Source organism: Polypterus senegalus, chromosome 2 (genome assembly GCF_016835505.1).
Source record: "Polypterus senegalus isolate Bchr_013 chromosome 2, ASM1683550v1, whole genome shotgun sequence".
NCBI classification, from domain to species: Eukaryota; Metazoa; Chordata; class Cladistia; order Polypteriformes; family Polypteridae; genus Polypterus; species Polypterus senegalus.
The window spans coordinates 114028733-114100821 of NC_053155.1; the positions used below are offsets into that span (position 1 = coordinate 114028733).

A 72089-nucleotide genomic window follows, 5' to 3' on the forward strand; every position below is an offset into this window, starting at 1 on the left:
AGCTTCAATGACTGGATCCATTTCTGTGGAAGGTTCCTGTCTGTCTATATCTTGTATGCTTTCCATGGCATCCTCCCATAGTCCAAACATGCATTTATGTTAGATTTCCAGGAGCTGTTAGTCACCTAACCTTTGGGGTAGTCTAAGTGGTAATATTCAGTACTAACCCAAACTCTGTCAATATGAGCATGCCTTTCTATGGACTGGCATCCCTTGCAGGGCTGGTCTTCAAATAGTAAAAACTGGTTTAAAAATGAATGGATGGCAATTCTAGTACAAACAGTGTAAGTTACATTTAAGACAAGTAACTAAAAATTTCTTTTAACATTTTTTTTCATTTCTTCTTTTCAGACAGTATAATTACCATATGCAATATATTAAGTAAGTTTCTGTTTTCAAATATGCAGTAATAGGAGGTACACATTGTACAGACAAAGAGCAGAGAGAAAAGCTTCACATCTTCTTAAAGATTCAATTTAGTTTATAAGGTACTGAAAAATCAAAGCAATAAAACATACTGAGTTGTACTTATTGTTTATGTTGTATATGATTCTCTGATATTTCAGTTTTTAATACTGCTGTCTGATTTAACAATCACCATCAAACTTTGTCTCTCCGGAGGCTCTTGACATTTTAGATAGAATTTCATATTTTGTCTAAAGTAGGTCTGCAGTATTGAATCAGCAAATGTGAATTGTTTAGCTTCCAGGGTATTTTGTGCCAACTCTTTGTGACCTTAATCTTATCCAATCCTGGACGGGTTAGTTGTCTATATAACTGAGCCTATCAGCTGCACTGCTACAGACTTCAAGCAGGAATATACGACCCCCTGCAGTAAGGTAAGCAAAGAGCTAAATAAACTAAGATGTTTTATACAATACCATTCCAGGACATATTTATCACGGTAAAACACAGTGGAAAAACATTGCTGAAATCCAACAATGCATAACACAAAACAGATTTTGTAGGCAGCACCCTTTTTTAGACTAATTCTTACAGTATTTGGCAGATATATACAGTATATCATTGGTCATGGTATCATTTTTCAATTGTTTCAAAACTCTTTATTTCTTAAACTGCAAGTACAATGTTACACACTACACATAGGAGAAAAAATTAAATGTAATGAACCAGAAGTATCTATCATCCGTATATAAGAGCATTTTTTTTACAAAGTGCTTATCTGTCTGTATTACTGTATGTTTTAAATACTGTTCTAGATGGCTTTATATCGCTTAGTTACAGACCATCAAGCACTTCATCTTTGATTTCCCTGCAGCTTTAAAAGCAGTTAATTCGACTGCTGTTTTATGCAATAGTAGTTTCTTTTCTATCTGGAATGAAACACAAACACTTAATAATTTACTCTGTGTCATAGTGCTCACACACTGCTGCCGCATGATGCCATGAAATTAATGTGTTCAGATGCTAGTTTAATTATAATTTCACTTCTTGATTTGATTACATTAATCATTCCACAGTCTTAGGATGCAATCCTTGTATTTTGCAGGCTGTCAAGACAACGTTTACTCTGTCACCTCCTGTTAGTAATATGAACTTGGCATGATGTTACTTTGCTCTTCAGTATATACAGCAGTCTGCGTTCAGTTTGCGGCATTACTTTTAGCAAGGTGTAAAAAAGCTCTATATACAATAAACCTTTGGCCAGCAATGACCATATTTAGGATTATTTGTCAGTTGTAATGGCATAGTGCCAAACACTTTCAAACATTTTTAATATGCCCATTTTTTAAAAATCTTGCTTATGCTGAAACTTTAACTTTTAACATCATGGATATACTCAGTGATGCTTTTAAATTTCCTTTTCATTTCCAGCATCAAGCCTGTATTTTTTAATATGATGCTATCCTTCACCATAGTATTCTTCACCTTGCACCTTCTAAAAGGAAGCCTGTCTCTCACTATCAATGACTGTGGATCGAATCTTAGATTGCCAGGTAAATAATTACTGTTTTTACTATACATTGGATGTATTTACATAAAAATAAATAGCATGGTGATAGAATCAGACTCCATCAATTGAGGAAACTACGTAGGTATGCTTAAATGAGAAACCAAAAAAAAAAACCAGTAGAGAATATAAAAGTTCAAGGATGAAAAACAAAGTCTTAGCTGATCTGGTAGGCAAAATAATACAATAACTTTCCTTTGTATGTGTTTATAGTCAAATCAGAATTGTCTTTGCTCTTGGAACACCAGTCAAATGTTATTACTGGTAAAGTCTAATGTCCAGCTTCAGCTAATTATATCTCTTCTACTACCATGACTGTGCTGAACTCCCAGTCGTTACTCTGCTCCATTACACATTTTCTACTTACAGCTAAAAACCATGCATTTTGGCCAAGGGAATTTCTTTCAGGAAATTTAATTTGTCCCTACTGACCTCATTTACAAGCAGATATTGTATGACTGTATAGTACACTGATTCTCCAGGAGATAAAAAAATAATAGATTGATAGTGTGCCACAAAAAAAATGTTTGAGTCAAGTTTGGATGTAACAAATAGTACTAGTAGTAAGTAGGATCTATACTTTGAAAACAGGAGTATCTATGTTCCTTGCTAATTTCATGTTTCTTGCAGTGTTAGTGTTAGTAAGACAGAACAAAGCTGGAACCCAGAGCAGTGAACTACAATGGTCTTAAAGGACCATCATATGGATACAAGATGTGGAAAACAGGGACAGCTTTGGGGTATAAAAGTGTTGGGCATTTGCGAATGAACCATGTTTGTATATGCTGATAATTTGTCGATGTTTTCTTGAATGTATGAATTTACATGTGCACTACAAATGTTTAGTTCATTGCAATATGTACTGCATATCTTGCTTTCACATACTTAGTAAAAACAATTTGAAAAATACCAATTTAAAACTCAGAATTGCAGAGTTTTGCGTGTTAGCTACTTCCGCTATATAATAAAATGCTACTTTGTGAGTGTGTGTGTGTGGTGTGTGTGAGAGGCCCTTCTCTGAGTAAGTGATGGTCTGATTGGTCACTGTGTCTTTGATTGCTCAGTGGTAGGGAGGATGACACAATATTTTAGGGGTGGGAAACTCAATTCCTGACTGTGAAAACATTTTTTTATTCTTACAAAAAAGGAGTTAAAACAGAGCATTTCAATGATAACAAAGCAAATATCTCACTGAACAACTAACGAATAAGGTTCAACCCTTAAATGCTGGGAAGTATTTGAAAAAATGTGACTTTTTTCAGTGGGTAATGGGGGCCTCTCTACCATTGGTCAATGGCGTAGCTAGGGACGGGTGGTCCACCCTGGGCAGCACATTTTTGGGGGTGACATTATTACCCAAAAGGCCCTGTACGATGCATGTGTAAGCAGCAGGGTTCGGAAAAATATCACTCATGAATGAAAAAAGCAAAATTCTCTGATTTTTATCCACAAATGCTTCAAAAATAATTTTCAGACTGTCCTTCTGTGACGGCATCAGACACAGCAGTTGAAATTTCTGAGGCAATACATAGATAATACTTTATAGGAAGATAAACAACTAATTTACAATTTATAGTTTCATTTCTTTATTAATCCGAACGCGTTCTTGCTCTGCGCAGAAAACATCCCCACCTATCACTTGTACACTACACTGGTTCTGGTTTTCGCAGCATAATTATATTTAACTGATAATTAGAACATGGCTTATCAGTACGTCTATACTATATTCTTGTCTAGCTGATGCTTATAAATAATTATATGTGAAAAATTATTGCTGTTTCTCTATATATGAATAAATCTATGCAAAATTTATCTTAATTTTTCTCTATATGTCATTTTAATTTTCTATTTAAATAGGTTAACATATTCACGTTGGAAGGCGGTAAATTGAAGCAGCGCCCTGCCCCGAGCGGCACGAACTCTAACTACGCCACTGCCATTGATAATAGTCGAAAAGTGAATAGGAGGCAAGAAAGGCACCTGGAAATGACAGAGTCTGTGTTGTTGCGCTAGCAAGGATCTGGCGCTCCATTCACAGATTGTTTCTGCCTCGTGCTTTATTCTTGCTGGGACTGGCGTGACACTGGAAGGATAGAATAATTAAATATGTACTACAAAGATATTTCAATGTTCCTTAAAAGTTTTGAAGAATCAGTGTTCTAAGCTTACAGATGGCTTAACGTCTATTACAGAGCTGATTGTGTGGAGATTGGGTATTTGGAGAAAGAAAAGTAAAGACAGGAATTGGAGGTTAGTACATTTGAAAGAGACAGTACTGCTGCAATAAACAGATTGCACACGGCAAAGCAAGCATCTTGCGTGAGGCAGGAACAATCACTGCGCCACTGTGTTCCCATGTTTAATAACATGCTTTAACTCCTATCTTCATGAAAATGATATCACGTATACATCTCAGTATTTTAATTATTCAGAGAGCTGTAATATTACGAATGTAGTCCCGGAAGCATGTAGTGATTCACACACATAAAGCACACAGAAGATCAAATACAAAACAAAGCATTTAACGTGCTACTTTGGTTACGATGGGATTTGAGAAACTAGTAAATTAAATGATTTTAAGATGAGGTTTATGATGTTCTACTTTAATAACAAAATAAACTACGTGATTAAATTGTAAATTTCGAGATTAAAGTTGACATTTCGTGCTTTTTTCGCACTGTGTGCCTATTTTTTTTCTTTGTACCCTAATAAGCTTTCACATGAAACTCAGACGGTGGGCTACGACTCGCCTTTTCACTGCGACTTTGATATCTGACAACTTCTTGTTTATTTCGGAATTCGCTGAACTTCTTCTATTCCCCAAACCCCGTGCTTTTGCCATTGACTTTTCACAGAACGCTGAGCTTAAGGGATATTAATATTTGCATATTCAAAGAGTTATTAATTCTGGGAGGAGTTGAGGAGGGACAGCAGGCGCGTGCACGTCCATTACTTTTCACGCTGACTGGGATATATGGAGCGGAAGAACATGGAAATAGGCGTTCGCACATATTTATGCCTCTGGACCTTTTTGTGCGTACGCCATGTTATAGTGTTAATTCTATGCACAGTGTTATGCATGAGGCCCATGGAGTCCTTCCAGGTGCCCTATAAAAGGGGTCAGTCCCACCATTCAAGGGCCAGAGTTGGAAGGAAGAAGACAAAGACTGAGGAGGAGTGGAGGCAGATTGACTGGCGGCAAGAAAGGACTGTGTATTGGTGTTAGTGATTGTGCACTTTAAACTGTCAATAAACCGGGTGTTGTGTTGAACCTGTGTCCTGCCTGTGTGTATCCAGGTTACAGTGGCTTCAAAATGGCTTACTGGTTTTGAACTTTGCTCATAAAAGATTTAGGTATTATATTTAATGTGTGTACTGATTTAGGCTGTCTGGTATATCTTTTGGATCTTTCCACTTAATTGCTTGGCTTATATTTGTTTTCCACTAGACACGATGGCACTTTGGCCCATCACACAGAATTAGTTTCTGGGAACTTGAACTGCAATTCGTTAGGTATATAAACCTAAAAGTGAATATAATGTTAAATTATGTTCATTTAAAAACTGTGGGAAAATACTAAAATGTAAGCAGGACTACTGTGTTTTGAAATGAAAAGTACATTCAGACATCATCAAAGTATGTATTCTGATGAGTGAAGAATATATTGAGCAATGAAGTACAGTATATTGAAACATTGGCACAGTAAATAGTACTATTCATTGTTGAGCAAGTCTATGAAATTGTCAAAATTAATGTAATGAATTTTTCTCCTTAACAGACTACAGTGACATTGCTGTAACATGTGGGGCGTACTCGATTGACCTGGCTATACAAGTCTGTCCAGTTGTCTACGCAGGATACAATGAGACTCTCTTACTCTTGAACAACCTGATTTCAGACCCTAATTGCAAGGGGAAGCTCGACATGACTGCAAATCCACCTGCTCTCAGATTCAGCTTCTCTCTCAATGAAACCGGCATTTGTGGAAGTAGTTATAAGGTTAGAGGCCAATATATACATGCATGTCATTTTGAAAAGGGGTGACATAATGGTTAGCCTTGATCCTCACAGGTCCACTGATTTTGATTGAACATCTGGCTCATTTATTGTCTTTGTGGATATTGTATAGTGTAGTGGCTAAGGAACTAGACTTTATACCAAAAGGTTCCTTGTTCAGTAATCACTTCTAATTCACTGTGTATCTTTGAGCAAGTCAATTAACAATGTAGAGCTTAAACTTTGAAACTATATATGAAAATAAGCACAGCCATTTCAAGGCATAAATTGAGGCAAGTGGCTGCTTAGCACCCAGCGGCCAGTGGGGGCTCCCAAACCATTTTGACTTGATTTTTTGATTTGATATACTTTGTTATTCCCTGAGGGGAAGTTTCCTTTTTGCATGCAGAGCACAGGGTCAGCCATTGTACAGGGTCCTGCTCAAGGCCCATTACTTCTGGCAGTAATAGGATTTGAACCTGCAACCTTCCAGATACCAGTACATAGAAGGGTGAAGTAAGATGTGGAGCTACAAAGTAGAAGTACAGCTGGGTCAGAAGTATTGAGTTTGCAAAGGAACATGCAATGTGTAAGAAGTAAACATATTCGCAGAGAAATAATCCTTGTTCAATTTCATCTCACAGATAACAAGTTCACCTGGTACTGGAGTTTTCCAAGATTTTTCAAACATTCAGAGTGTAAACATCAGCGGCATAATTCAGTCTACTGATCCAAACATTGGTACTGTGACTTACAATCAACAGCTTCTGTACCTTTACTCCTGTACATACCCTTTGGAGTACATTATTAACAACACAAGGATTGATGTGTAAGTAACATGCAGTATTGTTAAACTGAAAGGTATCATCCATCTAGTAAAGTGTCAGCTTTGGTCAGTTCAAGGTTATGGACACAAAAGAACCACCTATGGATGGCACACCAGTCCATCTCACGGTACAGTCATACTCATACATATCGTCACTCATACAGGACCAGTCACCATGCAATCAAATTTACATGTCTGTAGTATATAGGAGCAAAAATTGACATATCTGGTGAAAAAACTATAAACTGTATATACATTGAAAATGTCCACAAACCAGCAATGAGAGTGACTGGGATGGAATAAAAATCCAAGCTCATAAACCACTGTGGCATTGTGCCACTAAAATATATAAATGGAAATAACTTGTTATTAGACACTACCTAAAATAATGTATTTTTAGCATATTCATGAATAAATTTTTAGTTCTATTTGCTAGAAAATTTGTTTTTCTGCATTTACATGGACAGTACATAAAAATAATTTTACTTTGGAAAGCATGAAACATGTTTTGATATAAGCTTAGTAAGTGACAAATTATTAAATATATTCGATAAAAAATTCTTCACTCCTTAAAAATGTTGTGCGGCACCCTAGATGCTTGGAGATTTAATGCCTCGGCATTTCCAGAGGCTCCTAGGTAGAACATAAAGCAAAGATACTTTTTGTTATGGATTCTTCAGGTCACCAGAAGCATGACATTCAATTCAAGATCATACCTTGAGTGCATAACATCCTTCAGCATTGTCCACAATTTATGAACTTTAATGATATATGGATTAAGAAAATATCTTTGTGTGAAACCGGTTTAAAATATAAGTTAATAAAGCCATTACAAGAAAATTTTCAAAAAGGAAGTTCTAAAGGATATTACCCCACGGCTCCGCCCATGTTGAAGTGAAACAGGACAGCAAGGAAGGCCCTGCCTGGCTCCCTACTCCTGACGTCATGCTTCTCCCTCCCCTTGGCCCACAGCCTCTGTCTCAGATTAGTACAAATATATGAACTATGACTCTTAGCACGATGAGAGAAGTCTCAAAATCAACCGGAATGTTCAAGCAAATTCTAGAAAAAAGCCAGATCTAAATCCGTTAAGTAGTTCTCTCGTGAAAAATGGACAGACAGACAGACATACAGATGTTGTATATTATATATATATATATATATATATATATATATAGAGAGAGAGAGAGAGAGAGAGAGAGAGATGAGAAATAATAACAGTATTCTTTACATAGTGTAACTCCTTTATTCTTGTTGCTTATAGTTTGTGCATAGTGTCCATTTTAGGACACCATCTTTCCTTCGAAAAAAGTCTGTCCTCCCTTATGCAAAACTTCAAACAAAAACATCAAAAATATAAGTATGAGGCTTCAGATGGAGACAAGGCAGCCATCAATCATTTTTACTTTAAAGTTAGTTAAACCATCTGATTTTTTACTACTGGCCAATCACTAGAGCAGAAATAACTGTGTGTTAGTCTTTTTGTTTTTGTTCTTCATTCTTTCTGTGTTTATGTGGGCAGGAATGCATTTAAAACAGCTAGGCGTGTTCAACTCTTGTATCCTTTTTCTTTGACAGACTTGATGACCATAATTATAGTAAGGAGCTCCACAAATAGATGGACAAGAGGAGGTGTTGTTGAGGCTTCTCCATTTTTCTTGCCCTTTCTTGTTTTAAATTTCCCTTCAAACCATGTTAAACTCAACTTGATCAGCTCAATTTTTTATTTATTAGCTGAGTTTTTAAGAAGGTTGGCATTTCAGAACATCAGAAACCTTCAATTCTTTTACGTTGCAATGATACTGAAGTTTAGTATGAAAACAGGTTTTGAAGAAATTATGAAAAGAACACTAAATCAATTTTGATTTATTACAAGACGAACAGGTCCTGTTGAAACCAATTTAGCATAACCAATCCTCAGACTTTTCTCTTGTTATTATACACTGCTCACAAAAATTAAAAGAACACTTTAAAGAAACACATTAGATATATCAGATCTCAATATGAAGTTGGATATCTATACAAATAACAACAGGGCAATGTCTTAGGAACAAAAGGATGCCAAGTCTTTTAATGGAAATAAAAGTTTTCTGCCTACAGAGGGCTCAATTGTGTAGACACCCTAAAATCAGAGTGAAATGAAGATGTGGCAGGCTAGTCCATTTTTTCAAAAACTTAATTTCTGCTACTCAAAATGCTTTTCAGTATCTTGTGTGGCCCCCACGAGCTTGTATGCATGCTTGACAATGTCGGGGCATGCTCCTTATGAGACGACGGATGGTGTCTTGTGGCATTTCCTCCCAGATCTGTATGAAGGCATCCCTGAGCTGTTGTACAGTCTGAGGAGCAACCTGGCGGCGCCTAATAGACCGAAACATAATGTCCCACAGATGTTCTATTGGGTTTAAGTCAGGTGATCGTGAAGGCCATTCAATTGTTTCAATTCCTTCATCCTCCAGGTACTGCCTGCATACTCTTGCCACATGAGGCCGGGCATTGTCGTGCATTAGAAGGAAACCAGGACCTACTGCACCAGCGTAGGGTCTGACAATGGGTCCAAGGATTTCATCCTGATACCTAATGGCAGTCAAGATGCCGTTGTCTAGCCTGTAGAGGTCTGTGAGTCGCTCCATGGATATGCCTCCAAGATCATCACTGACCCACTACCAAACCAGTCATGCTAAACGATGTTACAGGCAGCATAATATTCTCCACGGCTTCTCCTGACCCTTTCACGTCTTTCACATATACTCAGGGTGAACCTGCTCTCATCTGTGAAAAGCACAGGACGCCAGTGGTGGACCTGCCAATTCTGGTATTCTATGGCAAATGCCAATTGAGCTCCCGGTGCTGTGCAGTGAGCACAGGGCGCAGTAGACATTTGGGCCCTCAGGCAACCCTCATGAAGTCTGTTTCTGATTGTTTGGTCAGAGACATTCACACCAGTGGCCTGCTGGAGGTCATTTTGTAGGGCTCTGGCAGTGCTCATCCTGTTCCTCCTTGCCCAAAGGAGCAGATACTGGTCCGGCTGATGGGTTATGGACCTTCTATGGCCCTCTCCAGCTCTCCTAGAGTAACTGCTTGTCTCCTAGAATCTCCTCCATGCCCTTGAGACTGTGCAGGGAGACACAGCAAACCTTCTGGCAATGACACGTATTGATGTGCCATCCTGGAGAAGTTGGACTACCTGTGCAACCTTTGTAGGGTCCAGGTATCGCCTCATGCTACCAGTAGTGACACTGACTGTAGCCAAATGCAAAACTAGTGAAGAAACAGAAAAGATGAGGAGGGAAAAATGTCAGTGGCCTCCACCTGTTAAACCATTCATGTTTTGGAGGTCATCCTGTTTTGCCCCTCTAGTGCATCTGTTGTTAATTTCATTAATACCACAGCAGCTGAAACTGATTAACAACCCTCTCTGCTACTTAACTGACCAGATTAATATCCCATAAGTTTCATTGACTTTATGCTATACTCTGATTAAAAAGTGTTCCTTTAATTCTTTTGAGCAGTATATATGCTTTATAATATGGATTTGGTCAGTTTATTTTCAGCATCATTTCATCGTGTCCTGCAAGATTACTAATTAAAATAAATCAGTTTTACAGAACAAGTGACAAGCTGCTAGGTTAATTGGCAACACACACTTGTTGTCCAGTGTGCTCTATGAAGGACTGGAGCCCTGTGTGGGGTGAAATCCTGCCTTGGTGATTATCTTGATTACCATAATCTTTTTTCCTAATTTTAGGGTTTTAAATCCAATCTATTCAATCAATCAATCTAATCTGCATAAAAGAAACTCTAAAAATGTTACTCTATGTATGGTAATACAATATTATTAATAACTCATGTATCTTCATGGCAAGGACAAAATAAAATTAATGTCTCCATCAGTTCTGATATGTGTATTTTTTACATAAAGAAAATGGCACTGCATGCAAGCATATTTCAAGTCGAGGGAAAAACAAACATTAAATGCAATTCACACAACCAGTATTTTGATAGTCATATTGTGTCTCTTTTGACAGCACTGGGAACACTGTTGCTGTGAGAGACAACAATGGTACTTTTGTCACAACTTTGAGTCTCCAGCTTTATAGCGTAAGTATGATATGCCATATGTGCGTTGCAGTGGTAAGCTTAAAATATGGTGCTACTTGACATGCTGGTATGTTTGTAAACCTAGCACCTTAGAGTGCTTAATATACAGAATACACTATAGTATCATGAATTAAACATCTTTTCATTAATTTCTTTATTATTTTTGCATTTTCTTTCAGTTTTTTTGCCATTTTAACATCACACAATGATTTTACGATTATTGTCTTCTTGTATTCTGGTTGCTATGGCACCATGCTAAGGCGTGGCTTCACATGCATGTGATGTCATAGGGGCCATTCTACTGAATAATGAACTGCATTCTAGCATTATTTGAATTTTGTTTACATATACAGAGAAGACTTTTTTTTTTGCAAACAATTATTTAAAATGCAGTTTCTGGTTTAATTCAATATCTATGTATTAGTTTAGTTTTGCCCTTCTTTGTTACAAAGCATTTAAAGCTGTAGTGTAGCAAACCAGCATTCATTAAATGTTCTTTGTAAATATTTCTCTCACTAGAATAGACAAGCAGTATGTCACAGCCTACTTAAAAGTACTTTAAGGACTTTAACCCCAAAGGAACTGGGGATAATAACCTAGTTTGTTTGTAAATATTAAAGTTAATATATTTAAGGCCTTGTTCACATGGGCGTTAAAATCGCGTTTTTTTGCGTTCAGAGCATCCGTGAGCGGATCAAGCGCGAGTATTTTCTACACGTAGGAGTCAATGAGAGTGTTCACACGGGCTTTGGTGACGTCGTTTGTCCGCTGCGCGTTTATACGGCATCAAAAACGTTGCATGCAGCTTTTTCTTGGCGTTCAAAACCCAACGAACGCAAGGAAACCGCTTCTAGTTCGTTTTCTCTGCGCGTTTATTTTACGCTTCGGAGGAGCAGGGGGGGCATTTCAGTGCATAACACCGGTGTAAGCGCACACTCGACTACTGTTTCCTTACCTCAAAGTGACAAGTAGTCTCTCTTCGGGGCTAACACCAAGTCGCATATTGGTTGATCGGCGTGCAATGTGGCATTGCACTAGCTGCAGCAGACAATCAAAAGTGGAAACCGACATCCAACAGTAAAAAACTTGCGCGGAAATTTTCGCATTTCTTCATAAAGCACAAAAAAACTTCCTTTAACCCAACGTTGTGCAGTCAGAGGATGAACCCAGTAGCGGCGATTTTTCTCTCCCTACGCGCCAGATACAGTATTTTTAAAACAAGAAGATTAATATCTAACATAGCAAAATGGTCCATATTGAAATGAGGCACCTCAAATAAAACGACAAGGGCTTTCATATCCAGTTCCCGACACTGCCTCCACAGGTTAACACACAAACTACAATTTGGGCTGCAGGCTGGCGTTAGACAGAGACAAACAAACGCCGGTGTAGAAGTCAATCGATCGCCACCACAAAATACAACATAAACGTCTAGGACGTTCAGAGCAAGTTCGTTTATCCAAAAACTTAACGCCCGTGTGAACAAGGCCTTAGAGAAATAATGGCTTCAGCTATGAAATTTAAACATCACTTAACAATAAAACACTTCAGTGGTTTTATGCAGCATAAAGTTGTACAAAAATAGTTCACCATTAGAAGGCATCCCTGTGCATTTCTGTCTATACAATGAGGTTCAAGTCTCAACTACCTAAAATAAGTGCCACGTTTCTGCACTCCCAAAATTCCACATTTCTAATTTACTGTTATAAGAATATTACTATATTTTAAGAACAAGGATTAGCAGTCAAGGGATCAGTTATACCCTAAATTGCACATATTCTGAAATTGATCACTTCTGCACTCTTAGATGATTTGTTGTATTCTGATGTACAACTTAGCTAGCACTGCAGTGTGCTTTTCTTTTGACCCTTCATTTACTATAATCAATGTTTGCTTCTGTCTATTTATTTATTTAATTTTATTTTTTATTTTCAATTTTAGGATGTAAACTACACAACCTTCCTTCAAATTCCACCCCGAGGAGTCAATTTAAAAACTCCAATTTATGTCCAAGTCAAGGCCACAAACCTAACCAGCAAGTAAGAATTAATAAACGTTTTGCAAAGCTATACAATGAAATTTCATAGAAAGGACAAGAACCCTGACTGGCTGGTATTTCATTAACATGGGGGGACTGTCCTTCATGTACCTCAGGGTCCTATGAGATTAAGAGATACAAATGTACCTGCATAGAGTTCTTTTTAAAATATGAAACAGAAAAATAATGAACTTGTAATTTTCAGTACTGTATATAAAATGATATAAAAGTAAGGGAGAAGTCACTTAATGGAGAACTGCCATACCTCTAACAATTTTATAAAATATGAGAAAGTTAACCCAACTAGCATATTTTTTTAAATAATTTATACTTAATTCAGATCAAATCTAGCCTGAAAGAATGAAAAAAAAATGAAATTATCATTTATAAGCATGTTCATATGCATATACAGTATATAAGATGTAAAAAATTTCAGAATTGCATGTTTGTATATACTGTATGAATCAAAGCTTAATTATCAAGATTATCATAAGTTAAATCAAATTTTTCAAAATCTGTGGTGGATATGAGCTAATTTAGTTCAAAATTATAAATCTGTCTCAACAAAATGAAAACCTGCATGTGAGAAATGCTTCCATGCAGCAGGTTTTGTCTGTCTTCAGTTCTCTAATAAATGACTACTTTTGCTTATTTATGAGACACCTTTGCAGATAGCACAGATCTAGTTGCCCTCTTTAGTGTAATATATCTTAGAATGACATTGCTCTATGGGCAAATAACTCAAAAACTTGTTACACTATTAGCTCGTCTTCTCCTTATAAGTATCCGGAGAAGGTTGTACAATAGTATACATTTTAAAGTTGGGAAAAATCTAAATCACTTAACAAGCAACAATTCATTTTTATTTGTTTGGTAGCACTTATTTAATAGCATCCATAACTAACGCACCATATATTATAAATATATACTGTAACATAAAGTTAAAGTAATATTCTCCAACCTGTTTAATGATATTCAGTGTTGTGAGGTTATCATATGCAACCACAATATATTAAAAAAAGCACAATAACATTGTCTAATCAGAGGTTATGTTGTAATAACAAATTGTAGTTGGGAAGAAAGACCTTGCACAGCACTTGCTGGAGCACCATGATAACATCAGCCTTGTGCTAAAAGAGCTCTGCAGAATGGACAGGGTCTCACACTGGATACAAAACACTTTTCATGATAGTAGCAGACAGGTTGGAGAATATTACTTTAACTTTATGTTACAGTATATATTTATAATATATGGTGTGTCAGTTATGGATGCTATTGAGCATAGTATTGAGCATGTTTGACTCGTCACTAGTGGTGGACTTCAGAAAGAGTAAAGGCTATCATCTGGCTGACTTGTTCATCTTGAGAGTAGAAGTTTACATTTACTCATTAGGCTGATGCTTTTATCCAATGCAACTTGTAACATTTATGATATAATTGTGTACATTTCTTTTTTGGTTTTCCAATTGGAGCACAGGTCAAGTGACTTGCACATGGTCACACAGTGTCAGTAGCAGGATATTAGCCCACAACCTCAGGCTTCGAAGTCCAAAGCCTTAATCACTACATCACACTGCCAGCTATGTTAAGATTTACCTGGACGTAAATCCTGATTGAACAGCTAAAACAGAAGGCTTATACAAAAGGACCAGAGCTGACTGTGTTTTCTGAGGCAGCACAGGCTCTTTGGTGTGGGTGAATCATTTCTGCATATGTTCTATTATTCTGTGGTTGCAAGAGTGGTCTATCACCTGTTCAAGTTGACGACAACAGGAGATAGAAACAAACTTAACTAGTTAATCACGAAAAACTCTTTTTCTTCCTCCTATCAACCATTAATGGCGAGTTTGTTTAAGAATATCAGATACAAAAAGTTACAAGGTTTTTGCCTAAATTCCCAGGCAAATTTGTATGTTTAATGAAAAAGTATCGCATAGCTGGGTACATCCCCTAGTATATCCTAAAGCTGCACAATAATTTCCCTTCTGTTTAACTTGTCCAGTATTTACACAATCATCTTTGTTTTGTCTCCAGGTTTAATGTACTACTTGATCGCTGCTACGCCTCAGTTTCTCAATACCCTTCAAATTCATCGTCCTTTGATCTCTTTGTTTCGTAAGTACCTTTAAGCTCCTTTTGTTAACTTATGAATTGCCTAAATGAGCATTCCTGGTTCCCGGGACCTACTGTAGTTCAAACTCTGGTAGTATCATCTGTCTATCTCAAGGCAATGGTGGACACAATGCTGAAACATTTGTTATTTAATTGAGAGATAGCAGGCCTACTTTAGGTGTTTTAGACATGCTGCATATTTTCAATTACTATTAAACATTTAATATGGCAATGTACTTAAAAAGTCAATCTTTATGCTTTTTTGCAATGTTTAGTCTATTTAGAGAAAAGGTACAGTTTACACACCTTGTCATACTTGGAAAAACTTGTGATATCAAAGATTTCTGCTTACTAACACATCTACTTCATTAAGTAAATTGCCACAAAGGTAATTCTGATTGATTGTTCTGTGCTAAAGGTAGAGTTAGAAATTGTGCATGGCTCTCTGGTGCTGGTGATGATATTTTACAATTACTCTGGGACGTCCATACGTTTAAGAACTTTTGACATTATTTTACTAATAATATCTCAGCGCCATTTTGTCTTTAATTTTTGTCATAGGCACTGCTATGTTTTCATTGATTTCCATGACAGTGGCTAGACTGTTAACAGTAATGGCAACTGTTTTCAGCATCCTGAATCATCATGTTTGTAAGTGGTGCACAACATAAGATGGCAGTGTGCGGTAACGTCTATCTATACTTTGGACAAAATTCAATATAATGGAAATATGGATAAGGTTAGATAGGAAAAAGACTTGGTGTATATTTATTCTGATATTGATCTTTGCATGAACTCTGACGATTCTCTTATATCTCCCTTTGACGTCCTTTTGATTTTTTTGGTTTTATGCCTAGAGAGTCAAAATGTAGACATTTCCTTGTGAACAGTGTTATATTTTATAGGGGCAGCTTGATTACATCACAAGTCATGTATTTTTTGTTTAAAATGATTAGCAATGAATGCTATGGCTACACACAATATGGAAAACAAAGCTAACAAATAAAATAATGAAAAGCAAATCAACCAACTGAAAACAAATATTAGCAATTGCACTGTCTGTAATGGCGATCATAAAAGATCCCTCTTGGATGAAAAAACACGGCCAAGTATTTACCAGAACAGTGTATCCTTATATTTCATGTACCTCCTGGAAAGGCTTGATGACTGGAGGATCTCTCTACATTTAAGATATGGTTATGACGAATTTTAAAACCTTTAAAGAACAACATGGAGTCCAGTAAAATGACTACTAGGGTCAGGATGAAAGTCAAGTACTTTAATATGTGTGTCCTATGTTAATATCTTGTGAAGCTGAAAAGATGTATAAGTGATTATACTGTACAGGGTGGTCCAGATCGTATTATGCAGATCCAGATGGTCTGGATGATTTTGATTTATGCGGGGACGATTCCAGTTCGGCACGAAGACGATTCTTCATGTCGTCAGCTCGCACACTTCTCAATGGTTCGGGATTTTTCAGGTGATCTTCTATATAATAAACTTAATGAGTTATAGCATAATAAAAATGGCATAATTAGATCTGGACCACCCTATATATTCACATTGTGGGTCATAAATATTTATAAAATGGTAAACAGTATGTACTTTTTACTGTTTCTTCATTAAAAGTATGTCAGTGATTGAGCTGTAAGTTGACAAAGGAAATCCAATGAGGTCAAATAGTATTCCTGTTTCTTTAAACAAGAAGACACCATTAGTTGTATTCAGTCTACGCTGTTATTTAAAAATGTAATTTATCTAAATCAGGAACAAATTATATAATCTTACCCACTACATTTAACAATTTTTTTTTTTAAACAGATGTAACAAACAGGAGTTGGTCAACATATATGTTAATGGAAAAAGCCAATATGCCCGGTTCTCTTTCTCTGCATTCCGCTTCACAGAGCACAGAAATGCAACCACCTCCACTTACTATTTACACTGTATCACCCGACTTTGTGACACCAATGAGTGTGCTAATTTGCAAAAGGTAATTTCAAAAGCTATATAGTTATTTGCTGTATTTTTTTAATTGTATGAATAAGAGGTGAAAATTCTGGTGTGGTGATTATTTATACTGTCTCACTACTGCAAAGACCTCAGTCAGCTGAACTTTGTATATTTTGGATTTATCCTTGTTACTCGACTTTTCTTCAAAATCCCAAAGATGTATTATATTAATTTTAAACTCTTGGTTGACCTGGTGTGCATGAGTAAATCCTGGAATCAAATGGTGCCCTGTCTAGGGTTGGTTTCTACCTCATGCACAACTAGCTTTTGTTCTATACAAGCCCATAATGAAGAATGCAAGTTAAGAAATCCATGGATGGATAAAATCACAAACATACAAAACATCCCAGCAAATATCTTTAAAATGGCACACACAACCTACATTATAAAACATGGCAAGGAGGGCACATAGTCTCAAATGAAAATTCATACCAAGTATGAATGTTTCTGCATTCTAATATGTCTGAAAGTAATGAAGGTCTTCCTTTACATGTGTGCTGCTGGGGTCAACTCTGGATCTTCTATAATCCAAAGTAATATTAATGGCTCAAGAAACAGATGAGAGAGTTAACTCCAGAAAGCATAAGTACAGTATGTAAATTAGTGAATATGTTCTAATGGAGCCAGAACAACTTGAGTCCATGCTGTAAATACGGGTTGAAGATTCATGGATATCTTCTGTGTTGTATAACAATGAAAAATTAATAAGTGAAGTTGATTAATTGATTGCTGAAGTGTTGCATTTTTTTGTGAGGGTTGCTAGTTTAGTCCTCACCATTAAGTAAGCAAAATTCTTAAGTTCTTAATTAGAATTGTCACAAAATTTAAACATGTTATTTATCCATCCATCCATTTTCCAACCCACTATATCCTAGCAACAGGGTCACAGCAGTTGTGATATGTAAGTTACATTGCATAAAAGAATGACCTAAATATAGCATATAATAAGTTGCTCTGATTTTGAAGAAAGCTCCTTAACTTTTCTTTTTTTAAATATTTATTAATCTTTAGTTAAAGATTAAAGCATATTTATTCTGAAAATGTTAAAGGAAAATGGTCTCCTGAATATGCTTTCCTCTTTTGGATGCAGTGTAACCGGAAAAGAAGGGGCGCACCAGAACTTACTACAACTCTGTCTCCAGAACAGTCAATTAATCCTGCTACTGTCACTTCCAATCCAATCACTACTAGTACTGAAAATGGTAAGCCTAGCTCTTTATTTTCAAAAATCATTCAAAATCAAAACAAAATGCATTGCAATTAAATCTCTCTTGGGAATAAATAAAAAAAAAACAGTCTTATTAATTTAATAAATTGTTATGTTGCTCTGACTGTAGGCACTTTTCACTGTGCTGTGTACAGACTGTCTAATGCAAAGCATTACAGAAGTCATTATTAACATGAAGACGGCATATAATCATAAGTGGCAAATGTTTACAATCAGCAGCCAATGGATATGAAAGAAAAATAATAATAAAAATATTTATGGGGATCTGTTGTTTTTATAAAATGTAATTAGACTATGTCTAAAGAATATGGATCAGCTGGTTGCTCAGGATGTTAATTTGTTATCACAAAAAAGTTGCAGCTATACTATGAAGATGGTGACTGGTTTGCTAAGAGTTCACATATTTGTTGGCTGCATTCATGGCCTGGGTAATATTATAGTTCAACTGCAAACTTAAACAGTTAGTTAACAGTTTTATTCAGAACATTTATATAAATTAAAAGTGGAGTGGCGCCAACACAGATTCCTGAAAATCCTCACTATTAACATCATGTAATTCTCTGTTCATTTAGTTTAATTACTAGCCTCTTCTGTGTGACTTTCCTAAAGCTTTCTGAAAATCAAAATTATTCATACTTTAAGAGACCCCCTATTAAAGTGCTTTTGTTGCTTTCTCAGAAAATATTACGATATTATTGAAAAACAGTCCTCTTAAATTTATCTAACTGGGCATGTGTTATTTAATTAAATGATTACCTCCATTTTTTTTTTACCCATGGCCCGTGTTAGGCTTGACTGGCCTATAGCAACATTAGTCACTTTTGTATATAATGGGGAAATGTTTTATAGCTTCCAATTTTAAGGATTTCCCGCTACAAACTGATCTGTGAAAAATTCATATTATGGGATTTTATATTATATATATATATATACCTGTATAAATATAAATAACTACCCTGAGCACTTTTGTTTAAACTAGCCAACCCGCGACGTAGCATACGCCGCATAATCAGGCCGCTTTTTAAATGATTTTTAAGCACAGAGGAAAAAATAAACATTTGAAAAATCCGTAATTTAATAAACCACCAAGAAAAGTAACATTGCAACAATGCACGCTAGGAACCAACATACAATTGTCCGTGACTGAAAACCGGAGGAGCGCTCGTTTAGTACGCACTGCCCGCTTATGTGCCCGCCCCCAACTCCCTACCTGAGTCGCTTTCGTCTGTGTACAGTCCACACGCACCTGTGAGTCACGTTGACTGTTAATTTTCCAAATACCGCCTCAGTCGGTTTCCACGTTGATTTTTCATTGTTCTTTGCGGTTCCGGCTGCTTTTTTTTTATATATAATCCACCAAGTCACCCAACCATGGGGAGCTTTACAAAGGGACGTAATCAGTGCGAGCGTATGACCCGCACGTACTGGGAATTTCGTTCGTGGGGAACAACTGGAAGCCACGGTCTCCATCACGAATGGGGCTTAACGGCCTCCCCGCGCCCGGTAGACACACGTTGATCCATTCAGTGTAGCGCGCGTGCAGTACCGGACATACAAGTGCATCACAGACTTGTTAATGCTCAATCTCACGTGGCTGAAAGCCACTTGTCCCTCTAAGAATTTGGACGCCGACCGCTGTTGGGTCGTGTAACTATTTAGCAGGCGGGAGTCTCATTCGTTGCACCTGTGACTCACGTAGGCTTTTCATTGCTCTGTGCGGTTTTGGCTGCCTTTCTATATATAATCCACCAAGACACCCGACCACGGTGGGAGGGGGGTTTGTACAAAGTGCAGGAGTATCTAAGAAGGCGCATGTTTGTCGCGGATGCGAATTGCTGTATGTAGCGTGTAAAACAGTTTGCTATAGTGCACGCGGTCATGCGTCGTAACCGAAAACTCGTTTTTTAAAGACTGCTCACTTCATTGTGTTTTAACCTCAGTTGTAAAGGAACGTTTTAAGGATCCCATGGGATACCCCTCGCAAACAGTTTTACACGCCGCATATGGCAATTCACCTCCGCGAGAAACATGCCTCTATTAACAGTCAACGTGGGTTGGAGCTGCATGTGACCTCTACGACAGACGAATATAAATGACGCCGGTTTTTCTCTGTCGTCGTGTCCGAGTTGGTGGCCGTGGCTCTGTGAGTTGTTGTCGTATCCAATGATCTTGGAGTTGGTGGGCGTGGCTCCTTCCTGCATGCACCATAGGTGTCTCACTTGTCGGCGGCTTAGTGAATCCATGCCCCTTCCGGCATGCTTTCCATGGTTGTCTTGCCTTAGTGAATTATATATATAGATGTTAGTTAGTCCTTGCATTTTGCTTTATTTCAGCTTTTTTATTCTTAGCAGCATTTCACTTTCTATAACCTCCATAGCTCTACTATGTTTTTACTACGTTAAATGCAGATATTAGTCACCACTTTCATCTTTCATCCACACTACCCTGAACACCTAAAAACAGAGACTTTTGACAGCGTTTTCCAGAACCATATATATGATGTGTAGATGGTTCAAAATGCCACTTAGAAAACACAGTCTCTAATTGCACACCAATTGGTTTGAGCTTAATATGAAATGCTCCCCTGAGTGGATACTGCTCTTTACAATCTTTTATTCTCTGACTTGTCAACCTTCATGAAAGAAAACCATATTCCAACATAGTGGACATAGATGATTTACTTTTCATGATACTTGTTATGTTCTTTACCTGTATGCATGTAAATTCTGTTTTGTACAGTTTGAATGCTACATATATATACAAAAATCAAATAATTTATCAGCCACTACAGTTCTGAGATAAATCATGTGGATGGCGGTGTAACCCATAGATATATCAGGTGTAACTGTCCCTTCAAGAAGGACACCTACTGTTTCTGTTTCTACTGATACAGGCATACCAAGTGTAGGCACATGGTTATGTCATACACATTTTTGGTCATTTTAGTGTTGGCGGAAATACTTCCATAATTTATGTGAAAATGGAAGTTTCAATGGAGATCTTTTTAGTTTAAAGGAAAAACAAGTTTTTCAAGAAGTTCAAAATTTTCTGTAACTACTGAAACTTTACAAAGATTTGAATTGAGGCCATTTTGCCCAGTGGGGGCTGGGTGGTCTCTTGGCCTTGGAACCCCTGCAGGTTTTGTTTTTTTCTCCAGCTCTCTGGAGTTTTCTTTTTTTGTTTTTTTCTGTCCTCCTTACTTTATTTTCTGTCCTCTTTTACTTTACTTTATTCTTTGTTACTTATTGCCTAATTTTATTTTTGTTTCATATAAACTTTTCTTTATTCATCTGATAAAGCACTTTGAGAAACACCGTTTGTATGAACATTTTCTATATAAATAAATGTTGTTGTATTTGCATTTCTTTATTTTATTTCTTCTTCGCTGTTCTTAATACATTTTATAATATGTTTTTGTACTACTAAAACACTGGAAGAACTTCTTATGGTAGACTTTTGCATTTTCTGCAGTACTGCTCTTGCGTGTCTTTTGGCGTCTCTAAAACCCTTTTTCAACCTGTCACAGTTTTGTGCACCTAGGCCCTGTCACTTGTTGGCGCTCTACACTTGTTGTTGAGTTGTGTCACAAATCAAAAAAATAAAATGACAGGCAGTAGATAGTTTCTCTTTGTTCTATATTTTGACAATACAAATGGCGACTGGTCTGTGTTACAATCCATGGATGAACAAAGAAAATTACCTTGACTGAAATCACACAGAATTGAGACACTATTGTTCTGTCTATAATGATATTTTAAGATTTTAAACATTTAAAAGCAAATTTGTTCCTTTATCAGACATTCATCTACTACAGAGGTTCTTAACCTGGGGTCCATGGAAAGATTTCAGGGGGTCTGTAAGCTTAGATGGGAAAAAATCAACTCATTATCTTTATTTTCCCTAACTGAAATCTAGCATTTCATTCAAATGTATGCAATAAATTACAATGGTATTAGTTGTATCTGTGGTCACCAATAGAAATAACAGATTTTTTTATATCACATTACAGTTGTTGCATGTCTTGAAAAATTGCTTACATTCATCCATATTTTGAAACTGTGGCAGTTATTAGATCTGCCACTAGATCCCATGTGATCGCAGTCCTGCTGTGTACAGCCTATTGTGCAACACAGCTGGCAACCTATCTGGAAACTCAGCACCTAGTAGTCATTCAGCCACCAAATGGTTAAGTTGAGTGTTCTCACTTTGGTTGCCCAGTGACTGCATTAAATTCTAGTGTTTCCCTATCTACAATTGTTTGTTAATAAATAAGTGGAGGGAGGTGAGTCATTTTCATTGTTTATTTAAGTTTTACAAAACTGGTCAGTTTAAATAAGAATTTGTAAGTTTTCGTAAGTATACCACTTTTAACGCGAATAAACACGGTGGCTATGAGTCTAAACCAGGCATGTTCAAACCCATCTAACGATTTAGATAACTGTTGAAGTGTGTTCTTTAACCTTTTTATTGCTGTGTGCATTGATACCGGTCCAACGGTTGAGGTCCCTGCAGTGCTACAGGCATATATGCACACCCACCGTGAGTCTTTCAATCCAAGCAATCAATATTTATGTCTTCCTTAGTTATTGATATAACAACGTGTAACTGTCTGTGATCTTAGTGACCTCTGTTAAGGTCTACATGCATTACATGTTTTTCATTTGTTGCTAGGTTTCTAGGAAGGCTCCGAAATCGAAGCGACTTTACACAGCTATTCCAGAAAAGACACCAAATTCCACAAATCCTGATCTGTGTGTCTATCCGAGAGTTAAAAGCCATTAAAAGTGTTACAACTTGGGATAAATTGTAAAACCTGCAATATTGTACTTACTTGTCATACACATTTCTCGACTATCATACACTATACTTAATTAGCATTCAAATTACTTATTTATATGCAGATTTATCAACCAGATTACTTAAAAATTCTACAAAACTGTTAGTTAAATCATATATTTTATTTTAGATTTATTTATTTCATATATTTACAGACTCAATTTAAATTGAAATGTTGAAGAAAAGAAAGTATGGTGAAAGCTATGTATTATTTTGTTCACTTGCGTTAATGAACATGACAAGACTAAAAACTGCAGTGTTTTTTTGTGTTGAAAAATTCTTGTGAACGATAGTATGAAGCCAACAAAACCAAAAAGAGCATCTCTCATCTGTCCATTCTGAAAATGCATCTGAAGATGTGGGATTATTTTGCGACAAGAAAGCACAATTCAAAAAAGCATGGACGCTTCCAAAACTTTAATAGACTTTAGTAAAGCCTTGTGTGCTGGAAATGGTCAAATTGGGTTGTGGACTGGAGCAGTTCCCTTGTCAAATAATATAAAACATTCTAGAATAGTTCATACTGTATGTCTTTTAATATTTTGAAGCAGGTTATCAAAGAATTGGCAGCCTTTGCCATTCCCCTTCAGTATGCAATTGGATGAAACTACAGATATTTCTTAATGTAATCAGTTCCTTGTTTTTGTTCTCTATGTGCATGCAGATGCCATTAAAGAAGAATTCTTATCTTGTGAGTCTGTTTCAAAAACTATGATGGCCATCATTTTTTTCAAAATGGTAAAATGTTTTTACAAACAAAAGTTTGACTGGTAACAAAAGCATCATTGTTATTGCACTGATGGAGCTCCTGCAATGCTTGGTAATACATCTGTTTTTCTACTTCAGTGAAAAAAGAAGCTCCTCAAATCGTCTTCACTCATTACTTTTTACACAGACATGTACTAATCACAAAGATGCTTCCAACAACCCTGAAAGAAGTTTTGTCAGCAGCCGGAAAAGTTATCAACTTTGTCAGAGGAAGTTCTCTAAATCATTGCATGTTTAGAATATTTTGTTAAGAAAATGGAGCAGAATATGAAATGCTTCTCGAACAAGTCTTGAAGCTCTTGTTCAAACTAATGGCAGAAGTTTCACTTTCTCTGGAAGAAAGAAAAAACCTATTCGTGGGACTTTTTGAAAGGAATAATTTTATCTGTGAGATGGTTACCCTGGCAGATTTCATCATATGAATAAAATAAATCTTTCCATTCAAGTTTGTGAAGTCGCTATTATGGATGCAACTGAAATATTACCAGATTTCTTGCCTAACTTACCAATATGGAAGAAGAGAGCAGAGACCGACATTCTTGCAAACTTTCCAGCATTGGAGGAAGTGCTTTACCAAGATGAAGTTGAAATACAAAATTCTCTTGTCAATTTTTTTAAAAGAGATATCTGCGAACACTTGAAAACAGTACAAAACTCTTTTAAAAGTTATTTCTACCTCGATGGCATGAAAATTGAACGTTTAATCTACAATCCTTTTCTTTCTGACATAAACTGTAGAAGATATTGACTTTACCAAAGAACTCATTGATGTTAGGACAAAAAACTTTTTACAACTGGAGTTTAACTCAAAAAGCCTTGGAGAATTTTGGTGTTCCCAGAGAGAAGCTATCATTGCCTTATAAAGCAAGCTATGGAAGCTTTGATTTCATTTGCAACAAAACATCTTTGCGAATCTTGTAACAATAAAAAAAAAATGAAATCGATTAGATGTCCAACATGACATGCGTGCTGCCTTGTCAAATACCACACAGCAGTTTAATGTACTTATTCAAGATACACAACAACAGTCATAGATAGATAGATAGACAGATAGACACTTTATTAATCCCAAGGGGAAATTCACATACTCCAGCAGCAGCATACTGATAAAGAACAATATTAAATTAAAGAGTGATAACAATAAAGGTATAACAGACAGACAATAACTTTGTATAATGTTAACGTTTACCCCCCCGCGTGGAATTGAAGAGTCGCATAGTCTTCACACTGATATGCCTTTAAAAATGAAATTGAACTTTTAACTTACTTTCCTATATTTTAACGTATTGTATTATTATTGACTGTCTTAAGAAAGAAGCACATATATTACTGTATCATATGTTTTTTTTTATTTTGGCAACTTTATTTCAAGATAACTGGTTTCCTTTGCAATTTTATTTTACGCATTTAAAAACATTATTCTGAGAAGGAGTCCGTGGCATTCACCTTACTGGCAAAGGGGGTCCACAGAGCAAAAAGAGTTAATAACCCCTGATCTACTCCTACAATATCAAATATTCCAAATCCAATTATATCCTCGTGTTATATCCCTGGTTGACAATCCATTATTATTGTTAGATATACTGTATATTCCATATACTGATTTTCCTCTTTCTGCCCAATACAGCTTAACTCTCATTATTTAATTTTTTTCCTGTTACTGGAATAAACAAGTTTGAAAAAAAAAATGATTGTTTTGTTATACATTTTGTTTATGTATAGATGTGGACATTTTTACAACTTTTATTTAAAATTGTTAAATGTATTTTTCTCTTTATAGTGCAAAAGTCAAAAGAGCTCCGTAAGTATTTATTTTGATATTTTTATTCTCATTACATTGACAGCTATATTACATTTTCTTACTGTGCCTACTTCATGTATTATTGAAGAGTTTGTTTTAAAATTAGCAAACTTCCCTTAAATAGAATTGTACAATCTGATAACACCAAACAAGTTCCACGGTTGATTTAATTGTTTGTTACAGAATTTCTGCTAAGTTTTACATTTGGGGATATTGTATAGTGGTTTCCATACAAGTCAATGCCTTATTAATGTATTGTTTTATACACAGACCTAGGGATATTTACTGGAACTGCATGTATCAGAGAGATTATAAAATGACTGCTGTGACCATTGATCTTGTGGACAGGGACTGTCCATTACTAATGAATCTGGCTTTTCTCATTAATTCCTCACTGCATATAAATTTGGAATACACACACATCCTACCATATCTTTGAAATGGCTCTGAATAACAAGTATAACTAGAAAATGAAGCTCAGTAGATCATTTTCTTGCAACTCTTGTGCCAAGTCACTTTGCAAAAGAGGTGTGGCTGCTACTAAGATACACTACCATACTACACACTACACTACTTCACTGCCAAGGCACACACCTTAGGTCACAAGGTCTATGAGAAAGGTGGGTATAAGAGGGTCCAATTAAAGTTATTCAGAGCTGAACATTAACAAGACAAAAAAGATTAGTTTGACAGCTGTGCAGTTGTGTGAAGGCACATGGGAAAGGAGGAACTGTGGAAACAAACAAAAAATAAATAAATATATACTGTATATATATATATATATATATATATATATATATATATATATATATATATATATATATATATATACACTGCTCACAAAAATTAAAGAAACACTTTAAAGAAACACATTAGATACATCAGATCTCAATATGAAGTTGGATATCTATACAAATAACGACAGGGTGTCTTATGAACAAAAGGATGCCAAGTCTTTTAATGGAAATAAAAGTTTTCTGCCTACAGAGGGCTCAATTGTGTAGACACCCTAAAATCAGAGTGAAACGAAGATGTGGCAGACTAGTCCATTTTTTCAAAAACTTAATTTCTGCTACTCAAAATGCTTTTCAGTATCTTGTGTGGCCACCACAAGCTTGTATGCATGCTTGACAACGTCGGGGCATGCTCCTAATGAGACAACGGATGGTGTCTTATGGCATTTCCTCCCAGATCTGTATGAGGGCATCCCTGAGCTGTTGTACAGTCTGAGGAGCAACCTGGCGGCGCCTAATGGACCGAAACATAATGTCCCACAGATGTTCTATTGGGTTTAAGTCAGGGGATCGTGAAGGCCATTCAATTGTTTCAATTCCTTCATCCTCCAGGTACTGCCTGCATACTCTTGCCACATGAGACCGGGTATTGTCGTGCATTAGGAGGAAACCAGGACCTACTGCACCAGCATAGGGTCTGACAATGGGTCCAAGGATTTCATCCTGATACCTAATGGCAGTCAAGATGCTGTTGTCTAGCCTGTAGATGTCTCTGAGTCGCTCCATGGATTTGCCTCCAAGATCATCACTGACCCACCACCAAACCAGTCATGCTAAACAATGTTACAGGCAGCATAATACTCTCCACGGCTTCTCCTGACCCTTTCACGTCTTTCTCATATACTCAGGGGGAACCTGCTCTCATCTGTGAAAAGCACAGGACGCCAGTGGTGGACCTGCCAATTCTGGTATTCTATGGCAAATGCCAATTGAGCTCCCTGGTGCTGTGCAGTGAGCACAGGGCGCAGTAGACATTTGGGCCCTCAGGCAACCCTCATGAAGTCTGTTTCTGATTGTTTGGTCAGAGACATTCACACCAGTGGCCTGCTGGAGGTCATTTTGTAGGGCTCTGGCAGTGCTCATCCTGTTCCTCCTTGCCCAAAGGAGCAGATACTGGTCCTGCTGATGGGTTATGGACCTTCTATGGCCCTGTCTAGCTCTTCTACAGTAACTGCTTGTCTCCTGGAATCTCCTCCATGCCCTTGAGGCTGCCCTAGAAGACACAGCACCCTTCTGGCAATGGTACATATTGATGTGCCATTCTGGAGAAGTTGGACTACCTGTGCAACCTCTGTAGGGTCCAGGTATCGCCTCATGCTACCAGTAGTGACACTGACTGTAGCCAAATGCAAAACTAGTGAAGAAACAGTCAGAAAAGATGAGGAGGGAAAAATGTCAGTGGCCTCCACCTGTTAAACCATTCCTGTTTTGGGGGTCATCTCATTGTTGCCCCTCTAGTGCATCTGTTGTTAATTTCATTAACACCACAGCAGCTGAAACTGATTAACAAACCCCTCTGCTACTTAACTGACCAGATTAATATCCCATAAGTTTCATTGACTTTATGCTATACTCTGATTAAAAAGTGTTCCTTTAATTCTTTTGAGCAGTATATATTAGTACTATGAACTGAAAGCAATCTGAAACATAAATGACTGAGCTAAATATTCTGGCTAGGTGAACATTTATTTTTTAATAATATTCTTACAGTAGAGCAATGCCCTTTGACGTTTATAGAAATAAAAAATGATGAATGAGATACTGTTAGTTTATAACTTAAAGCAGTTTAAGCACAGGAAATGCCTAACAGTAGTATATGGTTCTTGTCATTTTTCAGAAATGAATGACGCAGCCTGGAGTCATGCTTCTGCCATTTCACTCGGCTTAGGAATAGCTGTGGGATTCCTCTCCTTTATCTCTATCGTGATGATAATTATCACTTACTTTCTTTACAAAAGAAAAAATCAAGCACCTGGTCTTACAAAAATGATGAATAACTGAAGAATTCATGATCCAATTTTTATAATCTTTTTCTCCCTGTTTTAAACTACAGTAGCTGTTAAATTGCACATTGACACTGGGCTGAGGTTCTAGATAATATTACAGATACAGTATGTCAGAAAATATTAAGTACAATTTTATTCTAATAACAAAATGCTTTTAATGTACTTAGTAAAGAATAGCCATTTTATTCTATAACTAGTAACACTGCCAAGTTTTCTGAACTTTTTAAAACATTTGTATATACTTCAATAGTTATTCATGAAAAAATAAAATTTGCATTTTAAGTTCTTATTTTTAATATCATGCTTATTTATATAGATGCTTTTAATTTTTGGACAGAAAAAATACAAATTAAAATTAGTCTAATTTTAACATTTTTTCTGAAATTGATTTATTTACTTAATTTATTTTTATATCCTTTAAGCTAAGATCTTCCTGAATGTAATACCAGTCCATCACAGGATTCTCCAAAAGATTAGTTACAGTCTCATGGTGATAATTCAGAGTTGCTGATATTTTTCATAAATATATAGGGGACTTACCAGCCATGTTTCTAAAGCAACCCATCTTGAAAAACAACTAGAACCTGTAAGGTGTTACAATTGGTAATTTTTATTGTTGCACTAGCTTGCCATCCAGACAATATATAAATCGATCGTGGTATATTCAACATCATCACCATTCTTTATATTTTTCCAGGCAAGGGTGACAGTAGCAGCATACTGAGCAAGACTGACCAGGCCTTCCTATACTCAACAACTTTCTCCAAACCTTTTTTTGGAATGTTCCAACACTTCTACAACAATCACGATATATAATCAGTCCAGCATGTCTTGGGTTTAGCCCTCAGTTTTTTCTCAGTTTGCAAAAGTCTAAATATATAGAATGATAAATGCTCCACCAGGTGTTTACACACAAAATAACCACTTGATTTTGAATTCTAAACATATTTGTTGATTGCATGCATTTCCTTGTCTTACTCATTTTTGCATTGCGTATCCCTGTATGGTGCTAAACAGTCTTCTGATTATTCTGGTGTGTTGGCTTGTGCAATTTTCTTGACTCTCAGCAGATATCACCACTCTTCTCCATCTTTCAGCTATGTCACTTGATTTGGTGATCAATTTGCTATAAAAAACCCACATGCATAGGTCACTTTACCAACATTGACACTACCTAATTTTTTTTTTAATTCTCAGAACATATCAGATTATAAATTTTCAATCAAAAGAAAGATCAAGGTTCACATCCCACTAGTTCAATAGTAATCTAATGGCAGACAGACTGACCTCATCATTTTATATATATAGATGATATAGCAATATTTGTGGATTCTCCTTGGTGTTTAAAACACCTCAAACCATACCCCTTTGAGTGTTAATATTGACTGAAAAGGGTGTTAAGAAAGACAGGAAATACAGAATGAACTCATAAGTCATGTTTTACAACATGACAGTGATACTTCAGGAGGACTCAATCTGTCTGTCTTCAGAATGGGACTCAAGATCATCCAGCAGAAATCGTACAAAACTATTTATTAGAACAAATAAAAACCCAAATAAATACACAATGACAAAAAGACTATGCAAACTAATAAACTTGTGTTTTTTCTGGGTCTGACATCTGGCTGAGTGGCTAGCCCACTTTAAAACTTTAATCGCTCTCCTGTTTGTTCCATTTTCCCCTCTCTTTCTGTTTCTCTCTCTGTCTCTTCCTATAAGTCTTTTTTCCTCTCTTCCCATGAACAGGAGAACTCTCGTTTCTACTAATCCTACTGATTCCCTTTGCTGGAGTCTGGAAAAAGTTTTTGAGCCCCCAAGGGAATTCCTTCTAAGGAAGTCTTCTAGACCACTTCATGGGTCAGAAGAACCCCTGGACTTCTTGAATCCAACTGGGTAGAGCTCTGTGTAATGGTGCCAAGGATCCCTGTGGGTATAAATCACCAAACCGCAATTGTTATACAGGTTAAATCCACAATCATGGCAAAAATATATTGATGCTGGACTGGATTTTCTAAAGAGTTTTTGTGATGCGAATCATGGCGCCTCTTAGAAAGCGGTGATTAGGAAATAGGCAAAGTCTCTTAGGAACTGATTCTGCCTGCAGACATTCTTAAATGATGGTATAATGCACTTAAGAATTAAAAGGGAAAAAAAATCTAAATCTTTCTCAGGCAAGGAAATAACATTAAATGCACAACAAAATTATGCTATAAAAATGCTAAAAAAATTATGCTGTAAAATATAAAATTATACTAAAAGCTCCTCTTAGAATATCATGCTATTTCTGTTACATTATAGGGCTCTTTTCATTAGTTACTTTTGTCAACAAATATTTCTTCAGGTTAGGGGAAGCTTTCTCCTGGGTAAAATTTTATTATTATAATTAAAAATAAAAAAAGTTGACCTCAGTGGATTAATTTTTTTTTTCTTAGGATTTCTTTCACATATGAGCAACTATAACTAATGTTTAAATATTGTAAGTATTATTACTATTCCATCTCAGAATTCTCCGGTGTACAGCAGCATTAATATAATAAACTATATATATATATATATATATATATATATATATATATATATATAATAAACTAGCTGTGTAAGCCCGTGCTGTAAAAAGCTTAGGCTCCTAGAAACCATGTATTCTGGCACTTCAATTAATTTAATCGCTTTGGTTGTGCATTAGCAGCTAAGCAAGGTTCTCTTTTCTCGGTCGTTTCATTTTGCCGACGTGCTCACCTCCATTGTCAATCAGCGGCTAAGTGAGTTTCTCTCTCCTCTGAGGTTTCGATTTGCTGATGTGTTCACCTTGCTTGTGTATTTCTCTTTTCTCGGTGGTTTCACTTTGCCGACAGAGTCGCTTTCTTTGAGCTTCATGCTGTATCCTTGCACTTCTGGGCCAGACAGACACACACTTCCACATGTAGACTTTTATATATAAGATGCATTACTGGTGCACTGTAATGCCCTATACCAGACATACTATGATAATGATTTACCTTAACTTTGAGAACCTTTGATAATTTCAAGTCAATTACAACTTTTTGAAACATGTTAGCAGTGATCTTAGGGTGTCTTTAATGTAGCTGTGATGATGGAAAACATGAAGCTTGAATGCAAGCAAGTGACACAACTCTACAACACAACACAAACAAATTAGAAACATCCCCTTTAACAATTGTGAGAAAATAAAAAGATCAGTCAAAGTCAGAACTGAAATCAAAAGTAACACATTTATGTAAGATATGTTTTATCTATAACAATTTGTAAAGAACTAAAAGCAAAGATTCTCTAACTACCTGTCACAGTTCAACAGCATCCTGAAAAGAACTTAAATTGGTAGAATTTTTTACCAATAGATCAATCTTGAGACCACTAGCATATTTATAATAATAGCCCAGTGGAAACCTTCCCTGACTAAGCTATTGGCTCAGCCCTAGAACTTGACCCACTCAAGCAGGCATTAAATTCTTCGGCTGTAAATTAAGTGCAATAGCATGGCATTTGTAAAAAGTACAATATGTGATTCATAACATTCAGCTCTAGACAATAAACATGGAAATGGCCGTTAGTGCCACAACACATGCAGAGTAGCATGATGCATCATTGTGTAATTCGGGGAAGAAGGCAAGCTGCATCGGTTCCTGCAGGGCGTGCACTACAAGGACCTCATCAGATACCACAAAGCAAGAACTAGTAAGAAGTCTCTTCAATCTGCTTTACTCTTTTATTTTTTCTGAACATGACTGCGTAATTGAAATGCTGATTAACTTAAAGCCAAGATAACCTAGTTATTTTTAAAATTTTTTAGAATATTTCTTTTGTGAAACTGTCATTGAAGTCTATGAATCCCAGTCACGATGTTTCATCAGTGTATGAAATTCTATACAGCATTTTCTGGAACAGAAAGCGAACTAAGATAATGCTTTAGAGGTTGGCATGAAGTCAAGGGGCATTTCCAGGATTTGATTAGGGTTTTTAAAAGGAAAAAACAAGAACAAAATTTGAAAATTGTCCAAGAATCATTATCAATAGGTAAAATTGCTTTCTAGACTGAATGAAATTCATTATTGTTACATATTAGGTCATTTTTAAATTCTTTATTCAGTCTTTCAGTCTGGTCATTTTATTCATGATGATAAGCACACATCAGATTCTTTTTTATTTAAGTTTCAATAAAAGCTTTGCAAGAAATGAGACAAATTAAGGGTTCTGATCACACACACAAGATGTTGGTCAGACCAAGCAGCCTAAAAATCTCTCTAATGTGCAGTAAGGAGCTTTAACAGTATAAGGTTAGCAGTCTTAAAAATCCATCAACCTACACTAAAATAGCATTACAGCAATGAAAGAACGGTGTGTTAGCGTGGGGTTTGTTAGCGGTTGGAATCCTTTTGTGCACTCTACCATTAATATAGGCACACACATAGGATGCACACTTAAGCACCGATTATAAGTGATAATTACACAGACTGTCACTCTTCAGTACTTCAGACTCACTAGCTATTGCAAGAGCAGAGCAGGTAAATGTATATTAACCAATGGCATGTTACTCCTTCCCATATTACTCCCTACTGGAGGTGTCCATCCTCATCTATTAACCTATATGAAACTTCCATTAAAATAAAAAAATATATTTATTAAGGCTGAAAACAGTTTGCAAAGAAGCATCACTGAGGTCAGCCTGATGTAATTCAGAAGTCAAGCCAAGTCATGCATGGTGTCTCTCGGGTCTAGATGGCTGTCATCTCTCTGATTCAATTGAGTTTCACATTTAATGCCAATATTCCAATGTGGGATTACAAACCCTATATTATTCAATGTAATCGGTTAATTGTTCTAAAGATTGATAGCTTTGTTCAAAGGCCTTAAACATGGAAGTATCTGCAAGACACTTTTCAAGGGTGTTTGTCTGTATTATATCCAGTTTCCCAAGGGATAGACACATCTCTCAAGGTCTCTGATCTACAAACTAACCAGTCATTCTAAACAAAGGTTATTTTGTGTTAAACACTGAGACAAAAAGAAAATATGTATAAATTTAGACAATATATATTTAGAATTGTAAATTAAAATAATATGTTTAATTAATAGACCCACAGCTGTTGCTCTATGAATGAAACATCTGTGAGTAAAAGGTTATCTTTGTAGAAAAACAAATGTTCGTAATTCAGCATCAGTTCAGTTGCAGAGCGGTGTGGAGGGAAGGGGTCAAGGCTGAATAACGCAGACATGACAGAAAACCTATATATTTTATATAATAGAGAGATATACTGTACACATTTGTCAGCCTGTATACGCATTTTCAATCAACCATTCATTTACTAATTCATTATTCCCCTAAAAGTGTCTTACATCATATAATAATCATATGAAGTACATAATACAGCACTTTGTTGTCATTCTTCATATTTGCTGCCCCCTACTCGCTTCACTCGCCCACCCTGTGCGGGCACTACGCGCTAGCCACTTCGTGTATGGGGAAGTGGATGTACAATTTAAAAAGATTGTTATTTTCATGGGAATCATTACATACACTATGCTTAATAGACCTAACTATTTTACATTACAGCAAATAATTAACCAGAGTGGGTATGGCATATTGGGGTACAAACTATCATTCAAACATTACAGGATGTGCAATGTCGGAAGATTTTTTCAAACATTACAGGTGGCTGCACAGGACTTTGATCAGGTGGTGGTGGTGGTGCAGAACACTACCACAGAAAAGTAGTAAAGAAGACAGAGAAAAGTAAAGATTAATAAAGATTTAAGGTTCATTGAACAGTATGATAATTGATCTGACATAATTAAGCCTAGCTAAATCGTTTTCTTTGTTTTTTAATGGTGTCTGTTTTTATTTAGCAAAAATCTGCCAATATGGTAAGCAAAATGTATTTGACAAGTGTCACACACGTGTGTTTAGGAGGCAGTCAAAAAGCCTAAAGGTGAGTGAAACATTACGAGACAAGGGGTTGTCACATGGTACTTACCCAAATCTCTCAATTTCTCAGCAGGAAAACTGAGGAGAAATAAAAAATAAGTTACTTCCAGGTTCCAAAATGGCTGCTGAGACGTCACTTCCGGCGCCATCCTTGACGATACTTTCAGCCACTACTAATGACACCACTTCCGGTTTCCGTTAAGATGACGACGCTTCTGTCTCTCCGTTTCGACGTCACATCCTGCCAACCATTTCCTCTCTGCATCATCAATTACTCTATATAAACGTCATTTTGTTCACTGCACTTTGACAACTGCCAAATAATACTTTGCTTTCGATCATTAAGCATTTTCTTTGCATGTTTTCTTTTGTGCGGTGGACAATATACGGGGACAGTCTTGTTTTTATTTAAGAAGAATTCTCCACACAAGATACTGTATCTTAAAATAACCTAAATAATCTTAAATATAAATTTAATTTTGGAGCGTTAATCTCTGCTTATATATATTATGTAATTTACATACATATAGCTTATACTGTATACATACATATAAGAGGTTGTTGGCCAATTGTGGTTTGACTTATTGTAAGAAGCGTCATAGTGCACCTGCAGAAAATAAGTATGGTAGAACAATAAGAAGAAAATGTATCATTTTGTGGCTAGTATTTGAATAAAAGATCAAATTTTGATTTAGAAAAAAATAAAACGTTCACTGGTATAAATCCAGGTGTAGCTTGTGATTTGCAGCTAATGTTCCTGGTGTTGGCTCTGAACCTATGCATTTAAGCAACTGAATTAAATTAATTCACTAAATATATGGATGCTGTATATTTTCTAATTTTTAGAAATTAGAAAGAAATGCTGCACTGACTGACTAAGCTGCACTGCTCTTGTTCACCACACATTGATGATTCATCTTAAATTTACCATTACTTGACTAAATGATGTCTCGCTGGCTCAGACCTAACATTCAAAGAAAAGTCATCCAGTGTATCAGAAATGTTCCAAATAGGCAACTTTCCACTTTAAGATAAGGGAAATTACTTTTGGTGCATACAGCTGCTTATTTTGTTAAAGCTGCCGCTATAAAGCAGTCAGTGTTTAAACATTCATCCATTGGAGATGTACTGAATCTTTGCTCTTGTGATCAATAAATCACTGTCCTTCTGGGAGGATCTGCAGCCAGCTTGAGTGGAAAAGTGCCAGGAACAGCTGTCCTGGATGAGTACTGTAGTCTAGTTGACTCTGAAGCTCTCTTTCTTCCTGATACCATAAAATTAGAAGCACTCACTGGTTGTTTGCTATTTTGGATACCCGTGGAACAGTGGGTCTGTGGCTGGGAAATTAGGAGCCTGTTTAAAATAAATAAATAATTGATCTGTGTGTGTGTGTTTACTCGCACAGCTGTGGGAGGTTGGTGAAATAATTGAGGCGACACCCACCTGTATGTGAGGGCGCAGTCTCTCTCTATTCCTTCTTCAGCTTTCTGCAGTGCACGATTGAGATGATGCACCCATGGAGGCATATGTGTGAGAGCCGGCACAAGAAGAAAAGAAAAACGAAAGAAAAATGAACAGAGGTTAAAGGAAGGAAAGAGAAAGAGGCAGGAGTGAGTGAGAGCCGCTGCAGATGGGTAGACGCATGCAGACAGGAATGGAGAGAAGGTCTGTTTTAACAGGAAAGCACCAGGGCTGAATTACAAAGGACAGTTTCCTGTCTGTGTTTTTAACCTTGTTTTTGAGGAATATTTATTTGATTGTTTTTAACCTCCACATGGACATTGTTCTTTTAATTAGATTATTTATTTATTGAACATTTTGACCACTGCACTATTTATTTGGACACTGTTTTTGATTGTTTTAATAAAGGCATTGGTAATGTTTCACCAACTATGGTATAGTGGGATCTGCGGCTAAGAAAAAATGGCCATTTTTAGTAAATAAATAATTGGCTGGATCATTCTCCATGGGTGTGCATGCTCATGCAGCTGTGGGGTGTTTGTGGAGTAATTGGGGCAAGACGCACCTCTATGTGAGAGTGCAGTCTGTCTCAGTTGATTCATTGGCTTCCTGCGGTGCGCGACTGAGACGCTGCGCCCATGGAGGCCTATAACAATGAGTCAGCACAGAAAGACGAGAGAGAACTGAGAGAAGTGAAAAACTGGAGATTAAGGAGATTGAGAGAAAGAGAACAGATCAAAGGAGTGAGAGAAAAACAGACTGCCCAGTGACCGAGAGAGATATACTCGAGACACGAAGAAGGTTATAAAGGAAAAAAAGACTGAGAGACATATATATTCAGTATATTTATGGCCTTCTCCTTTAAGAAAGATATAAATTTCCTGTCGAAGTTCAAACGTACCAGACAAAACATTACCACAAGAGAGCTATTGTGAAGTGCTGTAGTACAACAAAGACGTGTGTTCAGATCCCATATCCTTCAACGGCTGAGTTTTTATAAAGTTTATTACATTCACTACATATTCTAAGACCTGGTTCAATGTAGGACTCAGATATTTTAACACGAGTGCTTCCCTGTGAATAACACAATGGGTCCAAAGTGCATCAGGGGCTTTGCTTCAAATACATGCCTGCAACCCTCCATAACAGCCGGACATAGAACGAGCACCATCAGTACAGACACCAACGCACTTAGTCCACTCCAAACTATTTTCAGATATAAAAGTATCAAGGAACTTCAACAAGTCTTGAGCCTTAGAACCAGCAGTGATACAAAAGGGAAGGTCTTCTACATTATTACTACCATCTATAAACCGTACATAGCAAATCAAGTGAGTATCATTATTATTGTTTGTTGGCCTCATGCAGCTGCAACCCAAATTCCTAATTGATCATTGAGGTCCTCCGCTATATTCTGCGACTGATGGTGTTATTGGGCAAAGGCACTTTTGAAAGAAGCTTCCCAACAGACTCACTGATTATAATATTCACCATATCTACAGCAACCAGTAGAATGAATTCTTCTGCAATGGTATGAGGCTTCTTACATTTTACGATTCTATGTGCTACCTTGTAAGATGCTAGCAAAGCATTGCTTGGTATTGATACCAGCTTATAAAAACTACCTTTTTGTTGATTTAACTGTTTAAACTTTCTGGTAAAGTAGTCATGAGATTTACTAACCATGCTGGGATGATTGGTTTTTAAATGGCGGTTCGACCTACTTGGTAACATGCACTCTGGTGCCAAAATTTTCATATACAGTACACAGTGCGGCTTCTCTTCACCATTGACTTCTGTTGACATAAAGCCAAAGTCCAAATAACTGTCATCATATTTTCGATATTTGCGCTTCTTCACATTCTGGTTGAAGTGCTACTGGTTGACAGTGTGCCCTCTTTATTTTCACTCTCAAAACACTTATTACTTTTTAGTAAAAACCAATCCATTCTTAAAAATAAATACGAGAAGAAATGTACTTCAAAAACTTCATTTGACTTAATCACAACAATATTCAGTTGATATTGACAGCTATTTATATACGAACACAAAGTACTGAGAAAGTTTGATAAACTACTAAAATAACTGAGAAACTTAATTATTGTAGAGGGCCATCTAGTAATGATTTGTAAAGGCTTCCATAAACAGTTATTACTAAGTGAGTTCCTGGTTTGCACCAGGTCCGCCAGATGTTGCGTCCTATCACATTGAATTGAAAATGGAAATGCAATTATGAAAATTTTGTAATATTTCGTGTTGCTCCTGTGAGGAAGCCGTGGCACCTCAGTGCACACTTTGGGAGCCACTGGCATAATCTATGTAAAACAGTCATTGTACAAGACTGGGGAACAACTAACTGTTCTGTGTAGTCTTCACAAAGGCAATGCAATATCACATGGAATAAGCAGTCATTTTTGTAATAATACAATATATACTTTTGAAGCTCTGCATGTCATGTTTTTTATAATACTCTTCCTATGCCAAAATTAAAATATGTTTAAATTCAAATTCCAAATTTGTGTTTTCCTTTTGTGATTGAACATATTCAGGGTCTGTATAATTGTGCATGCTTTGATTTTGCAACATTTTATTATTATCAAAGGAACTAGTAATTCAGAGTGATTGCCAAATAGTTCTTCTAGTTTCTCAGTAGCAGATACTTCACAATTTTCATTATTTTAAACCTAGATCAGTTTCTAAATTAACTTTTGAACATTCTTCAGTAGCTACAAGACCCTCTACATGAGCAACATTCTCAGTATTTAGAGGAGCATTAGAAAAATTTTCCTGACAAATCTTAAGGATATGAGGAATAATACTGTTTCATATCCCTATGAACAGCGGCCAAAGATAAGAGTATGTTTTATCACCTATATTTTAATGGAAGTAAAATGATATTCATGAGTGATGTGACCCAGTTGACCACAATGCAACTGCATTCATTCAAAGCTATAGTGCTGCCTCAGAAACGCCATCTTTCTGGATTTCTTCTGACTCGCACCCTTCAAAAGGGTGGAACTGAAAGAGCAACTGGGTTTTGTGTGCCTTGAACAGATCTTTGAAGGCAGGATTTTGGTATAAACTCCTCCTGAGCAAAGCTTCCTGCTTACCAAGCTGAATGAGGTTGAGGTAGTAAGTTGTGTCTTGGTGTCAGTCTAGGACAGCCTTCCTCCTTCCAAGAGGCTTATGCCCCTTCCAGGTCTTTTAACTAAATCCATAAGTGTTATGGTATTACATGAATTATGTGCTTTATTTTTATGTATTTAATGTTATGTTTATAATTACATACTGTCTGTTTAAACTGAGCAAGTTCCATTTTCCTTGTGGTCAGAGCTGGGCCACCTGTCAAACTCTGCTTAAGAACTGCCCCCGGCCCTAAAAACGCCACAGGAAAGGCAACTCAGGTGGGAATCATTCAATATTGTAAACTGTGAGGTTTTTTGTTTATGGTTTGACTTTCTGTTTTTTTTACCATTACTCGTGTTTTAAGGAATTTGATTATTGTACTGTGTTTTGGGATTTGTTTGCTGAGGGCAGGGCCGTTCTTAGCAGTTTGGGGGCCCTACGTGTTTCAGAAATGTGCAGGCCCCGTTTGGGGGTCCGGGGTGGAGCCCCATAGCTCAGGAAGGTGTTCTAATAAAACATCCGGAAAAGGCCTTAGATGACGAGTAGGCCTACATGTATGCTTGTGTGTATACAGAGTGGTAAAATATTGATTTTGTTCTGAATCTGGTAAGGGCTGGTAATATAGGGATATTTCATGATTTTATGGGGATCTCTCTGAAGGAATCTGAAACGAATCTCTAAAATTAACGTTTGCTATAGTACATTTGGCAAAGTTACAACAGCATGACAATATTATTAGGGATTTAGGTGAAGATTGCAATTTGGATAATAAATTACCATTGTTAAAAAGGCTAAGAGATGCACTGAACTGAATTTCCTGAAAACTAAACGTAAGAAATCTACTTTCTGCACTTTCATCCTGGCGAAATCCTTTATCAGTTCCGAATAATCAAGGGTTTGTCCAACATCTTACTCAATTGATATTAATGCCACACCATTCAGTTGCTCTTGGGTCATGCTGGTCCTCAAATCATCCTTAATTAGCTTGGGCATAAAAAAAAGCTCCGCACAGCAGACGCGACCGTTACAGGGATGGTCAAAGCAATGTGTAGCGCTACCGCGATGTTCGGGAAAGAATCTTGCAAGCTATTCTTGTATACTAATTGCAAACTTTGCAGAACAGAAGCTTTTGGTGGAACCAAATGTGACAACGTGAGGGACTGGCACAGACGGCTGCAGTGCCAGGGGCATGACAGGGGCCCTAGGCCCACAACCAGACAAAAAAAACAAAATTATAAGTTGGGGCCGGGCCGGGGGCCCCCCTCATTGTCGGAGCCCTAAGCGGATGCAAAGTTTGTGTATGCCTAAGAACATCCCTGCTGAGGGCTGCATTTTACTCAACTCTTCGTGCCTTTTTCTGTTTTTCAGAGCTTTTCCATATATTTTTGAATTTTTGAAAATAAAACCTTTTCTTGGCAGAAAGATTCACTTTTTTCAGCTTTGCACCAGTGGTTACACCCCTCTGGTCAGGCTTTTGTTATATGTAAGACATTTCAAGGTTATTTTAGGGCTTCATCACTGTTTGGCCTACAAAGCCTGAGGCCTCTCATTGGAGTAGGGAGCCCATCAGAGCGAGGCTCTATCCAGGCTGGCAGAGGAGCCCTGTCATGGCCAGTGAAGCCTTCTACTGGCCTCACGCCCTTTTTACAATTATGGAGGGTGCATTTCATAACAATAAGAGACTGAACATCGGCTCTAAGCATCCCTCCAGGAACCACCTGACTTATTCAAATCAGCATCCAATGTACAGCAAGATTCTCTATAATAGGTTTCACAAGATCAACCAGCTCTGAATGAGATTCACAAACTCCTAAGCCTGAGCTTTTATTGCAAATGATAATCAATTTGACAGACTAGAACTTTCATGCCTTGGCTACAGAACTTAGAGAGGAACGTTGGAAAAATTGCTGCTTCATAAAATTGTAATCATCAATCTCGCCAAAGAAGAAATTGAGTATATTGTAACATCTCCCATTAACAAAGTGGCAAGGATGGCAGGTAAATAAAAACATTACAGTTCATAAGTAGAAATCATTTTCCGAAGGATTATCTAGCACCTACCAGGGCACTGGAGAGTAAGTTCCATTTGGGATCAGGTGGAAGAGGCACTTGTTGAGCATAATATTGTTGATGTTGTTGTTGAGCCATTTGTACAACCTTCATTTCATGTACCACCTATCATGTATTGTGTCCTATTGTGCAGAAATAAAACTAAAATAGCTCTTTAAAAACACTCTTTATTCTTGAACTTGGAGAAGTTGCTCTTTGAGTCAAAGCAAAAGTGAAATTGAATTAATTTTTCATGGGAATTGAAGTCTTATTATCTAAACCTGCTTAAACCAGTAAGAAGTACTCGCCATCCGCTTCACGGGAGGTGCTCTTTGCTGCTGCTGCTGCTGAGGATGTCCTAACACAGGAGTGAGTTGAGGGCTGCCATAGCTTCTACTACTAAGATCATGGATCTCAAGGTGGGTTGGACCACAATGATAGCCCAATACATCATTACCCATCCAGGGTCATGGTTCAGAAGTGCCTGAATCTCATCCACGAGGAGAAGAAGGTGGAGATCAAGCAGATGTCATACCTGGGGGTCATTGAAGAAAACTGCAGCCTCTGGGCAAGCCTGACTATTCCCCAAGCCCAACAGAAATTAGTGCTTCTGCAATGACTTCCATCAACTCAACCAGGTCTCTCTTTTTGACACCTATCTCATGCCAAAGATGGACAACCTCTTCATTCCTAATTATTGTTTTTAAAATACTTTAAATAACAGGTAATGCAGTATGTGCTTAATTACAAAAGAACCATAAATCAAGATTATCTAGTAATTATGTCCAATCCTATCCATTTGCCAATACACAAACCTACTTTGTGTATTTAATAAAAATATCTTCATTCTTCCCAGAAGTTACTGTAAACAAAGCCAAAGAACAGAACTCTGGTGAGTCAAACTGCCACAAATTCATTGGTTGTCAGAATGATTCAAATGATGCAAAGATATCATTCTGGTAAGTTCATTTTACTCGTGTTCTAATTTAAGAGTCATTTCGACATGCAGAGTTATTGTAATAATTGCCTTATTCCTTAGATGTTTAACTTAAGGAATTTAAACAACAGCCCAGGAAACCTTTCTACACTCTTTTAATTCTAAACTGATATTTTATTTTTCTACAATACATAGGAAAAGCTCTCTCCCATGAACAAGTACTGGTATTAGATTTTATTTAAATAAGCTATTTAAATAAGTCTTCTTTATAGTGGGACTGTGCCTGATTTATTTTTAGGTATATCAGTATCCATCTACCCTACATTTTGGGAGCACAAACTGTTAATTAGGTTTACTATAACTATAACCATTTGACGTTTTCTTAAAATGCAAATACCTTAAGAATGTTATATTCCTCATTTTAAATATGCTGTTTGGGAACAACACACTTTAGTGATATTAGTTCCTATGGGAATCTATGGGAAAAAGAGCACTGCGGTTTATGATTCATTGCTGCTGGGCAAAAAAAAAAAAATCTAAAAGCAGTTGTTACGAATGTCAACCACAAGATGTCATCCTTTTACTTTTCATAATTCTTTTATTACCCAGGAATGTTCTATTTAGGAAAAATTAATGTATTCCTTTGCATATTGCTCATTTACTCAAGAGAAATATATTGTGACCACAATGGGGCACCACTGAGCAACACACCAAACACACAATAATACCCCACATAGACCCTGGTTCAAATAAAGTATTTTATTATAAATAAATCACCAAATATGAAGAACTAGTCAACCACAATTACAATCAAAGTGTCTCTTTCTCTCCTTCCTCTCTTCCTGTTGAGTGTCGCCCGCTGCCTCCTGACTCTGGTTCACCTGGGTGAGGCGGCAAGATCCTTTTAGGCTGGACCCAGGAATGTTTCCAATGGCACAGTGTGTTCTCTTGGAAGTACTTTCAAGTCACATGGAAACCAGAGAGAGGTCCTGTGCCCTCTACTGGAACCAAGGAGCTCCAACAGGGCTGCACTTCCGGTCTCCACTTCCCATGTACCTCTGCAGGTGTCCAAACTGGGCTGCCTCGGGTGGACCACTACCACCTGGGGGAATGGAACGGCTCCAGGCCTCTGGCTTCCACTAGCCAACCTATTATATATCTCCAGCTGGGCAAGAAGCTGTATACCTTATCCAACTGGCATGCCCATCTTTCCTCCATGTTACTTACAATATGTAAAGTCTTAAATTGTAGTTTTGTTGCTATAACCATGCTAGTCATGTAAAATGATCTGATGATGACTATATAAATAAAATATTTATATAAATATATAATAATTGAAAAAAAAGATAGAATAGGTGAATAGGGTGGAGAGGAGAAATCTCTGAATCACACTTCAGTTTCAGAAAAGACTGTGATAAAACACAAACAACTCATGATGGACAAAGACATGCAGAGAACGAGGCAGATAGGACAATGTGTACAAACTGTTCCTGCTAGGATAAGCACTGTCTATCTGCAACACTATAACTACCTATTTGCTATTAAAAATTCAATAATTACATCTAACAGAAACGGAAAAGAAAAAAAATTTAAAAATATATACAGAAACAAAAACGTGGTAAATTAATTTTCATGCATGCATTCATCAGCCTTTGTGCAATCCCAGGGGCTCACCCAAATCAATAAAGAAAATAATTTCATTACAAAACACAAGAACTTTTCTTGGGTTATTGATTTTTTAATTTGCTTATAGTTTATGGACTCTTTCTTGTAATTCAGAATCTGAAGCCTCAATAGACAACCACCCCCCATCCATCAATTCATCCATTTTTCAAACCCACTTATTTAAACTACAGTGACCAAAAAGATCTGAAACCTTCAACCAGTATGATCAGTTTTAATATACTTCTTGTATGTACTCAGTTTTATGTATAAAATAAGACTAAATGAAACCAAAACTGAATGATTATGGCAAAGTGGTTCAGCTAATGGTAAGGAATTGGGCATATTGGTAAGGTTTGGCCCCACTTACAGTCAAGACTACATTCCACATTAGTGATTCAAGGGAAATAACGGTAGGGTGTGTGATTTGGTGTGACGGGGGACCAACACAAAAATTAAGTGCATCACTTAAAAAATGGTTATGTCTACTTTAATGACATTTTGCATTTACTGTACATTATTACTCTTCATGGAAGTTCAGATATAGGCTTCATGTATTTCCAAAGGTTTTACTGGGGAATTGTTTAGGGAGGGACAACACCACAAAAAAACATGCATTATTCCAAAACAGCTTAGTGAACATTCATGGAATTTTGCATGTATATTACAGTTAACCCAATTTTACATATACAAGTTATGGAGTTTCAAAAGTTTCATCATGAAGAGGGGTACAATAGAGGGACTAACTGGCAGTTAGCGCTGTATCAATGATTCAATTATTTAACAAGCCATCCAGTTTTTTTAATGTGAGATTAAACCTCTATTTGTAAAACCACTTTAAACCAGGAAATGCAAAGAAGTAGCATTCATGGTTCCAACCTAACAAGGAGTTGTAGTCATTATAGACTCCAATCATACACAAAAAAAAACAAATTTTCAACTCATGAGAGCAGAGTAATTGATAGTTACTGTAGGTAGTAACAGATGCGACAAGTGCATTTCAGATAGTAAAAAGAGTCAGCATTTAAAAAAATAAATAAATAAACACATAAACATTTGCTTTCTTACCTTAACAAAAATGCAAATGTATTAGAAAGACATCAGGTACTGTACTTCTAGTATTTCATAAGAGCACATATTATGCCTTTGTTATGAAAAGTAATGCATGACATTTTTAGTTAATACATAATCTTTACAAATTATTACAATTATATACTTAAATGAAGTTTAACAATGAATTACTTAAACATAAGTAAAAGGACAAGCCATTAAGATAGCTGCTAAGGTTAAAATTAAGTAAATGAGTAATGAACAGCCCCTAATAAAGTGAGGACAAAGCATTCTGGTCCAGAATGATGTTAATTTGATGCACACCCCGAACATGTGACCCAATGAGTCTGGAGCTCGATTGCAACATTTGCAGGTTGAATCTTGCTCTGGAAACATTATGGACAATTTTAAATGAGATAGATGTACTCAATAAAAGATTTTAAGATGAATAATTGTATGCTTTGTGCATATGGAGCTAGACTGAATTCTGTGGATATCTGCCTTCCACTCCTTTTCTGAAATGTTGAGTAAGAGATCCTTTTCCCACTGTACTCTGGGATCTTTGAAAGGAAGAGACTTTTAAATGTTTTTATTTTTATATATTATAGAAATGCTGTCTGAGTCCTCAACACTGATCACTATTTCTTCTGGAATAGAAATAGGTGGGAGGTGAGGGAAATTGGGCAGAGTTTGTTTAGCAAAGTTTCTGATTTTGAAATAGTGGAAAAATTGTGTTGAGGGGTAGCTAAATTTGGAATGTTATTGTTCATATGATGCAAAAACATTATCTGTGTACAAATCTCTAAGTGATTTAATCTTTTATGTTTTCCAAACGTTAAAAACTGTACAGGTTTGTAAGGGTGGAAAAAGATGGTTATCATGTAGAGGTACAACTGATAAAATATTCTCTGTCTTGAAGTGCTTCCTATATTGGTTTCATATTCTGATTGAATGAAGGACAATTGGGTTGTTAGTATATTGATGATAACTTGTATTTACTGGGGCACAAAGCAAGGAATATAAAGAAGTACTGCAGGATTTATTTCTGTATTTTGACTAAGCCTGTGTGTGTTCATCTATTTGTGTCAATGTCCAGGTTTTTATAGTTTGTATATTTACCGCCCAATAATAAAATTAAACATTAGGTAAAGCCATGCCATTTTCTGCTTTAGGTAGTTGTAGGGTAGCCCTTTGGATGTGTGGATGTTTAGAATTCCAAATAAATGGGGTTATGATTGAATCTTATTTCTTAAAAAATGATTTGTTAATGTATATGGAGATGCTTCAAAATAGAAAAAGAATCTTAGGAAGGATATTCATCTTGACAGTGTTAATTCTACCTGCTAAAGTAAGATGAAGTGTAGACCATCTATGCACATCTTGTTTTAAGTTTTTCCATGCAGACAGCAACATTTTGTTAAAAAAGAGCTTTATTTTTTTTGTGGCGCGTGCCTCTAGGTATTTAAACTGATCAGTGACAATAAAAGGGAAGGTGATATGTTCTGTTTAAATCCGTCTCTGCTAATCCCCTTTATCTCAGAAGCATTTTGAAAGTAAACAGCCAATGACTTAATGGAGATTGGAAATAGCAGCGGTGACAGGGGGCATCCTTGTTTAGTATCACATTCTGGTTTGAAATAATGTTGTTAATAGAAACTGTAGCTTCTGGACTGGTATACACTAGTTTGAGCCATGTATATATGTTCGGGCCAAACCCAGATTTGTTAATGTAGTAAACAGGTAGTCCCATTTGGTCATATTGAATGCTTTTTCTGCATCCAGAGATAATAAGATATCCGGGGTGGCAGACTTTGTGGGTGACTATATTACATTAAACTGGTGTCGAAGACTGGAACCTAAGTGTCTGCCTTTAATAAACCTTGTTTGGTGTTGTGATATTATTGAAGGAAGCACTGTCTCAGTCTTTCTAGATAGAACTTTGGAGAGTATCTTAACATCATCATTCAGAAGTATGATTGGTTTGTATGATGCACATTGTAATAAGTCCTTATTTTTCTGGATTTAAAATACAGTTCACGTCTCCGGCCATTATAATTTTATGAATGTTAACATTAGGAATATATGCAAATACATTTTGGATGAAGTCTCTATCATCCACATTGGGTGTGTAGATATTTAATAGAATCACTTTACAATTAAATAAATTACCCATAATGATCACATATTGCCCTTCAGAATCAGATACATCTGATACTACCAATGAAATTGTTCTCTGTTTTAAGATTCCCACACCTCTAGTTTTCTTTGCATAGCTGGAGTGGAATATTTGGCCAGTCCAAACTTTTTGCAACCAAAATTGATCCTTACTTAATAAATGGGTTTCCTGTAAAAAAAACTATCTTGGCGTTTAGACCTGTTTGGTGAGAGAATAATGTCTTTCTGTTTAATTCGTTATTGAGACCTTAGACATTCCAGCTCACAAAGTTCACGGTTTGGTAATAGAGACATTGCTTCTGAACTTTTGTTGACATTCTGTAGTCTTAAATTAAGGTTGCACATTATTACATAAGATAGCTTTAACCTTAACTTCCAATTATCTAGGAGTTAATGCTAAGAAGCCTATTGTTGTGTTGGCACTTACAACTGTGGAGGTAAAATGGATAGATTAGAAACAACTTCCTCTTTGTCTTCCCCCTCAACCCCCCGTTTTGCCTCCCCACCTGAGACTAGATCACACTTCACAATGTCCCAGTCCTCTGACGTACCTAGAAACACAGTATGTCCAAAACAAAACAAGCCCCTCAGCAGCAGTGTAGAAGGATTAAAGTAGAGATATCTATGGGCAACACAGTACAAATACTATAAGCCTAGACCTATTCTAGAATACAATATTACACAATCCTGAAAGAATAAAGCCAGGGATTGATATTACACAGTGCCCTTGAAGAAGCAGATAATGTATTATAGTACAATCCTAATACAATTAACTGAGGGTATGATTTTAAACAGTCCCCTTTGGGGAGAAAAAAGTTTATAATTATAACTGTAATTAAAGTATAAAAAGATGAGAAGGAAATAGAATGTATAATTATGGCAAAAGACTCATTGCGAATGGACCAAATTGTAGGTAAAATCTTCTTTGCTTTGCCAGGACATGATTTGACTTACGATCATATTTCAAAAAGTGTCAGGATCGATTTTCTTAGCTCTTTTTCTGCTTCATCCAGAGAACTAATAATGTAGAATTTGCCTTAAATATCCAGTCTCAATTTAGCAGGATACAAGAGGCTGTATCTGATTTTGGCTTTGCGCAAGCACTGTTTAATGCATGGCACGTTTAGCAGCTGTTGAAGGTGAGCAATCAGGAAAAATACATTTGTGGTTATTTTCAAATATAATCTCTTGTTTCAGTCTGAGAAGTGACATCAAATTTAATTTAGATTGTAATTTGTCAAAATGTACAATGAGGCTCCTAGGTTTTGAGGCATTCAATCCACTTATGTGGTAAGCTGCTGATATCTCAATGCCTGATTTAAAGTCCTCTCCAATTATTTTAGAGTATAGTTCAGCTATGAATTTTGTTGGGTTTGAACTTTCATGGTTTTCAGGGAGACCTTTGATTCTGATATTATTCCTTCTGTATCCATCTTTTAGTGAAACTAGTCTATCTCCAAGCACTTTGCATTCAGAATTTGCTGGCCTTGTTTTTCATCAGCAGTAGATGCCAATTGTTTAAGTACACATCGTGAATGTTTGCTTAATGTCTTCAAGCTGGGCACCTAAAAGTGCTCTAAGTTTATTTTCAAACTTATTCACATTTTCCTGTATTTCTTCCTCAAGTTTTTCTAGCATGCCTTTAAAGGCTGCCTCAAAGCAATTACTTAAATGTTTCTCCATGTCTTTAATATCCTGAAGCAGCTTCTCGTTTTTCTTGGTTATGTCCCTTATATTTTTCCTTATATCCTTGAAGTGCTTTCAAGAACAATAGCTATTGCAGTAATCATTGCGGTGATTGTTACCATCAGCCCAGACTGTTCATTTCAGTCTTCTCTGAGCTTCTATAGCAAGCCTGGTTGGAGTTGGTGCTACTGACTCACAGGAGAAGTTGATAGTGGGGATGGTAAAGACCTGCTTAGTTATATTATATTCCAATAAATATGTCTAAGATTGTGAGGCTGAATATTATACATGGCCAGTTCCACCATTAGGGTGACTTAGGTGTCCACCCTGTGGTCCTGCTTACCAATAAGCTTTACTATATATGAGAGAAAAAAAGGTCTAATAACAGAAAGCGTCCACATTTTTACTGACAGTAGACACCCAGAGCAATCCACGGTCCAGCACACACCCCATGCCCCACTTCGATCCTCATGACTACAAACCTATACAACCAGACGTAAACACAAATCATTTAAAAGAAAAACAGTTCTGGAGTTCTGGTTGGTTGACATATGAGGGACATGATCAGAGAAGGTGCCTTGTAGTTATGAGATTTTATATTTGATGTTTTACAGTACCTGCAAAATGAGAAGATGTCCATTTGGGTGGTCATTCAAAATAAGAACTCAGTGATGCTTGTGGAAAATAAAAAGAGATCAAAACAAAAGACCTTGTTGTTCTGAAAACTGTAAGACTTTAAAAAAAAATTTGTAAAATAATGATTTCAAATAATACTTTGAGCAAACTGCAACTGCTTACAGTTGAGACTAATGAGAATGACCCTACAGATGGTGAAGAGAGGGCTAGTATCACCACTTCTAGTAGCTTTAGCATTCATTTGCAGTTCTGTTCTTAGGAGTCGCTGACATAGGCATGAACAACCATCAACGTTGCAGACAATGTTCCAACCGCGGGGGATAAGACACATGAAGCAAAGCCAAACCTTAAAGTAGTAGGGCTGCTTTCTGGTCTTTTCACTTTATTCAGCCCCAAAACACTTACTTACATAACACCTTTTTACCACAAAGTAGCATAAGATTTTTAAAAAATGTAATTTTGCTAATTGTGATATCAGAAAAAATTTGAATTCCATCAGATATGATGATGCACTTACTGGTTAGTTGCATTCATTGCAATACACCAAATGAACAAAAAGGAAAGGTGAAGTTGACCCAATATAACCTTCTTCTACTTTAATTCCAGTGCCCGATGTTATTTGCATATGAGATGTTCATAATTTGTAAGTATGTCTGGTCGGGTTGTATTGAAGTAGAGAGGAGTGAGTCAGTTAAAATCACTGTGGCTTGAACAGTTAGTGATATTATATTCCAATAAAATTTTAAATTTTAAAGTTTAAGATTATGAGGTTGAATGGAAAAGACTAATATGCATGGCTGGATCTACCATCAGGGTGATTTGGGTGCACACCCTTAGTATATGAGAGAGAAAATAATGTCTTATAGCAGGACAGGTCCACATTTTCTCTAACAGTACAGGTACCCACAGCAATTCGTTGTCTAGCACACACCATTGCCCCACTTTGACCTTCATGGTTACAAACCTATCCAATCAATCATAATTAAAAAGCATTTCTAATAAAAAATGATGAGTCAGGCCTTGTTGACATGAGTAGGGCATAATCAGAGCAAGTGTCTCATAGGTCTCTTATGAGATTGTACATTTAATACTGTAATGCCAGACCTCTGATGAAATCCATGCAGCGGCTGATGGATGGGGTGGAGATATGACTGGCAAGTAACATAAAAAGGGACCAGGACAGTTGCCTAGAGAAAACCTTCGAACAGCGCCTGTGATGGAGAGACTACATGATTGGTACTACAAAACCGGACAGTGCCTGACGTGGCAATGCCTGAATCCTTTGGATCACTTGTGGAAGCCTCTCCCGTGGCCATACAATGGGAGTTCAAGATGGCGATTTAACATCCAGCAGGGCTTACAGCAAAAAAAGTATTTAACAATTATTCAGCTGCCTTCCCTGACATTGGGTCATTACAATACGTTACCAAACTACAAAAGAGAAAATGGATGGTCATTCAAAACAAGAGCCCAGTAGTGGTGCAATGAAAAGTAAAAAAAGAGATAGAAGCAAAAGACCCTGTTTGGCTGAAAACTATACCAGACATTTAAACAAGCAGATAAAGTAATGATTTGAACAATCAAATACTGCAGGTGAGACTAATGAAAATGACCTTACAGATAATCAAGAGAGTGCTGGTATCAGCACTTCTAGCAGCTTTAACATCAATATGTAGTCTAGTTCTGTGGAGTCACCAACACAATTATCAACGTGGCAGATAGCGAGGCAACTGCAGTGACCCCAGCTGAATGATGGACAACTATTTCTCAGACGGATGGTTTATTAATGTTTATTACAATTTCCATGACTATTTCATAAACACACCGTTAGAGATATAAGGGCAAAGTACAAAATAAAAAGCATGTAAATAACCCAAGTTTTGTAACCTCTGTTTTAAATATAATACATAGAAATTAATACCATTTGCTTTTCAGCAAGGTGCTTGTTTGTTAACTTCAGTATGTTGCTTTTTTCCTTATCTGGTGAAAAACTACACAAGTAATTACACAAAAAAGTCAATCAAATCCTGTAATCTAAGTCCTGCTATAGCATTATGTATCCTTTACACACCCACCAATTAACTTTAGATTTAAATATGATTTCTACACTGGCACGACACTTGATGACATGATTATTCATAGATTAAACAACAAGTTCAATGAAATAAACTAAGTGAAGAAGTGAGTGACAAGTTGTAGAAAGAGCTGGGAAGTAGATCTTAGCCAGTAATACCAGCTTCTCAGTACAGCATTCAGCTACAGATGGTTTGCTGAGCCGTTCACCTTCTTACCTATCTTGCAGTCACCACCGTGGATTTTGACTCTCCTTAAAAGTCTGTCTTTATCAGTTGTGGTCTGTATAATTCTACTTAAATACCATTCAGCTCTAGAAAAATCATCTTTCATTATTATGATGTCACCTTTGTTCAGGTTTTTTCTTGGTATGTGCCGGCGCTGTCTGAGAGCAATGTTATAAATATACACTTAGTGTCGTCGGCTTCAGAATTCCTCTGCAAGATATTGAACATGTTCCCACTTTTTCCTTGCGTACATGTCCTCTTTAATAAACTTTCCTGGTGGAGGCGGGGAAGCAGTAGATTTTAGAGTAAGCAAGCAATTGGAGTTAAGTGATTCAAGATTATTCGGGTCATTAAAGTTATAAGTGGTTAGGGGACAACTGTTTACAATTTTCTTTGCCTCATATAGAATAACTGCAGAGAAGAGTCACCTAACATTCCAGAAGAAGGTGAGAGAAAGTGGTGTTAAGCATATTTTTTACTGTTCAGATAGGACTTTCCCAAATGCCACCCATCTGGCTTGTGGATGGTGAATTCATGTTAAAATTACACTGTCTCCAAGAAAGAAAGGCTATTACTCATTCACTGTTAACTTCTTTAAGTGCTTCTTTTAGTTACTTTTTTGCTCCCAGAAAGTAGCTTTCTTTACCTCATTTGAGAAGCTGCACCAAGTATAGCAATAACTAGCTGTGGAGGCCATTTGTAAAAGCATTTGTTGACATGTCATCCAGCATTTCTATGTGAATGGCATGAGAACAAAAACAGATAAACAGAAGACCATACTGTTCATTTACTTTTATACCTTCTTTAGTAAGAAATGGTCCAAAACAATCCATTCCACAATGTTGGTGAAGGACTGACTCATTCTGGAGGTAAGTAAACCATTCTTCGCTCTTCCCTGGATCTCCTGTGCTTCCTACAGGTGATGCACTGATGAATATGATGTGTTACTACACAAGTGATGGAAGGAATCCAGAATTATTTGAGCTAATATCATTAACTGTAAGACCTTTCCTTTGATGCTTGGTCCTTTCAGGAGAATGAGCAACTAACAAAATTGTGATGTGATGAATCTTAAGCAGAATTGTGGGATGTTTCATTGAATCAGAAAGAGAGCGCTACAAAATCTTCCTCCTACCCTGAGCACACCATTCTTATCTTAAAGGCTTCAAGAGAAAACAGACTATGGAATAGCAGTTGAGCTCTTTTAAGTTTATTTAGCTCATTTCTCTATACTTGTATCTGAAGCACTTTTATTATAAAAGTCTTTGCATTCTCCCTTTCTTTCTGTTACTATGGAAATTTCATCTGATTTGTCTTTTTGATTTCTTTTAAGAATACATGCTACCACTCCAATAGCACCAGGATAAAACATTGACCAGATGATCTACAATGGCTTGCTTGCTCTCTGGTTTTTATGATTAGCACTTGTGACACTCTGACCTCAAGATCTCTAACTGACAGTTCTGGGATCATAACTGACAAGGAAGGTAAGGCTCTTTCCCCAAGAAATTTGGGTCCTGTAAACCAGTTTGACAAAAGGAGTTTAGTAACAGTGAGGCCTCTAGAAGCACGGTCAGCAGGGTTTTCAGGAGTTGGGACATATTTCCATGTTGGGGAGTTGTGCTCAGGTGAATATTCAACACCATATTTGCTACAAATATGTGGAATTTATGTACCTCAGTCCAGAAGAATTCATCAATATCAATGATATTCATCAATTTTGTTCTTTAAGAGTGTGGAAGAAATGAACATCACCTCCCACTGGGTGACCCCTTTTCTCTTCATATAATTTGGAGGTAATGAGCACAGGCAGGATGAAGCATCAACCACTCTTCTTTATTTTCTATAAGTCTTGCATGTAAGAGGCAACATTCTCAGAAACACCCGCATTAAGCTGGCAGCAAGGTGTTACACAGAGGAACTAATACTGTGTTCCTAAATATACCTGATCAATTACATAATAGTTCCAAAAAGTAATTGTATGAGCAAAGACCGTTACCATGATTGGCTACATTTTGTTGCTAACAGGATATGGCAAAATAGAATTTTCTAGTATGGTCTTGAGTGACCAGGTCCACTAAGTTTACTGGCAGTCCATCATCCCCACTGACCCAAGTTTACGTGACTTAAAACTCATACTGAGCTCTTTGTTACAAACTGGCCCATCAGTTAGTTGCACAACCGATTTATTTGTGGAGAGCACAGTTAACCACAAATTCCCCGTCAATCAAGCAGGCTCTGTCAGCAGGAAACTTGCTAAACCATGAATGTCACAGTAAGTCCAATAAAAAAATACCTTTACACTTTATTTCTTATATTTTGAAGCCATTTTTGCGTGTATCAAAATGTTAAACACTTGTTCTACTTTAAACTATTTTCAAGCTGCTTAGTTATGCTACAATTGAAATCCTTAAAACATAACATTTAGTACATACTTATTTCCTACAGCCAACTTAAAACTTTTTTCCTAGTCTTATCCAAATATTCCTTCTTTAATGCTCAAGCTCAATTACAGTATATTATTGGATCTCATGAAAGGGTTATCATATTTCATATTTATTCATTAGCGTATGCTTGGCAGGACAAAAGATTCAGCACTAATCCAGGAAGTAATACTGTTAGTTCAACCTTTTGACTCCGCACCTTCATCTCTTTCTTAGGTGCACACCAAACCAGGGTTCCAATGTTTCTCTCACTAGAGATTAATAGTTTTAACTAAGATCACTGCAGCCATCAATTTTAACCTGGGAACAGTTTTAACATTTGTAGGAGAGGCACATGTCTTCCCCATAACAAGGGTGCAATGAACATCTTTAAATTCATTCTTAAATCTCATGTATGAACTCTGCCAACCAAAAAATGAAAAGCTCAGTTCGAATAATTTTTCCAGACCTGGTGGATGCATAACTACAAAGTATGCTTACATTGTTCAAGCTGATTAGATCATTGTTCCAATACTTCTACTGTGGCCAAAGGTCATAAAACTGGGAATCACCCATGTATTAGCCGTGCCTACACATCTCTTGAAGGACTCTTTTACCATTAAAGAGGAATGGAGCTACAAATACTGAAGAATCATACAAAGAGGCAATAGTGAAAAGAAATCCCCATGTTGCAGGTTGAATTTAATATACCACTGAAATCCTAAGGCTGTGTCAGTTGGCAAGTCATCAGGTGCAAGAATTAGATTTTTTTAGATAGCTGAAGGTGTTTTTCCTTAATGCCTTCTTGCAAGTTTCCCAGGAAAAGGATGCCATCTTGAGAGTCTCTTTTCATCCTCACTGGTGTCTTTGAAATCTGACTCCAAATTACAAATTGTATTTGCAGGTGAGATCAGGGACTGGGGTAGGGAGGCTCTTTGACTATGACTCTATAACACAGACTAAAAGTGCTAGGTGAATCCATGTGTAATGATTAGGACCCTACAAAACTCCATCCTAAGTCTGTGAGCACAACATAAGGCTCTTCATTTTTACCCTCATTTACCTATCTGGACGTAAATGCCCTTGAGCAGTTATAACCCATAAGATGCCCAACTTCACAGCTTTGCAGTGGTGGGATTTCACTTGCAATTTCTGACAGATGATTCCATTTCATGCTGTTTTGTGTTTACTGTTAATTTGAATAAAAATGTGCTCTTTCCAGTGAAATCTCAAGCACACAATATTAGATTGGACACCTTCCCTTTTATTATCGCAGATCAGTTCAAATACCTAGGGGTAAACATCATAAGTAAACATTAAGGTCTTTATCAACAATATTTTGCTGTATGCATGGAAAAACATAAGCATAGCTTGCATAGATGGTCTACTCTTCATCTCACTTCAGCTGGAAGAGTTAACACTGTCAAGATGAATATCCTTCCTAAGCTTACATTTCTATTTCAAAGCATTCCAATATACTGTACATTAACAAATAATTTTTTAATACGTTAGATTCAATCATAACCTCATGCCCTTGAGCAGTTATAACCTACTAGCTGTGTAAGCTTATGCTGTAAAAAGCCCAATGTCCTAGAAACTATTGAAATCGTCAGAAAAAAAATTAAATGTAGAGATGTCAGATATCTCCTAGGAGATTTTGTTTTGCTGACGTGCTTGCATCGCTTGTGTATTAGCGGCTAATCAACTTTGTCTTTCTTCTGAGGTTTCATTTTGCCGACGTACTCTGCTCATTTGTTTGTTAGCGGCGGGAGAAAAAGTAAAAGGGATACTGTTTTACCGATGTGCTCACCTAGTGGCTAAGTGAATGACTCTTTCTTCTGAGGTTTTGATTTGCCGACATGCTGGATTCGCTGGTGTATTAGCGGCTAATTAAGTTCCTGTTTCCTTAGGGGTGGAGCCCTTACCCCAGCTCTACCTCTCAATTCCGGGCCGGACAAACAGACACACACATTTCCATGCGGATATGTTTATATGTAAGATAAGATGCCCAGATTCACACAGTCTTGCAGTGGTGGGCTTTTACTTGTAATTTCTGACAGATGATTCAATTTTCATGCTGTTTAGTTGTTTACTGTGATTTCAGAAGCAAAAAAAAAAAACATGAGCTGAAAGCTGAGAATTCACAGCAATGAAGCAAAGAGTGTATTCAAGAAGCTACCTTAGGTGACACAACTATTTCAACTTGTGGACTTGCATTCGTGTACTATTATGTAAGAAGAAGATGCATTGCCTTGAAACTTTCGTATAACTTTTCGATTTCTTTCTGTCATGTTTGTCTAATCATTATAATGTCTTCTTCTAGTGGTGGGGCAGTGACATCATGAAATTCAGCTCAATGGGAATATTTATAGAGTGTAAGGTAGGGGCGGCCAAATAGCACCCTATTTGAGCCTTGCTAGCTCAAAGTACTTACAATCCGAGACAATGCCCTACTCTAGGCGGCATAGCCAAGCCAATGAGAAAACTGCAAAGCACCCACTTGATCCAAGCAAAGCCAAAAGAGCCTGAATATCTGACGATCACTGTCACACAGTGGCCGATGCTTCCAAACTGTGTGTCTTACAAAAGAATATGGGCAGATTCAGTGTTGTCCAGCTGTATATTACTTTAAAACTTACAAAGTGTATAGCCTCCTGTATACTGAAATTTAAATTCACACAATCATAACAGTCAGATATGTGTTATGTAATGCACATCTTAAGGTTCATCAGAAAATCCTAACAAGTAATCATGCATGTTTATCGAGATCTTCAGAAAAATTAGAATCATGGACTAAGGCTCTTTTTCAATCACATTTACTGTCATATCACAAGCAAAAGGAAAAAAAAAAACGTGGTGAAATGTGAGAATTCACAGCAGTGTAAACGTCTACCAATGAAGTAACAGCATGTACAAGAAGCTGCCTCAGGTGATGCAACGATTTCAACCTGTGGAGTTGCATTTGTGTCCTGCTATGTAAGGAAGGCTTCCACTAGCACAATGTCAATCAAACTGAAAGTCAGTGACATTTCACAATCAAAGTTTACACAGAAATTAATATGAGGGTACACCTTTCCCTATGGAAATTACATTCAATTATAAAAAGTTTTTCACCTTTAAATATGTCCTGCCTGAAGAAAAGAAACTTGCAAGAGTGCACGTTTCTATGGCTCACTTACAGGTAAAAATTGAGTATGCAATGTCTGATTCTTTAAAAGTATAAAGATCAGAATATGAATAAAGTATCATGCACAGGTGCCTTTATATGAATAAAATAATTTAACAACTTTTTCCAAAACATTTTTGTCTCAGTGGCTTAGTTCTCACTTCTCATGTGTATGGTATGCAGCATCCCAGCAATTATATAAATGATTGGTACTGAAGGCAAGCAGAATGATTAACTTGTCAAGTCCCAAACTGAAAATGTATTTCTTTTTCTTTTCATTAGAACAATCTAGACTAGAACAGGCCATTCAGCCCAACAAATCTTCATAGTCCTATCCACTTAATTATTCTAAAATAACATCAAGTCTACTTTTGAAAGTCCCTAAAATCTTACTGTCTACCACGCTACTTGGTAGCTTTTTCCAAGTGCCTACCGTTCTCTGTGCAAAGAAAAACTTCCTATTGTTTGTACAAAATTTACCCTTAATAATTTTCCAACTGTGTCCCCGTGTTCTTGTTGAACTCATTTTAAAATAACATTTTCGGTTCACTGTACTTATTCCCTTTATAATTTTAAACACCTCAACCATGTCTACTCATAACCATCTTTTAATTAAACTGAAAAGGCTCCGCTCTTTTAATCCATCCATCTATTCATTATCCAACCCAAGCAAGGCAGGAAAAAAACCCCGGGCAGGCAGCCAGCCCACCGCAGGGCGCACACACACACCAAGCACACATTAGAGACAATTTAGAATTACCAATGCACCTAACCTGCATGTCTTTGGACTGTGGGAGGAAACGAGAGTACCTCTTTTAATCTTATCTCATAATTCATCCCCTGTAGCACTAGAATCAGCATAGTCACTCTTCTCTGGAGTTTTTCTAGTGTTACTATGTCTGTTTTGTAGCCTGTATGCAGTGCTCAAGATGAGGCCTCAGCAGTGCATTATAAAGTTTGAGCCTAACCTCCTTGGACTTCTACTCTACACATCGTGCATATATACTGTAACATTATGTTTGCCTTCTTTATGGCTTCTGAAAACTGTCTAGTAGTTGAGAGTGTTTAGTTCACTACAATTCCTAAATCATTCTCTTAAGGTATACAGTACTTTCGATTTTCAGACTTCCAAATTTGTATTCAGACCTAACATTTTTACTTCCTACATGTAATACTTTACATTTAGCCTTCTGAAGATAGACATTAAACCATAATCATTAAAATGCCTAATCTTTTCTCAAAATATTTTCCCTGCAGATACAGTATGTCAATAATTTGTTTTATTTTGTTTTTCTTTTTTTAGATATGAACTTTCAACCCTTATGAGACACATGTTGCTATTAAATACAATATACTTCATATCAATACAAGAGATTTGACACTGACAAAATTCCACAAGCTTCCTCTTGTTGCAAAAATTCTTTTCTCAAAATAACATTATTGATGTGAATAAATGTGGAAAGATATTACTGCAAACATCTCATAATGTAACAAAACCAAATTCATACTGGTGTAACACTTCAGTTTAGGTACTGCAAAAAATGTATCTGTTACTCATTTACTCTTATGTCTCAAGGCTGGAACAAAGGCTTCTTCTAGTTTTAATTACGCTTAAAAGATCAGTAAATAGGTTATTCATCTCTCAGATTTGTGGCATATGAACAGCCTCTGAAACACCGGTAAAATGACTTGGAACTATGAACAATTCATAGGCTTTATACTCAACAATGCAATAGCAAGAGAAAAATGTCTCACTTAAGCTACCTCTGAGCACTCTAAAATGGTTATTTTAGTAAACCACATTGCTTGCAGGTGAATACCCACTTTACTATGCTTTCTACGTGTTAGTTGCACCAACAGAAACCTTTAAATTTGAAAAAAGAGAATACTTCTATTTAATAGCACCTCGATCACCACTCAGAAAATCAATTGAAACTGGCTTCTTGGAAACTCTGAATACATATTTGTTTGAATTTTTCATGGTTTATAAAGGTTTCCTTTAAATCTGTGATATTTAACTGCTTTATTTTCTATTTTTATTTAATCTTTAAATTGGAAGGATGTAATTAGGGAATATAAAAACAATGATATAAATTTAGAAGCAGTTACCAACCCTACTCCCCACCCAGGAAGGTTGAGGCCTCGTTTCAGCTCTGGAAGGACCTTTCCTTGTAAAGAAGATGTTCTTTACATCTCTGATATTTGCCTGTCTTATTTACATTTATCTGTAATCTGTGTACAGGAATCTATAGAGATATTCAATCAATTATCAACTGCCAACCCCGAACAAGGCTGCATTCCTTTAGTCCATGCAAAGGCTTTTCTTGTAAGGGAAATCACACAGCATGTGGATTACTCATGGCAGAAGAGGGCATTTTTGTCAGTGTCACTGACTACGAGAAGTTTCTTAGATGTGTCCATACTTCTATCATCGTATCCTTACTCAGGAGGCTCTGTCAAGTTTGATCAGATCACATGATTAGTTTCAAGGCTGCCCACTGGCTTTGCTGCTGTGCATTGGTGATAACAACTTTGCGGAGCATGGGGTGGGACTAGGAATTGAATTCAGGTTGCCTGGTTGTGAAGAAGGACAGTAGGCTATGGCAAAGTATTGCCTTATTTCACAAGGATGCTGCCTATATGCTCTGCACACGTGTGCTTGGGCTGTCTGGTAGCAACGAGTGAGAGAAATGTTCAGCAAACACATAGCATGTAATCGAGTGACAAAAATTGAACAACCATAATATGGATGTTGTTAGAGAGGCAGCACCAATGCATGTCTCACATTTCAGTGGGCAAGTCCCAGTATGCAAAAGAGCACGTAGTATTATGGGATATTAGCTGAGATTAAGAGATGCTTGTGTACTAGTTGTCTTTGCATAGAGAAATAGTAATTTGTAATAACTAAGAGTCCATATTATACTTAATAAATAAAAAAGTGTGTATTTAATGACCAGAAGAAAGTTCATTTGTACTTGGCTTGCATTACCCGTTTGTTATACAGTTAAGCTGTAACATTGTTTAAAGTGTACTGTTTAGTATTTCCATATTAATAATGTGTGCACCAGTGTTATTTACATACAGCAATATCTATTTCAGTAATAATTTCATGTTACTACATTAATATAATACTTCACTTAAAGTTTGTTGATACTGTTTATTGATACACCTTATTGCTTTAAATTTCATACTGCCAACAAGTTAGTAACAACACTCATTTGAGAATAATACTGATATCTAGTGGACTTTTTGTGTAAGTTACTAAAGGGATTTTCTGTAGCCTTTCTTTGTTGTAGACCATACAAATACAAAAAAAAACAAAGTATACTTCTTTATATACCATCCAGTAAATTAGCCATAATTTCCTGCTGTGTGGAATACCCTAAATCCTTTATCAGTGTTCTTGTTCTGGAGTGAGCACTACATGTCCCAAACTCCTCATAGACATGCTACAGATGTAATTTACTTCAGAGCACATGAGGGACTAGACATATATTGGGAATTGCTGAGAACTGATGACCGAAGCACACATTCACATGAGGATACTTGCAGCAAGCCGGCAAAATCTTTGCAAAATAACTAGATTTGTACAGTAATGAAATGGAAGTAATTTGTTCATACTTGAACATGCTTTAAGAATATTTCTACTTTATCTGAGTGTAAATCTTTCTGTCTACATTTAATTTTTACTTTACTACATTTTCAAATACAAATGACTGCTTTTACTAGAATATATTTTACTGGATACAGTTTTTACTGCAATATTAGACCAGAAAACAATAATGCTACACAACTATATACAATGTTTTACTTAGTTATCTAAAATACAGGCTTCAACTGCTTTAAAAAAATGTAATGTACTGTATACAAAGAATCTGGGATTATTTTCAAATATGCACTTCTGGTGGCCGCACCCAATCATCTACACACTAATTATAAGTACACTGCGGCACAGTCTGCAGAACAGGGAGGAGCCTGGCATTGGTGTCATGCAATGCCAATCTCCATTATTGCTGTGGAAAGAACTTTGCTCTATTTTCAAAAAAGCCATTCATGGAGACCAGATGAGAATGCAGAACAATTCTTTATTTGCACAAAGATATGCAGAAATGTGTCAGTCCAAGGAGTGAGCAATCAATATTAGAATTCACTTATACTGTATTTATACTATTCTATTACCATTATTTCATCTAACACATTTTATTATTTGACTCTTAGTAGGCATAGCTGTATTATTTCAACCAATCATCTAGTGCCACCAATATTTTCTGACTCCTTTTGACTCACCCACTACCTGAATGCGGCCTCATAAATAGGGGTTGTCTGTGGACTTTTCTATTGACTACGTGCTGCTTCATGGGAGGGGTCTTTGGGCTTTCATATTAGTTTATCCTTGCTTTCTAAAGGGGTGCATGTTACTCATTTACCTCATTTTAACCTTGGAAAATCAAGCTGGTAGTTTCTTTGCGATGAGGCAGACCTCACATACTCAAGCTTTAAGCCATGTTTAGTTAACCCTTTAGTTACCTTCAATCCTTTAACTTATATTTTAAAAATTCATGGTTCCAACTTCATTTAAGTATATCCATCCATCCATCCATTGTCTAACCCGCTGAATCCGAATAGGGTCACGGGGGTCTGCTGGAGCCAATCCCAGCCAACACAGGGCACAAGGCAGGAACCAATCCTGGGCAGGGTGCCAACCCACCGCAGTCATTTAAGTATATTCTTGTAATAATTTGTAAAGATTATATATTAACTGTTGTCATATCTAATACTGACATGATCAGGCACTACTCTTTTTTCCTGAAGATATCATTACTGTGTCCCTTACTGAAGCAGAGTGTTGATAAGCAACCGATGAGTTCCTAAAATGTGAAGTTATTTCATAATTACAGAATCTTTTAAGCTCCATTGGTGATATACTACCCTTCCTATTGTTTACCACTCTTATTTCCGGAAAAGATGTACATGTTGCTTATGAAATGTGCAAAAAGTAGGGTTCTCTTCACTTTCCTCTTTTTAATTTGGGAAACTAAGGCGAGATATGTTTGCATTCAGGCTGCAAAATTGATTATCAGACCCATGAGAAGCCCCTGCAGAGGTCTTTAGCAATACAAGAGACACAAATTCATCTTTGGAAAACAGAATGGTAAAATGTGCTGGATTGCTCTTATTCTTCTGTCAGTTATGGGGGTTGATTTTTTACTTCTTTTTGTTTTTGCTTATTATTATTCTTTCAGTGCTTTTCACAATGAAGAATTGCTTTGCTGTAGTTCTTAATTGTAACCACATTTGTTTAGTAATGTTAATTCTCTCAGTTTCACATATCTGCCCATTGTATTCCTATTCAAAGCAACATTTATAAACCTCCTGTTATCCACAATGGGCTTTGACCTGTTTTCCCTTTTTATACATTTACTTGGCATATAAATGCCTCTTTGCAAATGCACACCTTGCTCTAACAGCGTTAGCTTTCACTGGCCTTTTGCCACACTTATGCAGCACTGTGTCGCATTGTATGCCAAAGGAAAGTGGGGAGGTAGGCGGTGTTTTAAATGTAAAATCACAGCATGCTAGAAACAAGTCTTTGAAACCAGCTTGACAAAAGTAATAGTGGATGGGGGGTATCATAAACCTCTTACATTGAAACTAAAACTAGGTGTGAAATCCAACATTCCTATTCTCTTTAGGACTCTGTCAAGCACCAGTGCAGCACACAACTAATCAAACTGACTGCATGTATATCAATGATCTGTGCAATTTTAGTGTCTACACATTTGGAGGCAATACCCATTCTGTGATAATAAAAAATATCTATTTGGAACATATCATCCCCAGTTAGTGTTTTTTGTTAAAGCTGGGGTTAATGTGCTACAGCTAGACAAAAGATGATTTGTGAGAATTCTCTCTTGGTAGACGAATGATATGGAGATTCCTGAGAAGGGGAATGGAAGTTGGGTGGCACAATAATGCGATGAGTAGTAAACTTAAACTTTCTCTATTCAGATTCATCTGGGATTTCTTGTTTCCATTGATAGTCCAAAGACATGATTGGTGACTTTTAACTGCCCTGGTGTGGATGTGTGTGAGAGTATGCCCTACAATGGACTGGCTTTGTATCCAGGGATTGTTGCTGCCTTGCACTCAATACTGCTGGGATAAACCAATCTCCCTTCCACCTTGTAATTGGTTAGTCTGTAGTGTCCCAACACCTTCCACATTTTTTGCTTGTTTTATTACAGTATGTAAATGTTGTAAAGTTGTAAGAGGAAGAGGATGGCAAAGAAGAAGTGGGATAGTCAGAGAGATGCAGAAAGTAGACAAGAGTACAAGGAGATAAGGCGCAAGATGAAGAGAGAGGTGGCGAAGGCTAAAGTAAAGGCGTATGATGAGTTGTATGAGAGGTTGGATACTAAGGAGGGAGAAAAGGACCTGTACCGATTGGCTAGACAGAGGGACCAAGCTGGGAAAGATGTGCAGCAGGTTAGGGTGATAAAAGATAAAGATGGAAACGTACTCACAAGCAAGGAGAGTGTGTTGAGCAGATGGAAAGAGTACTTTGAGAGGCTGATGAATGAAGAGAACGAGAGAGAGAAGAGGTTGAATGATGTGGAGATAGTGAATTAGGAAGTGCAACGGATTAGCAAGGAGGAAGTAAGGACAGCTTTGAAGAGTATGAAACATAGAAAGGCCGTTGGTCCAGATGACATACCTATGGAAGCATGGAGGTGTTTAGGAGAGATGGCAGTGGAGTTTTTTAACCAGATTGTTTAATGGAATCTTGGAAATTGAGAGGATGCCTGAGGAGTGGAGAAGTGTACTGGTGCTGATATTTAAGAAGGCCAGAAGGAGTTGCATTGCGTCTTTGTGAACCTGGAGAAAGCATATGACAGTGTGTCTCGAGAGGAGCTGTGGTATTGTATGAGGAAGTTGGGAGTGGCAGAGAAGTACGTAACAGTTGTACAGGATATGTACAGTACAAGGGAAGTGTGACAGTGGTGAGGTCTGTGGTAGGAGTGATGGATGCATTCAAATTTGAGGTGAGATTACATCAGGGATCTGCTCTAAGCCCTTTCTTATTTGCAATGGTGATGGACAGGTTGACAGACGAGATTAGACAGGAGTCCCCATGGACCATGTTGTTTGCTGATGACATTGTGATCTGTAGTGATAGTAGGGAGCAGGTTGAGGAGACCCTGGAGAGGTGGAGATATGCTCTAGAGGGGATTCAAATGAAGGTCAGTAGGAACAAGACAGAATACATCTGTGTAAATGAGAGGGAGGTCAGCGGAATGGTGAGGATGCAGGGAATAGAGTTGGCGATGGTGGATGAGTTTAAATACTTGGGATCAACAGTACAGAGTAATGGGGATTGTGGAAGAGAGGTGAAAAAGAGAGTGCAGGCAGGGTGGAATGGTTGGAGAAGAGTGTCAGGAGTAATTTGTGACAGATGGGTATCAGCAAGAGTCAAAGGGAAGGTCTACAGGACGGTAGTGAGACCAGCTATGTCATATGGGTTGGAGACGGTGGCACTGAGCAGAAAGTAGGATACAGAGCTGGAGGTGGCAGAGTTAAAGATGCTAAGATTTGCATTGGGTGTAACGAGGATGGATAGGATTAGAAATGCGTACATTAGAGGATCAGCTCAAGTTGGACAGTTGGGAGACAAAGTCAGAGAAACGAGATTGCGTTGGTTTGGACATGTGCAGAGGAGAGATGCTGGGTATATTGGGAGAAGGATGCTAAGGATAGAGCTGCCAGGGAAGAGGAAAAGAGGAAGGCCTAAGTGAAGGTTTATGGATGTGGCGAGAGAGGACAAGCAGGAGATGGGTTTAACAGAACAAGATGCAGAGGACAGAAAAATATTAAAGAAGATGATTTGCTGCGGCAAAGAAGAAGAAGAAGAAGAAGATGTAAATGTTGTAAGGTTTAGTACTTTCATTGCTATCATGTTACGACTGCAAGTGTGTATGAGCTCTCTAAGCCTGTACTCTGTAAAGTGTGCCATAAGGGATAAATTAAAATGAATTGACTTGAATTACAGCCTGGACATTCTCTCCATGTGTTTGTGAGCTTTTCTCAAAACGGTGTGGTACACCATCCAGAGATGGTTTCTGCACTTTACCCATTGCTGCAAAGAAAGTCTCTGTTTCCTGCTAGCCAGAGGAAGATTAAGCAGATTTAAAATGGATGGATGTTAAATAAAATAAATAAAACTGTTAAGTAACAGCTTGATTTAGCCAAGTAGTTTGCCTTAATATTGTTTTACAGCTGAACTCCAAATATTTCTGTTTTTCATTTCTCTTTGGTTAACAGTGTAATGTTTATATTGATATTTTAATCTGTATCTTTTTTAAATTAAATACAGAACATCAAATACCCCACTATACCCCCTACACACTTAGGTTCTGCTACATTAGTTTCTCTGAATTAGTTAGCAAGTGTACACACAGCAATTGCTCTTTGATAAAATTACATTCAGTTTAAAAAAACACCTTATTATAATTACAAATGTCTCTCTTTTTATTGATCATCAGGATTGTCAACTTGCAAACTATAGAAAAGCAATATCTGCATTTGTAAAAAAAGCAAAGGCAAGTCCCAGGAAACTCTTCACACTTTGTAATGCCAGTTATGCACATAAATTGTGCACTGTGATTACGTACTTTGATCTGGAGCCATGTCCCAAACAATTGTGCTCCTTTTTCACCCAAAAAAGTTAAAATATAAATGTAGCAAAAACAATTTCCCTCCAAGAAGGGACTGCAAGGTTGGCAAACTGTTTCCAAGGGAGTACCAGAGATTAAGGAAAGGGCCAAATAAAGGCCACTTGCTTGAAAATAAATGTGGTGTGACATGGGTTAGCAGATGGTCATAAGCTATATGGTTGTGCAGCATGCCAAGAAAGGACTGCATGGAGAAGATAGTCAAGGAAGACTGAGAGGAGGTCTACAAAGAGGTCTACAAGGTGGATAGCAGTCAACCTCATCGAGGGACTTGTAGGGTCATGCTGAAGAAAGACTGCCAACAATCATGAAGTTTCTGTAGGTTTCTGCTCCTTTAACATGGAAAGAACTCAGGGGTATAGTTCACTTAGACACCTCTAAGAACTTTTGTGGAAAGAGGTCCTGTGGTTTTACAGGATGTCATTGACACCAGGCTGCAATTTAAAAGTCTGCTGTCTTCCAGAACCAATCTGAATCTGAAGCTTTGTTAACAAAATGGCAGATTTCTTTTTTTCATTCAATCTGAAGTCATTTCCAAAAGTGAGTGAGGAATGGATGGGCGCATGTGGGAACTGTGTCTGGAGAGTCTGTAATTCCTAACATTCCTCAGGAGTACTTCCTATCTTATCCAAAAAAGAGATCCTCATCTTTGCTGTATGAGTATAGAATGATTAATCAGTATAGGCTATAAATAAGACAATGAATGATTCAGAATGTCACTCTGAGAGAATTATCCATTAGGAAAGGTTGTAATAGAGACTGTGCTTGCTGATTTTCATCACTCACGTCCACACTTAGCACTGAGATATTGGTAGAAATAAGAATGGCCTGCTGTGTAAATCTTAAAACTATTGTATTTGAACCATTGCTTCAATTACTTTAACAGATCAAACCCAAAATTAACATTGAATTATTTTTGATTAGAAATCCTTGGAGCCCTTTTCTTGAACTGAAATAACCGCAATTAAGGCTGTATGGTCTTTCATATTTATTTTTGCCACACACCCAACACTTTATCAGTGTTTCTTCATTTTGTTTTACACCATCTATTGGTAGAAAGTTTACAAGTACACAAGGATGGAGCAAGCAAACACAGATGAAATGTCATAACATTCCAGAATTAAATCTGATTTACTCTGTAGTTGCCAGAAACACCACGTGCTACCCTACTATCTCGTCAGTATGTGCTATTTATACTATCTATAAATTCTAAATAAAAATCCTTTGGGTTAATTATAGTTGGATTATCAGACAATAGCAGTAAAGTACAAAAACATTAATTTCCATACATAAACACACATGAAGGTAAACAGACAGTAGACAATAAACAAAATTATGCCAATGCAAACTCCTGTATAAATGAAACACATTTTTAGCCTGAAGAGATGATTTTAAAACAAAAGGTAAAGTATGACCTTAGAGGTGAGAAGGAATTGAGTAAAGTAAAAAAAGGGAGGAAAGAGACACCTTATTACCATTTCATCTTGTTGTGCCCCTTTTGTTACTTTTGGCTCATAAACCTGTGTGGACTGACATGCTAATCAGTGAACCTGTCATTGTCATTAATAACCAACTCATTCTTTGCTCATCCTGACAGGTTTCGTTTGAGAAAATAATATGTACGCTGCGACTTTATTTTAATTTTAAGGGCATCCATCAAACATTGACATCATTAGGCTGTAGTGATCATTTGTATTCTTAACTCATTCCCAAAGGCAGATGGGATTGGATTATTGATTGATTGATTCTCGCTGTTTTATCATTACACTTTTTTATTACAGAGTTACAGGGAGCTGCATCCTGTCCTGACAACATTGAACACAAGAAAGCAACCCTACATGAGCTCACACTCACACACATAGACAAGTTAGAACAACCAGTTCATTCACATTTCATACTTTTTGGATGTGGAAGAAAACTCGAGCATGCTGTGAAAAACTTACAAAAATGTGCTATTTCTACACAGATAGTAACCAGTCCCTCAGTGTGGCCCACCACCCCAGATTATTCATTTATGTCGTATTTTTATGGGATTCTCCTTTGATAGTGGGCATCGCCTGTAAACATTTTAGGTGGTAAAACTGTACATATTACTTTGACAAGAGAGCAACAAATTAAGTAAGTTCAGAGTGACATACTGAAGCAATTTTCGCCCCTGACCCTTTAAAATTGGAGTGCATAACCTAACTTATTTCATCCAAATGAACTTTGGAGTTGCCCTTTACATCTGAATTGAAAACATTTGGAAAAGGCCTAGATTTTCTTATTAGTTCTGCCAGCCCACCAATTTCTGTATTTCTTGTCTTCATTGTCAAATCCCAGTTCAATAATAATAATAATAGACTGGGACTGATGTATAGTGGTTAGAACTACTGCCTCACTGATCTTGTATTTAAGGTTTGAATCCCAACCAGGTTGTTGTCTTTTTCCCCAGAAATGTATTGGTTTTCCTTCTCTTATCCCTAAAGACATGTAGTGTAAGGCAAATTGGTAATTCTAAATTGGCTCAGTATGATTGAGTTAAGGGTCCAAAAGAGAAACTGCCAGGTTATGAAGTGGCACCTTGTCCAAGGCTGGCTACTGCCTTACATCTTCCAGCACCCAGGTACACTGAACTGGATAATGTGGATTTGAGAATGTTATAATAATAAGAAGAAAACAAATTTATTAATTTATTTATACAATGTCTTTCATAAACACCAGCTGAATCTCCTGTGAGAGGGATTTCTCATTAACAATATACATAATAATGCAGCTAAGCAGAAAGGTTAAGCAATGTACTCGTGATAAATTTAAAGAAGGATTTAAACCTTCTGATAGTTGCTTGTGTTCTTTTAATTCAAAGGACAAATTCACTAGATCTCCATCCTAAGGTACTTTACAAGTACATATTTGTAGTACAATAGCTTACATTTATTTTCCATGATCTGTTAAATGAATTGCTCAGGGCCACCTTTTGGCTCAAATGTAGGAACTGAACTGGCAGACCCAACAGTCTCATGCCTTTAGCCAATGTGCTACACTGTCTACTAAACAATATACCAAATGTTTGAAACCAGAAGAACCAGCAGACAATGTTCACAGAGAGAGCCATGGCAAAACATCAAATAGCATTTTCACTTCACATTCTGGGAAGGGAGCGAGGAAAGGACAGTAACAGTGCTTAGGATAAATGATCAAACAAAAGGTGCAGGCTGAATATTTCACCACTGGAGAACTTGTAAATAAAGAGGTGTCCACTATATCTGGTACTGGGCAGTTCTCAGGCACTCATAACCCAGTTTGATATGTTGCATGGCCAACAAAAGGCATGGCTATACAGTATGATGTCAGTGTAGCAGACAGCTCTAAGACCAACCTAGAAGCAACAGAAAGCACATAGTCTCCGGCAGCTGCCAGGGCAAAACCGCACAGCTAGTATTTAAATAAGAACAATGATTTGCTAAAACTTCAGAAACACTGTTTTGGCTGTAAGTGGAAATCCTAATGTTACCTCCATACAATAGCTGTTTTACTTTGCATTGGAGAATAACTTAGATAGCAGATCACAAGGGAAAAAGACATCAACTGCTTCTTGTTCCCTACCCGCACTGTCATGACATTTGCAGCCTGGCATGTGCCCACTAACTCAAAAGACATTCTGATGCTGACAAAATATTACAAGTTCAAGTTTATTGTCATGTGCAGAGTAAGGAAACGCGTTTCCCTGTACAATGAAATTCTTTCTTTGCTGTCCACACCAAATGACAAAACCAATGTATAAAGATAAACATAAATAATGAGTAGCAGATAGATAGTAAGCAACAGAGGCAGCATAAAGTATAAAAACAAAATAGAAGTATTAAGTGTAATGTGCAGGTAGGGGTATGATAGACAAGTCAAATACAGTTGTGTGAGGTAAATAGAATGAGGTGGCACACGGTTATAAACTCCAGTCAGTTATTTAGGAGTCTAATGGCCTTGGGAAAGAAAGAGTTCTTTAGCCTGGAAGTCCTGCATTTCATACTTCTATACCTCCTGCCTGAGGGTAGAAGTGTGAACAGTTCGTTTTGAGGGCGGTGGGTTCCGTGGGTGGGTTCCCTGAGGATCGAGGCAGTTCTCCTGTGGACTCTGCATTTGTAGATGCTCTGCAGAGAGGGCAGTGGGGTCCTGGTGATCTTCTCAGCAGTCTTTACCACTCTCAGCAGGCGTTTGCGGTCCATAGCAGTAGTGTTGCCGTACCACTCGGTGATGCAGCTGGTCAATATGCTCTCAACAATGCAGCTGTAAAAGTTGCCAAGGATCTTAGTCAACATACCAAACTTCCTCAGCCTCCTTAGAAAGTACAGCCGCTGCTGAGACCTCTTGACCAGTTGTGTGGTGTTAAGAGTCCAAGTGAGGTCCTCACTGATGTAGATGCCCAGGTATTTAATACTGCTCACCCTTTCCACTTCAAGCCCTCGGATGAACAGTGGTCTCCTCTCCTTCCTCATGTTCACAATCATCTCCTTTGTCTTGTATGTGTTGAAGGTGAGGTTGTTGTCCTCACACCATGACGCCAGACTGTCCACCTCCCTCCTGTAGGCCGCCTCATCCCCACCATTGATGCATTCAATTACTGCGGTGTCATCTGCGAACTTCAAGATGACGTTATCTTTGTGGGAGGCAACACAGTCATTGGTGAACAGGGTGTAGAGGATGGGACTGAGGACACATCCCTGTGGGGTGCCTGTGTTTGTGGTAATGGTGGCAGAAATCTTATTACCAATCCTGACAGACTGAGGCCTGCCAGTCAGAAAGTCTAGGAGCCAGTCACAGAGGGTGGGTGCAGGCCAGGTGCAGACAGTTTATGGGTGAGTTTATGGGGGATAACTGTGTTAAAGGCAGAGCTGTAGTCAACAAAGAGCATCCTGATGTAGAAGTCTTTGTTCTCCAGATGGGAGAGGGAATAATGTAGTGTAGCCAACACATTAAATTATATTTGTCTGGGCCAGTTAGAAACATGGACGTAAGGGGTGTGGACTGTGCCCGGCAGTTTATCCCGGACAAGTCCCCCAAGCCGTCAGATGGAGCCCTCTCTGCAGTATGGAGGTGCCCGAAGACCAGCAGGGAGTCATGGACTTTGTAGTTTTTATCCTCAGCCCTGCTGGATACCACAGGGGCTGCAAGAGGGAGCTGCAGGGAGGACCAAAGACTTCTTTTTGCCCTATACTCTGGACTTTTATCTGACCCGGAAGTGATAGGGAATTATGGACTGAAGGATGAGAAACACTTCCGGGTCAGGAACTATAAAAGGATTGCGGGAGCTCCCAGACGGTGAGCTGAGCTGGGTGGTAGGAGGGCAACGCATCTGGGAGTGGAGGATTGTGATTTATTATTGTAGTTATTGGTTTATTTATGAGTAGTGTGGAGTGGAGGGTGCTTAGTGCACGTAATTCTTATAATAAAAAGAATAATTATTGCACTTTTACCTGGTGTTTAGCGTAGTACCTGAGGGTTCAAGGGAGCGATACTGCCCCCTACTGCAACAGGGGCTTTTATGCATCTTTCCTGGAATGTCAGTTACATCAAATACTGCCACTTTTGATTATTGATGTTGTTTTGAAATGGGAAGTAGGCATAGTAGGTCCCCTTGACCTGTCTGCAAGAGTGCACAAATATATTTTATTAACAATAGAATATAAAACCTGATATTTGGAAGCAATTCAGTTTTGAGTTGCTCATTCTATGACTATCACTAGAAATTAGTTGGACTCTTTTCAAGCCTAGATATCCTCAAAGAGGTTCTTACCGATACTGATATCTTTAAACAAATAGCTAGATTGTTGCACATAAAACACCTGAGTATCAGTATACCACCAGTATACCATCTACAAATGGATGGCTTGGTTAAAAAGTACTGTCTCATACATTTATTAAAGCCATCAAATAAGTGTTAAGAGCCCTTAGTCACCTTTGTCCTGCTCATTGCTTCATTTCCAGAACATCATGTTTCTAAACTTTAGTTTTCCTCCAAAGCAAAAGGCACAGTCCTGCAGGTGACTCAGAAGGTAGAGTGGATAACAAACCAGAACTAATTTACCTGATCTTTTATGATATTATCACTGATTCCTAGGCTATAGTGTGGGGGGTCCCTGAGGTTAAACAGGTTGAAGTCAAGTTGGAAATCAAAAAATACTCACCCAAGGAGTTATCAAGAAGAGTTCTAGTCCTTGGTCTACTTCTGTTGCTTTAATTGCTGGAGATTTTTCAATAATTGCTGTTGGCTCAACAAA

At 37.2% G+C, this 72089-nt stretch overlaps 1 protein-coding gene across 1 annotated transcript; it reads left to right on the top strand.

Moving 5' to 3' along the window:
• Positions 1–797: 797 nt before the first annotated feature.
• LOC120523259 (zona pellucida-like domain-containing protein 1) lies at positions 798–28721 on the top strand. Its single transcript, XM_039744426.1, has 11 exons — positions 798–839; positions 1837–1958; positions 5751–5971; positions 6613–6797; positions 10823–10895; positions 12837–12934; positions 14968–15048; positions 16870–17041; positions 18152–18263; positions 25674–25694; positions 28326–28721. Exons 2-11 carry the CDS (start codon positions 1859–1861, stop codon positions 28487–28489), a joined length of 1227 nt encoding a protein of 408 aa, XP_039600360.1. The 5' UTR covers positions 798–839; positions 1837–1858; the 3' UTR covers positions 28490–28721.
• Positions 28722–72089: the final 43368 nt, after the last annotated feature.

Bases quoted from the DNA above. Each gene is read 5' to 3' on its own strand.
- LOC120523259 (XM_039744426.1), top strand. From the start codon at position 1,859: ATGATGCTATCCTTCACCATAGTATTCTTCACCTTGCACCTTCTAAAA. The intron at 15,049-16,869 runs GTAAGTACCTTT...TTTTTTAAACAG, and splicing joins TCCTTTGATCTCTTTGTTTC to ATGTAACAAACAGGAGTTGG. The intron at 25,695-28,325 runs GTAAGTATTTAT...GTCATTTTTCAG, and splicing joins GCAAAAGTCAAAAGAGCTCC to AAATGAATGACGCAGCCTGG.